At 41.1% G+C, this 72,089-nt stretch overlaps 5 non-coding genes across 5 annotated transcripts; 3 read left to right on the forward strand and 2 right to left on the reverse strand.

Moving 5' to 3' along the window:
• Window positions 1-46,858: 46,858 nt before the first annotated feature.
• On the reverse strand, window positions 46,859-46,950 carry TRNAY-GUA (transfer RNA tyrosine (anticodon GUA)). Its single transcript is given in 2 exon segments — window positions 46,859-46,894; window positions 46,914-46,950. It is a non-coding gene; the product is annotated as a tRNA-Tyr (tRNA).
• A 6,770-nt stretch (window positions 46,951-53,720) lies between these two features.
• Window positions 53,721-53,810, reverse strand: TRNAY-GUA (transfer RNA tyrosine (anticodon GUA)). The gene is given in 2 exon segments: window positions 53,721-53,756; window positions 53,774-53,810. It is a non-coding gene; the product is annotated as a tRNA-Tyr (tRNA).
• Window positions 53,811-55,465: 1,655 nt separating this feature from the next.
• On the forward strand, window positions 55,466-55,559 carry TRNAY-GUA (transfer RNA tyrosine (anticodon GUA)). The gene is made up of 2 exons: window positions 55,466-55,502; window positions 55,524-55,559. It is a non-coding gene; the product is annotated as a tRNA-Tyr (tRNA).
• A 9,193-nt stretch (window positions 55,560-64,752) lies between these two features.
• TRNAY-GUA (transfer RNA tyrosine (anticodon GUA)) lies at window positions 64,753-64,844 on the forward strand. The gene is given in 2 exon segments: window positions 64,753-64,789; window positions 64,809-64,844. It is a non-coding gene; the product is annotated as a tRNA-Tyr (tRNA).
• A 1,009-nt stretch (window positions 64,845-65,853) lies between these two features.
• TRNAY-GUA (transfer RNA tyrosine (anticodon GUA)) lies at window positions 65,854-65,945 on the forward strand. Its single transcript is given in 2 exon segments — window positions 65,854-65,890; window positions 65,910-65,945. It is a non-coding gene; the product is annotated as a tRNA-Tyr (tRNA).
• Window positions 65,946-72,089: the final 6,144 nt, after the last annotated feature.

Raw genomic sequence — 72,089 nt, forward strand, 5'->3', positions numbered from 1 at the left:
AGTGGGTCAGTGGACCGGCCAGTCCGAGAAGAATGAAGTAGGAAGTATTTGTAGGCCGAGTGGTGTTAACAAGCTCTCTTCTTCAACACAAGCAATCAGTAACTTACTGGCACCGTTACATACACCACAAGCACGCTTCACTATTGTGATTGCGAGAGCACTGCCTGCTCGATCTGCATCCGATGGCTGCTTAAACTGCCTGCTCATTCCATACTCAAACGTGTAATAGACCTTACAAACAATCTGCCGCTAGATGGCGGCACCATACGTACCCATTTACCGCGTGAATACAACTAGATAAGCATACCAGCAAAATTTAAAATCTGAAAGTAAAAGAAATACTAAAGAATTTTACGTATAAAGTGGTGCTCTAGAGAGTTATAGCTTCATCACTTTTCGAGAATGAGGTTTCGACGAACAAGAAAACCTGGAAACTTTGTCTGTATGGTACTTCCCTACATTACTAAGTAGAGGTTTCACGACTTTGGCCACCACAGTTTCTGACACAAGTTCCTGGTGCTTATTGTCACTAAAACACTTTAAAAACTTACATTGGCTCAAAGAAGGTAGAACATAGTTTTTTATAGTCTGGAGCAGACTTGCAGATTTCTTGCAGTATGGTAGAGCCGCCTCAACAAATTTCTGAAGCCTCATAATTAGGCCAATAAATCGTTGCTAGGGCTAGCGCGGCTATCAATGGGGATGAATTAAATGAGGTAGAAACGTTATTCAAGCACGTGCTGCATTCTGTTTTTTCTTCGATTACACGCACTAAATAACCACACACTAATCCCTGGTAAGCAGTTTCCGAAGTGACACACACTGACTCAGGGGGCTCACGAAAATCTTCCAGTAAATCAAGTACATACTCAGGGAATAATAATAATAATAATAATAATAATAATAATAATAATAATAATAATAATAATAATAATAATAATAATAATAATAATAATAATAATAGACGGCCTATTAGGCGACTTGCATATCTGTGAAGATGAAAGCCCTACCTAGGATGATTTCTAATGCTGAAGATGCCACACACACCCCAGCCCCTGAGCCACTGGAATTAACCAATTAACTAAATAGGCCCTACTTGCGTAAATAATAATAGTAATAAAAAGAGCAGTATATTAACACGATTTTATACTGCTAGCAAAAGACTCGTAATGGAATCTTAATCTGCTTACCCTCCAGGGTTGGCTTTTCCCTCGGACTCAGCGAAGGATCCCACCTCTACCGCCTCAAGGGCAGTGTCCTGGAGCTTCAGACTCTGGGTCGGGGGGATGACCAGTACCTCGCCCAGGCGGCCTCAACTGCTATGCTGAACAGGGGTCTTGGAAGGGATAGACAAGGAAGGGTGAAGGAAGCTCCCGGCATTTGCCTGGAGGAGAAGTGGAAAACCACGGAAAACCACTTCCAGAATGGCTGAGGTGGGAATCGAACCCACCTCTACTCAGTTGACCTCCCGAGGCTGAGTGGACCCCGTTCCAGCCCTCGTGCCACTTTTCAAATTTCGTACCAGAGTTGGGAATCGAACCCGGGCCTCCGGCGTTAGCAGCTAATCACACTAACCACTACACCACAGAGGCGGACAATGGAATCTATGACAGCATATTATTCTGTTTTGTACCTTCACATTAACAGTACAGTGTCCCCAGATATTATATTACTTAGTATGTAATACTTCAAACCTTACGCTTACCATTTTCTGCAATGGTGTTTGAAGAGCTCTTGTTAGACGTCTCTGTGCTTGAATCCCTTCTCTTAATCATCGCTGAAATTAGCGGTTGTTTATAAGCTGGATACTCAGGGAAAGGGCTGGGTACAGATCCTGTTTTTAATTTTCGCGTTTTGCTGGTCACTTTGAAATCGTCATTTACGAAATGTAGACTGCAAACCACAGAATAATCAGAAGGAATCCATTTACTTCCCTTGCTGTTTCCTTCCCTTTCGACGCAATTGTGTACTTGAAGGTATATCATGGAATGAAATATCACGGCATTCTGGTTTCCCTTTCTTTGATTTGCAGAAAGGCACGGAGCAGTACACCATTTTCACTGAAAACAAGTACAGTCTATCCTATTTCCCGCTATTTCATTCCGACAGGTCTGGAGCCGGTTGGTGCTGCCACCTGCTGTGGGTATTTGTAAACGGAGTGTTTCATTTAGTGCCATGTTAAAATGTAATGAGCAGGCAGTATAAGCAGCCATCGGATGCAGATCGAGCAGGCAGTATGCGAGAGAAACAACCAGGAGTCTAGCCAAGGGAGGTTACTGGGGATTAGAACAAACATCCCCCTCCCCCTCAACGGAAGTTTTACAAAATAAAATAAAATAAAGAGAAACTGACAATAAACAAGTGAAAATCGATTCAAGGGATTGACTCTTTGGAACATTCACAGAGACGTAATTGTAAAACCAACAGATTTCTTGAATCTATTATTTTCTAAGAAGTCTTGAAGAATTTTAGATTGTAATCTGGACATACCATTCGCCATAAAACTATTCACCTTGATTATATTGTTTCTGTTCTGTATTGTAAGGTAAGATTTTGTAGTGTGACTGTACTACAATCTGAATATCACCACTATTTTGTGTATCAGTGTACTTACGACACTCGCGCCTGCGCACACCACACGCACAAACACGTTCATTATGTTCTATCAGCATTGTGTAACTATAACACCCCCAATCAGGCGATCCTGGCTACGCTACTGAAAACAACCGGACAGGTCTATAGAGGCGTTCGCGTCGAACACTTTCATCTGCAGCATGCCCTTTTAGTTGTTATTTATTTATTTATTTATTTATTTATTTATTCATTTATTTATTTACTTCCGAAAATACCCACGCAGCTAGCAAATAACATATAACATGCACATAATTTATCGAACCCCGTACTCTTGAACGGAAGCTCGCTGGGCTGACCATTCAGGAATTCTTCTTCTTCAGATGTATTATTCTCGCACTAAGTTGGGTCGCTGGGGAGGATTAACTTCCTCCAATTAATTGTTCCTGTCTGCGACCAGGTTTTCTTGTATCTTGAGCTTCGTCATATCTTCCTTAACTTCCGTTCCCCTCTCAACATGGTCAATTCATCACTTAATTCCTCCACACCTAATGTTCCTCTATCTTTAATTTTATGTTTCAACTTCCTTTACGTCGCACCGATAGGTGTTATGGCAACGAATGGATAGGAAAGGTTTAGGAGTGGAAAGGAAGCGGCCGTGGCCTTAATTAAGACAGTCCCAGGCATTTGCCTGGTGTGACAATGGGAAACGACGGATAACCATCTTCAGGGCTACCGACGGTGGGGTTCGAACCCACTATTTCCCGAATGCAAGCTCACAGCCAACTCGCTCGGTAGGCTGTAAAAACATGCCGTAAGATATCAACTCACCTCATCCCCGATCCTATGTCAGGAAACGGGACCAAGGCGGATACATACGTAATACGATACATTAGTCTAAGGTCAAATACGTAATCTGACGCGGGCAATATCATATTCTGATCTACACCTCAAAAAATCAGTTTCTTCCATGAGTTACTCGTGTTCGTAAATCTATACACTTTTGTGATTAAGCAATCGCTAAATTGTAGATTGACAAGATTTAGTTACCTTAGGGATAAGAACATAATTTTCTTTGAGAGGTTCATGTAGGCCTAAAGAATGCTTGAAACGATGGACAGTTACATTTTTGGTCACTTATATATTAAGGCCTAGTTAGCTGCTGAACTACCATGCTATGTTACAGCTTAGTTTTCGAACAATAGGGATGGATGTGTTATTCCAAACGTGTCCGCTAGGCAGCGTATGTTGTTTGTGTGTGCAATTTGCTTTACGTCGCACCGACACAGATAGGTCTCATGGCGACGATGGGGTAGGAAAGGCCCAGGAGTGGGAAGGAAGCGGCCGTGGCCTTAATTAATGTATAGCCCCAGCATTTGCCTGGTGTGAAAATGGGAAACCACGGAAAACCATCTTCAGGGCTCCCGACAGTGGGGTTCGAATCTGCTACCTCCCCGATGCAAGCTTACAGCTGCGCTCCCCCAACCGCACGGCCAAGTTGCCCGGGCAGCGTATATGTAATAGCCAGTATGCGCTTCCCTCATTTCATTTTTATCTCATGTTATCTATGTGGAGTATTCAGAATTTGAGGTTTTCAAATCTAAACTTTTATTTTTATTCATAGAACATACAGTTTTCATCTCCTAATGATGCTATGAAAGAAAAGGTGAACAATAGAGATGCGATGACTATCGCTGATTTGAAAGCAGAATTCAGGAAAAGAGGCAGAAATATAAATGGAAAGAAGCAAGAGTCGCTACCACGTGAATTACACAATATGGCAACATTTTAAGTAACTTTGTTTAACGTTGAATTCTACACGCGCAAATAATCTTTTAAAAATATGTTTGAATTTATTATTATTATTATTATTATTATTATTATTATTATTCGCCAACGAAAGGAACGGCGTCTTTCACAACAATAGCGTCGGAATTTTACTGAACTAAAACTTTTCCTCTGAATTGATACTGTAGAGGTCACATTGTCACAAACTTATACTGCGAAAATCATTAGTCTGAACTTTAGAAGTGCTATAACTTCGTAAGTTGAAAACATTGAAAAATGAATGAAGAAGTCAATTAAAGGTCTTAGGATACTGTTTCATTAGGAAAGAATATAGTTCTTGTTTTGTATTTAATGACATTATGCACAACTTCGTTTGTTAACAGAGAAACTCCCATCAAGAAAACGAAGGAAGAAGTGACGAACGAGAAGCGCAAATTGTTTACTTTTCGTGAGGTATCTGTCTGTTGTGTTTTGCTGCACCTCTATTGCAACAGTAATACCATCTACCGAAGGTGAGTCGCAGCAGGAGAGACAGAAGACACGTCTATTAGCAAGTATAATGTTACTGCTGGTAAGTCCCTGGGGCTCGATCTGAGGATTAGTGGTTGAGTGTCGGCCTCTGGATCCCAGAGTACAGGTTAAAACCAACAGATGAACCATTTCCAAAGTTATTCGTATTTATTTGTTTGTTTATTTATACATAAGATATACCACCAACGGAGACATTCTCCATTTACAGGTGGCTTTTTTACAACATAATGTACATGATAAGGAACATAATTTTTGAAACAATGACAAGAAAATAGTATTTGAAAAATGAAAAATAAGAGAAAGAAAAACAAACATGGTAAATAATACAATTAATTTATTACGCTTGTTGTTTCCACCAGAATATTTTTTAATAAATATTAATGTTGTTATACAGTAATACAATCTTTATAAAATATTTTTTTAAACAAAATCTTGTTATGCCCGTTTTTTATTTTTACTAACTACAAAATAATGATATAATATTTGATTTTAGATCGCTGTGTGAAACTACAGTTACCACATGATGCACAAAATCTCGAAGAGTCATGTAAAGTCAATTCTCCGATTACATTCAGAAGTTTTGTAAATAGGATTATACATTTTAACTAATGGGGAATTTTTGCGACTCACTGTTTTCGAGTGTTCAAAATAAAATGTTTGTCTTGTCCGTAAATTGGCAATGTTCACATTAAAGTTCACTCTAGCAAGTACCTCACTGTCATTACTCACATTATTTATGAGTTTGTATAAGAATATTTGGTGAAGAATTTCCCTTCTGTTACATAATGACGAAAGTTTAAATTCATTTGGCAAGTTGTTGTATGAAACCTTTTCTTTCAGTGCTGAAGTATGATTCGTTTTATAATACAGAATGCGAAGAAACTTTTCTGAACATTTTCGATTTTATTTACCTGGGACGGATAAGGATGTGTCCATGCAATACATGCATACTCATCTTTACTATGCGAAAATATATTATCTTCTTCTTCTTCTTCTTCTTCTTCAAGTGCCATATCCGGTTGCCCAGACGTCGGCGATTACTCTGGAGAAAGTTTTTCTGTCTTCTGCTAGTCGGAAGAGTCTCTCAGTTATCTCAATACCGGTCCACTGCTTGATGTTGTGTAACCATGTTATCTCTGGTCTGCCAATTCACCGTTTGCCCTCTATTTTACCTTGGAGAATGAGTTTTATGAGGCCATATTTGTTTCCTCTTAATATGTGGCTTAGATAAGCTGTTTTGCGAACTTTTATAGTTGTTATTAGTTCTTGCTTTGTCCTAGCTCTCCTTAGGACTTCATCGTTGGTTATCACATCTGTCCAGGGTATTCTAAGCATTCTTATGTGCAACCACATTTCAAAGGCGGCAAGTCGTTTGATACTTGCGGCTTCTAAGGTCCATGTTTCTGCTCCATATAACAGTACTGAGCAGATGTAGCACTTCATTAATCTCTGTCTAAGCTTCAGATTTAGATGATTATTACAGAACAAAGAGCTCATCCTGCGAAATGCAGCTCTAGCGTTCTCAATTCTGCATCTGATTTCCTTATCTGGATCCATACTCTCTGTTACTATGCTGCCGACGTACTTGAACTGGTGAACTTGTTCTATTTTACGGTTGTTTAATGACAAGGTGACATTTGCATTACTATTTCTGCTAAATACCATTAACTTAGTTTTTTCTACATTTATATTGAGACCATACTGTAAACCTCTGACATGGATTCTGTTCAGGAGTTCTTGAAGGCCTTCTATAGTGTTGCACAGAATCAGAGTGACATTGTTTAGGTCCCTCGAATTCCTAACCACAAAACCTAAGGGTCTGTAGGCTTCATTTGCAATTTCTCAATATGCCCTTTAAAGGCCAATCTACTATCCATTAGTATTCCCAATTCTTTTTCTAATTTAGAACTTCCTAAATCAGTGTTATCCATATTGTATTCAAATAGTACTGTAGATTTACTCCTTGGTAAGGTCACTCTGAGACACTTATTGATATTAAAATGCATTTCGTAGTTCGTTCTTAACACATTATACGTATTATTAATATCGGTCTGTAATTTTAAAGCATTCTCGTGAGTGGTGGCAGTCCTGTACAATTTAATATATGCATACATTAGACATTTTGGTACCTGATAACCTTTGTTACGTCATTAATAAATATTGTGAAAAAAGAGGCCCTAGATTGGAGCATTGAGGCAAACTAGCTGTAACATTGAATACAAATGATTTTGTTTGGAGATACATTACAAATTGTTTTCTCCCAGGGAATTTGAATATTGCACGGGACAAGCTATAATTAGAAAGTTTTTGCAATAATTTATCGTGATCCAGTTTATCGAAGGCTTTTGAAAAATTAGTGTAAATCACATCTGTTTGATTTTTATTTATCGATTCCCTTAGAATCCCTTAAAAACATCTTGAGAAAATTTTGTAAGGTTAGTAACTGTGGACCTACCCGAGAAAAGAACATGCTGAAGGGGAGTAATGTAATATTTTCCTTAAGGAAAACTTGGTCAATAAATTACTTGTTCAAAAACCTTCGCCGGTGCGCACAACACTGATACAAGTTTATAATTTTCCAGCATTGCTAATCTTCCATAAGTACGAAAATATTTGAGTACTTATAATTCAATTAGATATTGTGTGAAAGTTTCGTCACTATTTCAGAACATCCTTTTAATATGTACACAGGTATACCGTTAGGTCCACTTGACTTACTCGATTTAAAATTTTTAATTGCCTCCCGATTCTCACACTCGCTAATACTATATTTTGGCAAGAAGTGAGGTACTTCCAATTTATCTGACTCGGTGATAATGTAAGAAGATTCTTGGTTTGAGCAAACACTTTTAAAAACTCAGTAAAGTTGTCTGCTATCTCCTTACTATTATTTAGTAATGTTCTATTGAATGTCATTGTATTTAGAAGTATGTTGCTCTTCATACGGTATTGAATAAAATTTTAAAATCTTCAGGATTAGTTTAAATATTTTTCTCAGATTTATCTCAGCTCCATATGCATATTCGATCAGAGGTATAGATTCTCTTCTGATGCCTTTGTATTTCTTATGTACGCTTATGTACAGACATTAAAAAAATAAACATATGCCAACAATTTCCGGCCATTTTGGATCAGTGAATAACTGTATCAGTCAGGACGATCCTACTCTTTGTCAAAACGCCAAGAAAGTGAAGCCTTTCACTGATCAAACATTAACCTAGGAGGGACGAGGAAACAGTCTTACTCAAATCCAGAAGATACGTGTTGGAAAATAATTGGACATGCGGTTGCATAGAAGAGCCCTAGAAACAAGGGTAGGTTGGCAGGTGGCTATTCACAGAGTGTGTTACAACGAAATCACTCTGCACATGCACATTATTTCTTAAATGCCTCGTAGGTGCCATAGTATATTCCAGACCACTGGTTCAGTTTCTCTCTGCAAGATGTTCGAGTATCATGTGAAAATGGCAGAGCATACCTTTATGAAACTTGGCATATATTTTACAATCTTGTCTTGACTGAGATGGTGGGTTAATTGGCATTACAATATTCATAGGAGGAATAGAGACTATGGGAGGGGTTGAAATTGTTCCTTGTTGATATTTTAAAGGTTGGATTACTTAGGAATGTTTCAAACACTACTTCTTGTTCAATGCTAAACATTTTGGGAATATAATTCTACCATCCGATGTGAAATGAGGAAACTCCTGGAATCTTTCAATTAATGACGACTTGGAAGCTGACACTTCCTTGTTTCCTGCAGGTCAACTCAGACTACGGGTGTGTACTGTGGGAGGTCCTTAAGGAGTATGGTTTACTCCTTCCCGACTGTTAGGTTTTATTTGAGAAGCCTTTCAAGAATATACTTTTTATATACTTGAAGTGAGTCGGCAAATATTTTTTTTTCTCGGAATAAATTAACGGCAAGTTTAATCAATTTAGGAATAAAATAGGAATATAGGCAAATATAAGTTCTAACTTCAATTTAGGTATTTTTAGTCACTATAGGTAGAGCCCTGCGCGGATATACAAATATTATCCGCATCCACTCCGCATCCGCATGCACGAATGGTTATCCGCGGATATTGTAAATATTTAACTACAGTGTATTACACACAAAGTAGTGAAACGGTTAGATCTATTAACATAATACAACAGGCCTGACACCTGGCACCAGAACCCCTACAGTCACAGGTTTATGAGGGATTTTCTCTTACGACAACTACCGACGTACTGACCTTTGTTCCATCCTTCCATTAATTGCGGGCAGGAGCCAGTTGGGCTTCGGTCAGATTTACGACTTTATAGTCCCAAGGCTCTTTATATAACACCGTTCTCCCGTACCAGTGTCAAGGGTTGTCTAACCACAAGCAAAAATAAGAGTACATCTGAGTGAAAAATCAATAAACATCATTATTTAGAAATTATCAGCAAGATTATCCTCACTACCACACAGTTTGCATCCGCCAAGACACTAACTTCGCGGATATCCGCGGCCCCGCATCCGTGCAGGCCTCTAACTATAGGACTACCATTTTTAATTTCATAAATGCATGAAACGTGTAAATACAAATTCATTCTAAATAATCTCTTCAGGAAAAAATAGTTTTTTCGAAAATCCGAGGTCTAATGATTAAATCTTTCTACATAGGGTTGGCGTCAGGAAGGGCATCCGGCCGTAAAACAGAGCGAAATCCATATGTGTGACACAGCACCCACGACATACGGTAGGCGTGCGAAAAACGGTAGCAGAAGAAAGAAGAGTTACTCTCACTGCAACCGGCTTATACAACCTTTGCCTGCTAGACACCTTGGAAGTGACAGTTCTATGTATCCCAGCTTGTTGCTGAAGGCGAGTTCCATCCTTCGACGTACCCGTGTGTGCCTGACAAAAGCAATGCCTCCCTGGGAATTAATGTCGTGCTCACGTAATTCTCTGAGGGTACGGCTAAGTTGCAGGCTGACGAGCAGTCTGTTCCCGTTGAGTGGACACCTGTTGCGCGGTGGACGCACTGGCCGCTATGAATATATGACAGGTGACGATGTTAAGTGGGTGCAAACACAAGTAGACTGGCAGTTAACATGTTTTGTCGCTTTATTTATCATCCCTCGGTAAACAGACCTCAGAGAATACTGTACGAGTAACTGATAAAATCAAGTAAACATTTACTCTTATATGACCGAAAATCTATCTGCTGAAAGTTCCTAATTTAAGAAGATATATATACAGTAAAACTTGCGCAAAGCGTAATCGCAAGGGACCAAATTATTTTCCGAATTAGACATGTTACCGCATTCGACAAAACATCGGGTTTTTGCCTTAAAACACAGATCACACCACCGTTACACAAAACGTGGTGTACTAGGTATACAATAATTTGAAATATTATTTAGAACTTACCCGTATTTGCCTACACATAACGCTCGGCTACCAAAATTGATGTACGTAGTACTGTAGTACACAGATTTGTTAATTGTTTATTATTATTATTATTATTATTATTATTATTATTATTGCGCTTTATTGTAACATACTGCACCCTTGCTTACTGAATTTTTCTTCAACTAAGGTTATCCACCGATCAAAATTGCCACGTAGAATATCATCAGGTGCTGAATGGACCCTTAATCGAACCGAAACAACCTCACGTTATATTTAAACCGATTAATTATACACAAGAAAAAATATTTACTTCATATGTTGACTTGCTCCTTGGCAAGGCATGGTGCTCCAAAATTCACTTTTATCAAATCCCTAATATCTCTATAAAAATACATGATCGCACAATGTGTCACAAACAGACACCCCGAAATAGATTTACTTTATTTATTTATTATATCAAATCATATAGAATATTGTTCCACTGAACTGCAATATTTATAAAACATACTTAAAAGCTTGAGTTTACATTTAAGTTAACACACAAATGATTTTCAGTTTATGTTAATTTATAATAAAACAATTTAAATTGAATAAACCAATCAGCACGGATTTCTGAAAATTAATCTTACAACTTCACTGAATAATAATTAATTTAATCCGGCCGTCTATGAACGGTACCAACAAACTAAACTGAAAGGGTAACACCGATGGACGGTGTTGTAATAATCATCACCATGCTATCATTAGCATCTAACGCGAACTAATTAAACAAATGGTCTTCATTAGAATGTAGAAAACATACCCATTACAATAATCATGACCACTACTGTGGTAAGGAACACGGACAAACGTTCACTCATTCATGTAGACAACGATTTGTTATTAATCCCAGTAATCACAACCATCATCTTGACCATTGAAGAAATGCGCTACTCAAAAACTATGACCAGTGTTATCATAAACCAAAATCAAATTTTATCACAAACACATAACTTTAGTGATCAACACCAATAAAATTTAGCTGACGCACTACCATCGCAGACTGCACTGATCGTATAATGATTATCCACAAATATTAATTCACACTAGGATAAACTAATCATAAGTCCTCGCAGACTGAACTAACCATCTAACTTGGATAATGAACATGGAAAATAAACTGGACACTGATCATTGCAGACTGAACTGACTATCTAACCTAATTCATGAATGTTGAAAATAACTATCATCAACGTACGTTGACTTTATACTAGTGATCTCTCTCTCTCCCCCTTAGTGGATGTATTTATACGTTGTTACAAAAACATGGAATATAATGACATGACATCATCATTCTACATTGTTACGTTCTTATAACTCTAAAGTATTTCCAATACAACTGTTCGTGTGGTCCACTAACTAATAAAAATTACATATGAGTCTAGCCGCAATCATTACGTCTTTAACAGATCACTACTGCACAGCTCTGATGGTCCCTCAGACAACCAGAACTGAGGCCATCTAATAATTAAACCAAAATCCTAACTGTGGGTGCGTGACAGACGAGTGCCATCATTTACCCTTATCATTCGATAAATTCGCCACAACACACATTAACAACCTACTGCCACAACTAACTGTGTCAAGATTTCGCCGTAATAACTCTTCCATCTCTCAAAAACCATGAATCCAGTACACAAAATATCATCTCTATCAATTACGAGGTTTACAAAATAGTGTTACTTCCTTTGACTCTCTTAAATCTTTCAGACAGTCGTCTGATAACTGGCTCGCAGTATTCTAAAAATATCTCGCCCTTCCGCCTAGCGGTTTGTCACTCATCCCATAACACCTGTCAATTTTCTACCTGAGATGAATCTGCATGGAACAAGCTAGCTTATAATACACTCATTTCATTTCTTATAACATTTAGCCTTCTGAGATCACATGATTCCTAAAATAAAACAATTCTCGAACCCTGGACATTGCAAATGCCTCCCACGGCATTCTAACACATTATTTCCTCGGCATTTTCTCCTCCCGGCATTTTAACACATTATTCCCTCGGGGCATTACATCTTCCCGGCATCAACACATCTTGAGTTTGATTCTCCCTTGGGGCATTTCAAATCCGGAATCCACTGAACTCATTTATTTTAACAATGTCTCATCATGGCTATTGGAAGTCTGTATAATCTCATATTATTGTCTTATACAATGTTATATGGCCTATCCTAATCTCATTTTTATTTATCTTTAAATTTCATTTTAATATCATGGCTTATTTCATGGATTAATCATCGTACTGAAATTACGTAACTCTTCAAACAAACTTCTAGCAAATACCAAACTTTAAATGATAGGAAAATAACGCCGATCTTGATTTAATTTAGACATTATTATATCTCTACCTGATACTCAAAAATATAAAAATTTTCAACACTCAACCATATTTTACGTTATGCTTTCACGTGGAATCTGTTCGCGCAAATTCTTTAACGACAGACTGGCATAAAACTTACCTTTACCTTACCCTTACCTTCTCTAATCCGATTTAACATAATTGTCTGAAGTTTTGGGACTCCAACATAAAATGTGCCTAGACTTCTCATAACATCTCACTGCCACACAGCACTTAGTATTTAAACCAAAGCAATGAAAAATATCAAACTATTGGCCTGAAACTTTGGCCTTTATTTATACAGAACATAACGATGCAGAATACACTTTAAGGAATACAAATCCTGCCATCCACCTGGATTTCTGCTGAACAATAGCATGTTCTCAGACAATGCCATTCGCCGACCGCCCAATTAAGGCTTAACACACCATGTTGATACTAACTACACTTCACAGAATTCTTCACGGAGATTCTTAATTAACATTATATGTAATTTTATTTTCTTACATTCTACACACTTAATAAATGCGAATCTTCAAGTTTATTTCACACGTTTCTTCTTGAATACTCTTACATGCAATACTGTACATTTACCACATATGAATTGATGATACTTTTTGTTAAAGGGACCTAACATCTAAGGTCATCGGCCCCACATATGAATTGTTATCAATTCACTTCTTATTCATATTTCAACATTTACACCATCTGACACATTTAACAGGCAAAGGACTGTATTAATACTAGCGTGCCGAGATATGCCGTTAATTGATCGTTTCATCACCAAACGCGGGCAAATTTAATATTCGCACGAATATGAGTGTATATTTTATTTCACACTCCCCCAGTTCTTACCATAGACTGGTATTTCACTCTTACCAATTACCAATCTTGAGTGTTCAATTTATCAACCGCATAAATGTAATTGGCCCATAGCGACACAGACCTGGACTCGCGTATCACCGAAGAAGGATTTTACCTTGCCTCCCTCACAACTCTTAGTATAACCGGGCTTTTGGCGCGCAAAATGTGATAGGATGATTGCATCACATTACACAATTTCACTATCCCACGGTTCTCATGTCTGGTGTTGGTGTCCCTAATGTTCAGAAAAATTCGAGGAACATGAATCTCATGATTTTATAATTTTAATTTTCCTCTAAATGGTCTAAAACACTGACGCGTGGGTTGAATAAACACTCCCCCCCCCCCCGTCTCTTCCATAATGACATCCACGTGTAGCTTCGAATCTTCCCACGGTCTAGCACAATCTTATCTTTCCATTTTTGGCCAGAAGAGTTTTGGTTACACGACAATTCCTTTCAGTTTACTAGGCATTCCACTGTACCAATTCATGTTTTAATTTACGTCTGGGTAATGATCGTATTTTAGAAATCAGCCACGAGTATTCTCGAATCTATTCGAAACTCTCACCTAGGATCTTATAAATCTAGATTCCTTTCCTACCCGAAGAGATTGCAATTCTAACTTCTGTGCTCTTGTCTCGTGGGTACGAAACATGAAAGACACAAGGTGCTCATCAAGTAACGATGCAAAACAGGATGCTCCTTTCACAACAATGTATTTCGCGGCTAAGTTGGCTAGTAAATTTAGGTATCCCTTTTGACGACTGTGAATGATGGGTTCAATACAGCATGATACACAGTACATCATTTTGGCGCTATCACAACACATTACACTATTTCAGAACACAAGACATACGTTTTCCATTATAAAACTCTGCAGGGTCTCCCATATAAACTAAGACCATCCAAGCGGTGTTTTAGTCTCCGATACGTAAGCTGCAGTATTGGAGGCGCGCGCATAGTTCTTGACTTTGCAAGCAGCGTGCACATATTCGACCTCGCAAGGATCAGTCATTTCAGTCTTAATCTCAGCTGTTAACTTGGTAAGACAGTTATCATTGAAGCACTGTATTTTCGTACTAAAAGTTACGCGGTACATTTGTTCAGCAATTTCCTGGTTTTGTGCCACCTTCACGAGCACAGCTTCAAAATTGTTACACATCAATCCGTACAAGTTTACACAGGCCCATTGTTTAAAACCTACTAATTAGATATTGCGAGGGATATCTTGAATCACCTAATGATTGATTATTTGACCCACAGCTTGTGTTCTCTTCAAACGAGCCCTGGTTTCATCTTAATGGGTGTGTGAACAGTCATAACTATTGCTATTGGTGTGTACAGAATCCTAACGGTGTTTATGAAGTCCTTCATTATGATATGAAGATTGGTGTTTGGTGTGCTGTAAGTGCAAGGTGAATAATTGAGTCTATTTTTTTCGTTACGACTTTCGACTGAAGACATTCGACTATTCAGTCGATAGTTCGAAGGGACTAGTCGATAGTACTCATCTCTACTGCCGGGTTGCCGAATAGACATTCCTCAGAAGAAATGGAAACCACATCCCTGTTTGTCGAAAGAGGAGTACAAATATCTGAGTAAAGGAGGTTTAAAACTAGAGAAATATGCGACACAGCAGTGTTAAGAACGTTGCGGAACTGAGTAATAACCTTCAAAAGTAACAATGCTAAATTACGAGCCATCTCGGCGAAAGCCCACCAGAGAAATTGGCATTAGGGTGAAAAATCTTTGACAAATATATTGTGTTCGCCTTAATACACTTATTTACTTCATACCATTTGCGGTAAAACATACGACGCTAAAATGTTACTTAATTGCGTTGGTACAGTATGTGTTCAACATTTCTGAAGATTATTGAACATGTTGATGAACAAAGTTTGCTGCAAGGACGCAAAATGAAAAGTGAAAATCCACAGCCTGTTTCCAATCATTCGATCGTGTCAGGAATGGAGTGAATGAAGTCCCCATCTAGCGGTGAGGGCAGGAATGGTGCCGACAGTAGAAGCCTGTCGAACTCCTCTGGATAAGAAATTAGTGACTGACAGATGGAATAAAATTATATTGGAGAGTGTTGTTGGAATGAAAGATGGCAGGGAACACCGGAGTGCGCAGTGAAAAACCTTTTCCTCTTCCGCTTTGTCCAGGACAAATCTCATATAGAGACACCGGGATTTCAACCACGGAACCCAGCGGTGAGGAGCCCGGCGCGCTGCCGCCTGACCCACGGAGGCTCCTGTAAGGGCACAAAATATGACGTTATATTCTCGCGTAATTCCGGAGTATTGGTAGGTGGGTCTTCTGTCTTGAAAGCTGATTCTTTCAACAAACCCCAAATCTAGGCATCTAGAGCCTTAAGACGTCGCCGAATGCAGAGTGGGTCTCGGCCCACAAGTGGCCACGATTAGTCCGTGGTTCGACAACTCTGCATTCCGACCAGCCAACTGAGCAGATGAGGGGTGTCCACAGCTCCACAGTGGGTCTACGCCTTTGTATTCGGGAGGCGGAGAGGGGTTGGTTCCGACCGTCGGCGCTCCCGAGAATGGTTTTCTGTGGTTTTCCATTTTCCTGCCGTGACAGTTTCTAGTATAGGTCACGGCCACCAACCCTCTCACCTTCACCGCACACCTCCTTCTCCGATAAAAATCTCCTGGCTTGGGAGATGGCGTCACCGTCCAGGAGGCCCGCCTCCACCTTCAGGGGAGGAATGAAGACAATTATAAGTAAGATCCTTGGTGCAGGAAGGTCAGGGGAAAGGAGTTCCACGATGAATTAGACGATCTCCGAAGTGTTGTTGCAGAAGGGTAAGTGACTCCCCCGCGGTGTGGGCTGTAGCTCCATCTTACTGCAGCCATTGTCGTTAGAGGGTTAAGTTTCTGGCGCGACAAAAAACGGTGCAGATCCCATACGAATGGTATAATAAGGCCAGCTAGAACTTTGATAACATGTCACTTTTTCACTGCTGCATCACACATTGCCAACTTATATGTAAATCTTGATTGATTTCTTTCTGCTAGTGGATTTTACTTCGCACCAACACAGATTGGCCTTATGTCTGCGACGGGATAGGAAAGGGCTAGGAGTTGGAAGGAATCGGCCGTGGCCTTAATTAAGGTACAGCCCAAGCATTTGCCTGGTGTGAAAATGGGAAATCACGGAAATCCAACTTCAGTGTTGCCGACAGTGGGATTCGAAGCCACTTTCCCCCGGGATGCAAGCTCACAGCAGCGCGCCCCTAACCGCACGGCCAACTCGCCAGGTAGGATCTTCATACTAGCCCTCTGATTACAGAAATGCGTATCCATTAAGTCATTTTTTGGTCTTTTTAGTCATTTTTTAAATTTAAAGTCTTGTTTCTAGCTCATTTGTCCCGTTTCTCTTCGGGGTCGGGTATGTAGTGAGATGAATCTTCGTATTGAGCAGTATCCTGCCGGCCCATAAGAGATACTCAGGTCATTATTTGACGTAATATGTAAATTTTATTGATATGAATTTCAGTCATATGTGGTAAAGTAATGAAACGCAAGATAGCTGAGACCGGAGGTCGATGGAGCCATCAAGTCGCTGGATATTGCCCAATACTTCCTCGGGACCGTGAGAATGGCTTAGCGTCACTAGGAGTTGACACATCTCGGCACGTGTACGATGCTGACCATGAGAAATTTTCAGCCAATGAGAACGTGAGGATGTGGCAAATAGGGAGTCTACATCACGCGAAGTCATAATCACAGGTTGGCCAACATGTGCAGTTGCTTGAGATAAATTCTGTCATTTGACGGATTTACACAGGTCTATAATTGAAATATGATCAGGAGTACGATATAAAAATTAAAGGAAGAGATTTGATATTATTTGAACTGTGTTTTATTGCTGTGTTATAATTACTATTTTGTCATTATGAATGGCAAGCATTCTGATTGGTAGTTTGTCTAGACAAGCGGGAATCCCATAGTTGCAACGCTTGCTTAGCACCCCAAGCTCTGGAGAGCGTCATTCTGATCGCGGATACTGACGTGAGGTGAGCGTTGTTCGATGTGCTCCGAGAATTGTACTTAAAAGTTGCCACGTGAATATATCATTAACAGAGTACGGTTAATAAGACCAATAAATAGTGTTTCAGTAGTGCAGTTGAATAAATTAACTGATGCAGAGTTAATTGCAGATTATTTTATAGTGCAAAGTTCACTACCAGTAAATAGACGGTGATAATTAGCCGCAGTCTGGAAAGTGCAGGAGAGACGTTCCGTTGTCTCATATTTTCGTGTCAGTCGCGTTTCGCGAGGAACTCTCGATACGTACCGCGTGCCGCTCTCAGTAACTGTGTATATACAACTCAAGTGTAAAATTTACGGTGTATTTATATGTCAGTGTGTTGGCTGAGTTTATAGCCAAGAAAGGGTTGTTCGGCACATGCAGAATTGAGCGGTGAAGAGATATTCATCCAAAGCCTTCTGTGTTGCAGTGTTCAATATCTTTCAGCAAGAAGATGGCTTCGCCTATGGAAGAAGGAAGTGTATTTCTATGTTTTGAAGCTGTGATCAACATGGAGTAGACACCCAACGAGGCGGGTAGTGAGCCGCTGCCATGTATCCAGAGAGTTGTCCAAGATAAGGCGCATGTCTTAAATATTGAAATTTTATGTGGATGCAGTTTAGAATAGGGATTTTATATAATGTAAAGTAAGCCTGACGGCATGTGTTTATTTCACTCTTATATTGTTGTATATACGGATAAGAGAGAAATGCATGTTCTCTATATTTTCATTTTGATTTATGACTAGTTAGATGGGATAATGAGGGATTTGTTAGGATTATTTTGTTGTTCATTCATGCATGATAATTTAGTTTAGTATTATTCCGATTTTCCCTTTTATATTAGTGCTAGGAGGATTAGATTGACAAGTTCATCCAATTTCAAATTAAACACTTGCTACGTTATTTTATTCTGATTATTCAGAGAGTTAGTAACAGTAAGATTGCATGACGCATGGTATTTCAGAAGCTGTACGTAAGGAGCTGCATAACAACGTTGAAAGAATAGGATCTTCGAATTTAGGTTGGAATCTGTCTTGCCCAATGACTTGTACAGGAATTGAACCCGGTCTCATAATGTAAAAGGCTGATGTGATTTGCAAGAGATATGAGAAGTTGTAATGCATGCGGAGTTATAAAGTGATTATGCAGGCCGATTGCATGCCTGATGGAGTGAAGGAATTATGTGCAGTCGATATGAACCTGCTATTGTCTTCTGAGAGAATATTAATTATCATAATTGACGGAATTGATTCCAGACCAATGACTCTGATGTGTGTTAAATTGTCGAAGCACGCTAGGAAGGAATATGATTGTACGTGAGTTTCCGTATAGTCGACGAAATATGATATCGCATTGCAAGCTGATATATTGGCCGTGTTTATTTAGACGGCGTGAATGAGATGGTATTTCCGTGTTACAATCGTGGCAGACAGAAACCAAACCTTAGTACAGTGTTGAGTTCCAACATTTCCTTTTAGCTCACAGCACAGCAGGAAATACGTGACGGATGATCGCGCTGTTGAGTGCGCAAATGCAGCAGAAGGCAATGTTGCCCATTGCTTTCCACATGAATATTGATTGGATAATTATGTTTTTCTCTTACAGGATGGTGTTTTATGATGTTTCATGTTGTTTGAATATGTTGTCTTGTTGTTTAATGGGAACAGCCCGAGTGCTGAGTAATTTTGATGGTCAATCTAGTTCTCGCTAGATCCTTTGTAGTGAACCGCGATTCACGTAGAATCTGTGTAGTATGCAAGACTTTTTCTCTTTATCCGATGTAAATAGATGTGATATTTTTGTTATTTTTGTTCATTGTAAGTATAGCGTAGGGAAATGCCACTAGTATTTTTCATAATTCATATCATGTCCCATTGCGTCTTAGCTTTTCTTTTCATCGTAACTTTCTCTTAAATTGTAATTTTCCTTTAACGTTTAATCTTGCGACGACTCTACTTAAATTCGTAACCCGTATCAATGTGGTATTTTCAAGTGTGACTCCATTCGAAATAAATACGTATCAGTATATACGTACATATGTTGTCATATAACATGAACAATGGACCATCAGAAGAAGATTATTCCTAAAGGTATTCAAGTATTCATGTTGTGCTTGATACTTCATTTCACATTTGATTGTTTGATCAATTAACGTTTTTCATGTCCATTTATTTCCTTAATTTTGAGATTTTGTAATGTCATTTTTATGATTTGATATATCTGATTTTTGAGTAGTATGATTCAGGGATATTTGTGAAAAACTCACCCTACCCCATATTATTGTTTCTCATTCGAGTTATACCTCCATTTTCCTGTCATTTACTTATATTTAAGTGTAGAACTTAGACTTTTAACCTGACCCAACGACGACCAACCCACTCTCTGCCCAACCCTGAGTTAGTCGGATGTTCATATAGGAATGGAGGCATCGTCCTAGAGGGTATCTACCCCTGGGTACGGTACAGTATCGAATTTTACGACAGGATGCCCTTCCTGACGTCAATCTCATCAGAGGAGTTAATGCAATGACTGTTGTGATATATGATAGTAGAAGGGGAGAGGGTGAAACCCGGTACCGGCATATAGTTTATTCCTGTCGAATAACACAAAGTGGTATGTTAAAAGCTTTACGTCTCCATCCGACGGACGAATCACCATCAACATTGACATATGTCCTCCCTCCAGATGAGCATATTGCGCAGAGGTTTGGAATTGAACCCAGGATTGTGGCACGCAATCTAGTAATTAGAAATTGTATACCACCAGCTTTCCTACCCTGCCGGCTAACAATTATGGTGAAATTTTTTCAACCAGTGGGACTCGAAGCGTAGTTAGCTGGTTACGTACTAGTGTAATTTTAGTGTCCGTTAGTATTGCCACATACCGTATACAACCGAATACTACAGATATATACAATAGTGAATACTGTACCTTTCCAAGGCATCAGTACATGAACCAGTTACCATTGTCCATAAATATGACGTTAGAATGGAGCACCATCGGTGAGCCTCGAACTCAGCCCGGTTGTCGAAGCCTCACCCTCCCCTACTAGAATAATTCGCTAGCCGAGTCGGTATCGCATTTTCGGGTCTGTGGAATGTCCGATGGGGCGGCAAGTTCTTTAGTAATAGTCTCTATAGTAGGGGGAAAAGTTAATTATGAGAGGAATACTATTTCATTACTAATGAGAAGAAACTACATCATGTATATCAAATTTTACTTATACTAGTGAAACACGTATTATTTACACGGATATGCCATACAAACACCTTACATGCAGTAATTTGGGTGATATTGACGTTTAAATGTTCGGTAGTCTTTTTTCTACACTTCATTATACGTTCAAATATTCAAACTTAAGAAGACGTTCCCTCTTGGATTATTTACACTATCTCAGATTTAGAGGGGCGCTTCCTCTCGAATTATTTCACACTACACTTACATTAAATCACACACATATTTAATCAGTATGGACACACCCCGCTGTAAATCTGTTTACGTGCCAAGAATTAATATATTCAATTTGCATCAAATTATGATATAAGTCTGTTAGAATCGGATGAACTGAAACAGGCAATTTACACTCCCAATCCTTTGAAAGTCGCGTTACAACACTTCCTTAAGTTAAACGTTGCCAAATATGCAGTATAATAAACACGCTCATTTCATTAGGATTTTTGTCAATACATATATCAGGACATTATTTACACAACGTTGCTACCTATGGACAAGCACTTAGCGACTTCAATACCAGACATCATAAACAAAGTATCATAGCACTACCTGCAATAACTGGACAAGAATATATACATTTCACACACACACGATGAATCACAGATGGTACAAGCCACCCGCTGTTGGTAACAGTGAACATAAACTTTCACTGTCTCCTGGAACGAACCCAAGATATTCTGAGACGGGGTATATCTAACCTGGAATTTCCTGCACGCTGTAAGTAATTAAGAAAAGAAATTGGGGGATCCTTCCTTTAATGCTCATTTGGGATCTCTGCGACGTTGGCTCTATTTAAATTAACACACGTAATCTCTGTGCCGAAAGGAAAGAAACTCGCCACTTGTATCTGTTCTATTTCACTGAAGAAAACGCCTTCACTCCCCCGTTTAAAGGGGCTCATAAAACTCCAGCTGTTAGCTGCCCGTGACACACTCTCAAGGGACGGCCTGCCAAGCACTTCCCAGACAGTTATTTCACGGCAAATAATCTATTCACTTCTTTCAATACTGTCCACAATAGCATCACAACAAATCCCGGCTTTATATTCAGCCGTAATCGGCACATTCATATCGCGATATCCATATCGCGTATCTTAATAACAGATTCCAAGGGAGCTTCACATTTTCATTTCACAATATATATTATGGCTACAGCCTGTCCAGCCATCTCGTTTCCTCTCGGTACATTGACCACGATGCAGATTTAATGATGATCTCCTGCCACCAGGGTCCAAATTAACTTGCGCATTCGCAAACTAATTAATTAACGATGTAATATACCCACTGTCTCGATGCCTTGTTCCAGGTGCCTTAGTTACTAATTTGGAGGGATCTCTACCAGGTGAAGCGCACCAAAAAAAAAAATTACTGAAAAATCTTGACGACTCGTATATGCTATGGAAAGATGATAACTGGAGTCATTTTTACAGAATATTTAAGCCCTCTCTACTTGACAGCGCTTCACACTTAATTAAGCCAAGGTCCTTATAATTACGTCATGCATTATCGAACCCTTATACAAGGATGGAAGTAAAATATGGTCGTCCCAAAACCATGATGAAAGTATTCTCTAAATGACCCAAATAAAAATGAAATTATAATTATTATCCCTCTGAAATGGCGTGCTTGCAGTCTACGTTACATCTATGTGAAAAATCTACATATTTACAATGAGACACGACCTTCAAAGATATAAATACTTGGAAATGTACTCAGCCTTCTGGATACCACGTTCACAGCTTTACAGGGAGGCAAGCATGGTTTACTCGGCTTCCATCACGTCATCAGCGATGCGAAGACCTATGATGACTTCCTGGCAGGTCACACACATGACAGCGACGTTCCAGACGTTCTCTGCTACCAGGCGAAATTTTGGCAAACAGCTAGATGACTCGTTCACTCCGGTACACAGGCAAAACTTCGGCATTCAGCTGGATGTCGACGTTCTCATAGACATGTAAATGAGGGGAAGTTATCTTATGTGAATGCGTTAGTTTATTACACATCACAATTTGAATATATGGTTGGATATACTCATTAGCACGAGCATTCCAACACGATGTCGGTAATGTCCCAGAAACCCGACATTAATCCCTTCTCATTTATCTATTCTTCTCGTAGGCAGCTGTTATAGGCCCAGAAATTTCACTAGTTTTCCTAGAAACGACAGTGGTTAGGCCACTAATGTATTAGCATTCTCGTATTTCATGATACTAGTTCAGGCCTGTTCTATTGCACTTAGCCGTAAGTCGAGCTCTCAACTGCACTACGGATTACTTTAACGTGGCACTGTCCTCAATTGGGTCGACAATGAGCCGTTCACTGACTTTCTTGGTAATTCACATTTATATCGAGCACGCTCGCTCCACATACTTCGCTAAGTACGTCCCTATATATGTTAACTGAGCCGTATTAACTTAGATACATAGGAGGCTCGATGTACGACCTCTTCTACACACGGACATCGGTTATTGCGGTTTCGCACCGTTCCTATTTTATTAATTAGCGGCACACTGTACACGCTAACATCTCACTCAGAGGGTGATTATTTCCACATATATTCACAGACTTTAATAAATCACTGCATTACACTGCTCAAATTACAAGATTATTTCTTCACAAACGACTCACACACAAACCACGACGAAATACTACCGTACTGGCGTTGCACTGAAATGCACTGGAAAGTGTCGGCCTCTCAGCTCTTGAATATATAGGCGAGCTACGCGAGAGACCCGAATGCTGAGGGTGGGGGAAAATGCAACCCTTTCTCACACGTTGGTCCGTTAATACGCAACGTATAGTGACGAACAGGATATCAAATTGTAGCTCTTGCATTCTCATTTCCACTGAGTGAATGTTTTTGAAATTGCTTCGTAGATTCTCAAGCAATCTTAAAAGCGTCCTTTTGTCTCTGGCGGTGAATGATGACGAGCACAGGGAATTCCTTCTGTTCGCTGGCACGGTTAGGGTCCAACATCTGTTAGTCATTAAGACGCGCCCTTGTTTACAGCGTAGTTACCGCTCTGTCAGTTAAGTAGATCACTTCTCGGTCTCATAATTATGCGTAAAATTCCCTGATTCAAATGAATGTTTGCGCTTAATTATCCATTGGGTATTTTGCGATTTATAAAAATTAACAGAAATAAAACAGCTGAATGCGATAAGTTGGCAGTGGTGAATGAGCGAGGAAAACAGGGTATAATGTTAGTTTTCACGTTGGATATACTCTCTGGGCTCAGCTACTGACCTAGATTCTTTGTCACGTGATAACGCGTCTCTTTTCATCTCGCTCGCGGTTGGAGTGAGAAAACTTCGAGTACAAGCGCTCTTGCACCGCCTTGCTGCTAATTACCAGCAACTAGAGCTGGGTCGCGCCACTCTGGATACTGCAAATCGAGACCTGGTGCGGGTGGATAAAATTCTAACTTGGGCATTTTTTATCGTAGAATGACGCGGAAAACGGCATATTCCATCTCCTGGATATCATGACATACCATAGGTGACGTTGTGAACGGTCACAATACATCCCTCCACATAGGCTTGGCATCAAGAAAAGAAACCGGCCGTGAAATTTGCCTTCATTTGCATCAATGGTAAAGGGCCAATAAATGATTTATTATTATTATTATTATTATTATTATTATTATTATTATTATTATTATTATTATTATTATTATTATTCCGTAGCGTAACAATTAGTGTTATTAGCTTCCGTCCTCCTGGTCCGGGTTCGATTCTCGGTACTGCCAGAAATTGAAGAATGGCAGGAGGTCTGGTATGTGATTGAAATGATTCACTCGTGATCAAGAGAATTCCGGGTGGAAAGGAAAACACGTAACGATTGGGCGTAGATTTTGGCCAACCCTGCGGATGAAGGAGAAGTAAGCCAGGAAACGTCACATGTGCTCGTCTTCCAGGTGGTGTGGCGCTTGTGACGTCACGCAATCAGAAGTCACTCCCAGTTCCATTTCCTAGGGAATTGATTAAGGTGTTTCTATGGTTAAACATTCTGGCTATACTGGTTCTTTCCAATCAAAGAAAACAACGAATTAACTAAAATATAATAGTGAAGAAATGTGCACGATGTAATCTCACCTCAATACGTATGGCATTGAAGTGTTTAATCGCGCTGACAATAACTCTATAGGAACGGTTTTAAAAACACTCTTATGTCTCTGATGATCATAATTATTTAATGCGAAGTTTTTACTTTGGTTCTTGATGATAATAATAATAATAATAATAATAATAATAATAGTAATATTAATAATAGTTATGGGAATGTCGTGGCTCAAAGAGGTGTAAGAAGCGTTAGGGGTGAATGGGTGGATAAGGAATCAACTAGAACCAAAGTTAAAAATTAATTTTAAAATTTTATTTATTTCATTTTTAATTTGAAATTTGATAAATATAAGATATGAATAAACCAGAACAATCTTATAATGAGCTCTTCAGCTCCAACAACAATGATTTAAAGTCCAAACATCAGGTACAAAACTTGAGAGAATTACGAATGCTAATTTACACAAAAAATAGCTGGGTTGCTCATGGCGGGTAAATTTTTTTATAAGAGCTGGAAAGTTCTCTCTATAGGAGTCTGCGCTCCAACTATATCATAGTCAAACCTCGCAGAGGCATTGGTTTCTAATTGTGCACTTACAACCTATCGGTTGTCCTTAATTAAATAATTTACACAATGTAGCCCCTGGGTGGGCTTATCTATTGCTCACCAGTTTATAACTTTCTGTCCCTCAAGGGAACTTCACACCAGAAACAATTACCAAATAAACAGGGGCATAAGAGCTCATACTAACTGGCCTTTATATAAAAGGAAAAGGTTGGTTGTAACCAGCCATAGAAAAAATGCAAAGGTGGCCGAAACACCTGCAATCCTTCTAGAAATTCTTAAAACCCTGAGTGGGCTTATGGCCCAATGATACAGAGGCTAAGCCTGTTCTACAGCGTGGTGACTAAATGAGAAACATTCAATATCAAAAGAGAGAGAAAGAATTTTAAAGTTTTAGAAATATTAGTCACCTCATACGAAGTTGAATGTGATTGAAGAGAGGGTAATCACTCCTTGTTCCCTCGTATTACATACTTTCCACTAGGGAATAGAGCACAGTCCTCAGAGTGGCCGAAAATTCTACTCTTAAACCACCAGATTTAGAAATTTACATGAGATAAAAGAGGTTGAAACCTTCCTCTCAAGCTATTCGCAGGAGCTATCACATTGTTATAAAAATGTTGCCATTACCTTGCTTTGCTGGGCCTTCCGAACGCCGCCTGCGGCCTCTGCCTCCGTTAGGACACGCCGCATTTAAGTAACTGAAGCAATGAAGAAGCCAATACGGTCCTGAAGCGCCCAAATTTTATAATATTTTTGAGGGGAAGATTCCAGAACTCTTTACTGATAGGCTGGATTCCTTAACACACCGCCGATTATAATTGGCTAGAGACAATATTTACAAAATTCTGATAGGTTGATTGATGATGGAGAAGAAACCAGCAGATGTGTTGACATATTTGATACGCGAACAAAAGAATATTAAAAAACTAAGGTTAGCCAATTGTGAAAATACACATTTCCCTTAAGAATTAACTATCGTTGATCCAGCCAGAGGAGACACTTAGACCGATGGTAGAGACATCTCACAGTTGAACTTGTACTACATCAGTTCAAGGGACATTACCTAGATGGCCTTATAGAAGGCGCGCAGTTTAACTGGCCGGAGAAGGTGTACCCTTGGTATAATAATAATAATAATAATAATAATAATACCAGTGGTACACCTTCCCCAGCTATTTAAACTGCGCGCCTTCTCTACGGCCATCTGTGCAAGTGGACTTGGAACTTGTAAACTACCAAGAAATTTCATCTTCCTGTGTTAGATGGCTCTACCATCGATTTATCAGTGCACTCTAATGGACTAGAAACAAACTAATAAGTTAGGAAATTTCATTTTTTTATTGGTAAACCTTTTCCTGAAGATTTTTTTAAATGTACCGAAGTTGTCAACACTTCAGCTGGTTCCTCCTCTAGTGTAATCCACCTATCAGATACTTGTACACAGATAATCTAGCCTATCAAAACCGGGGGTGTGTACAGGAATCCAGGCTATCAGTTAAGTATTTTGGATGCTTGCCCTTATGGTACTATAAAAACAGGGCACTTTTGGGCCGTCTTGTCTGAATTGCTCCAGTGGTTGGGAATGCGACTTGACGGACGTCCAAGGGACAGGGGCGAGGCCCTTTTCAAGAAGATCCAGCGACACAAGGTAATGGCAGAATTTACCTAGACATGTGACAGCGCCTTCGGATAGTTTGAGGGGAAGGTTTCAACCGATTTTTATTTTAATTTTGATGTCATTTCGTAGAATGGTGGTTTTGTCATAGAATTATAGGGGAAGTGAGATATAGAAATAATCGATATAGTGTCGAATATACCGTTTTCGAGGTCGCTGAGATGAATAGTGACTCTCCGGATTATTTTTAAAGGGCAAAGTCAGTCCTCTTTTAGGTGGGTGTGGGGGGGCGAAGGGGGAGTGAGATATAAAAATAATCGAAAATGGTATCGCATCCGTAGCTTTTGGGGTCGCCGAGATGAATAGTAACACTCGACATTTCTTTAATGTCTAACTTTAGCCCTCTTTGGGGTGGGGAGTAAGGGAGGAGTGATATATAAAATCGAAAACTGTGTCGAATCCATACTTTTCGGGGTCGCTGAGATGAATAGTGACACTCCGGATGTTTTAAAAGTAAAAGTTCGACCCCCTTCGTTGTGGGGGCCGTACAAATAATACAGATTATATGAAAAAAATTCAGTGCGAGAAAGACGCCTCTGGAACCCCTAGGAAAGGGGTGAAATATAATCTATGATTTATTTTTGCTAGTTGCTTTACGTCGCACCGACACAAGTTTCTAACTCCATCTTACACATAAATAGATGATAAAAGGGAAAATATCATTGGACCAGTCATTTAGACCACTAAATGAAGAGTCTTATCGTACAATCAGTTTGTCGATAGACGCTCCGTTTAGCAGCAGTTAATCTGTAAATGATAGTAAACATATGTGCTTTCGTATGTCGATCTATATTTATTCATTGAAGTCGATTTGTAGCGATCTAGAAAGCGTGTGTCAGCCATTGTAATTAATACTTTACAAATCGATATGACAGTCAGCAGGAGGGCGTCTGCTGTAACCAGCACTACCCACATCGACTTTGACTGGCAGTAGGAATGGGGTCCTTCTTCATTTCATGTGTACCATTGAAATGAATAATTCCCTTCTTGATTTGACTGGCAGAAGGCAAGGGAACATGCACATTTTTTCAGAACTTCTTTACCTGATTGTGTTCGGCAGTAAGCAGGGATTCCCGCCATTATAAATGAATGTACTCATGTAAAATGTGACTGACGTTATGCATATTTGCCTGCTATTATAATGTAAACTCACCAACTCGGTGTGACTGGCAGTAAGCTGACTGACATTAGGAAAATGGGCCTGTCATTATAATGATATCAGCACAATTTAATTTTGACTGGCAGTAGGGAAGGTGCCTGCCATTATAATGAGAATTCCTCAACTGGAATCTGTCTGTAAGTAGGCGATGGGGCCTGCCGTTGTAATAAAAATTCCCAACTCGATTGTCAATGGCAGTAGGCAAGTGGACTTGCCGTTATCATCACAACTCCGCAACTCGCACTTTACACATCGTATGTGGACCTCCCTATGCTGTTCCTCGGATAACGCTAAGAGACATAAAATTTAAAATAAAACCTATTCACTGCATGTACAGGAATTTATTTCGATATCCGTATACAATATAGAATACCGTAGCGAAGCACGGGAACATTTGCTAATAATAATAATAATAATAATAATAATAATAATAATAATAATAATAATAATAATAATAATAATAGTAATAATATACAAATAAAATTATTTTCGTTTGCTGCAAGCATTCATTATATTTATTTTTTTTCTTACAAAATGCACTCCTTTATTTCTTTATGATATTTTACTATGATATTGTGAGAATATCTTAATTTTATTGATTTCAACTCATCTATCGTTATCGTTTGTGTTTGGATTATGAAGAATATTCTTCATTTATAGGTATTTTAAACGTAAATGCTCTCTCTGTCTTTTTACACGTCATTTTATCCCGTTTAATTTCTCTCCCATTTCCCATAATTATATTAAGGAAAAGTATGGTATGAAATTCCAATAAAAGAATATGTCTTTATATGAAACACGAATCACCTTATTGAGTTCTTAGTGAATTTGATATCATTGCATATTTTAGTGCAAAATATATTTCTTCTTCTTTTGACAGCGAGTGCGAAGTTATCAATGCAGAATTTAATAGGACATATATTGAAGAAAATAAAATTCATAGTCGGGTGCGATGGCATTTGACAATAAGGTAATGGTCGAGACCGCTAACATTTCGTCCAGCCTTTACCAAAAAAAAAAAAAAAAGGAAGAATTTGACTCCCAACGAAATGACATACTAGCCCGTGTGGTTCCTCGCTTCATTCCCCTCTCTAGAGCATATAAGGTCGAGCATTTGTGTGGGGCGGGGGCGTGTAGGTAGGTGGGGGAGCAAGTACCTTCCCCTCTGTAGGTGTTTGTTTCATGTTAGATCTCCCGTCATGTGCTCTCTCCATCTCTCCTTGCTCTCTATGTGTGAGCATGTGTTACGCGTCTAATGAATGTGACCAATGAGAGAGAATGTGTAAACAGGTATTGGGCGGTTCTGAGGGTTGTACTGATTTCTTGCCCGAAATGAGTGTTTCCGGCCACGAGATTTTAATGAACACCAGTGTACATTGAGCGCACCCCTGTTGGGGTTTTGCCTGAAAAAAGGAGGTGCATCAGATGAGGACACGAGTTTACTATTATTACTATTATTATTAATAATATATTTATTTACTGTATACAGTAGTTTGACATTTCCTGAATTCAGTATTATGTTGATTTATTAATACCACCCGTCGCCAGTCTGTTCATAAATGTTGTCGTTCATAACTAGAGGGCTGCCTGGACAAAGCACGCTAGCTTCACTTGGCTGGACATGGGTTTGGTTCCCTGTCAGAAAGCCGAAAAATTTAGAATTCTAATTCTAGGGAGGTACACGGTCTGGGGATTCACTCAGCCTGCAACAGACATGAGTACGAAGGTAATTCCAGGGGTACTGGGGTAAAGACAGCCATGTATTACTCAGGTTACGAAATGTGGAAGCCTTCATCTTACATCGCCGGCCTCGTGGTCTAGGGGTAGCGAAACTGTCTTTTACCCGGACGCCCGGGTTCGATTTCTGGCAAGGTCAAGGACTTTGGCCTGAATCTGAGACTGGTTTGAGAACCACTAAGCCTACGTGAGAACAACTGAGAAGCTACCCGACTGTGAAATAGCGGTTCCTATCTAGCAAGCCAAGAATGGCGGCCGAGAAGGTCCTTCGCACTGACTAAGCGTCACCTCATAACCTGCAACCATCCAACCTGAACAGCGATCGCTTGGTAGACCAAGGCTCATGAGGGCTGCTCCACCATTGTGTTTATTCTTGTCTACCTTACATCATTCTTTGGTCAGTACGAGATAAATACCCCTGTACCATAGATAGCCCCGGGATTTTCACTGAGTTGTTATGTATTACCGAAGAAATGTACCAACCGTACACTAGTCAATGCACCGGTTTAAAAGAACACATATATATAAACAATGTGTCCACCCTCGAATGGCTAACTCCGGGACACACTATTCGTCTGAGCTTCGAATCAAAATTAATAATGTTAAGCCATCCATGCATAATTCCAAGTATCCTAAGTTCAACACTAACGCCTAAACGTTTGCAATACTGCAACCATCATTTGATCCTGGGAGGAATGTCAGGCAATCATGTAGGCCATGAAAGTGGAGAGTTGATCTCCCTTAACTCTTGGAATATTGAGATCAAGCTGCTTTCTGGAATACAGTATCATCTGATTAGGATGCCCCTACCGTGTTTGCCTAAAAGGAAAAAAGTGTATTCCCATTTAAGGAATAAAGGCTAATAACACGAATGAACAAATTGAATGGAGCTATGCGTGTGAACAAGCTATGGTGGTGGGTTACGTGAGATGATTGAAAGCATCAAAGAAAGCAAGCAGCAAGTGGGTAGTTTTCTGTGACTATTGATATCATAATCATTGCTACAGGACCTCCGTTATTGAACCACAGGTGTGCGATTTTTATTTTAAATATTAACTGAGATTTCAACTAGTGTCACGCGGATAGCAGTATGATCGTTCCCTTAAATACTCTAGAAGAAAACCGGGCGAGTTGGCCGTGCGGTTAGGGCCGCACAGCTGTGAGGTTGCATCCGGGAGATAGTGGGTTCGAACCCCACTGTCGGCAGCCCTGAAGGTGGTTTTCCGTGGTTTCCCATTTTCACACCAGGCAAATGCTGGGGCTGTACCGTAATTAAGGCCACGGCCGCTTCCTTCCCATTCCTAGGCCATTCCTATCCCATCGTCGCCGTAGGACCTATCTGTGTCGGTGCGACCTAAAGCAAATAGCAAAAAAAAAAAAAAAAAAAAAAAAAAACCTCTAGAAGAAAGATAGATTCGACAATGAAAGGCAAGAAAAGTAAGGGACACCTGGGTGACCATGTTATTCCTAGTTTGTAAAGATTTTAAGGTAACAGACGTGGAAACAGGAACGCCGGGTTGAGTGGCTCAGATCGTAGAGCATTGACTTTCTATGACCGAGGTACCGGGTTCAATCCCCGGCCCTCCTCAGTCCAGTGGTATTTGAAGGTCCTCAAATAAGTTGGCCTCGTATTGGTATATTTACCTGTACCTACGTAAATGAACTCCTACCGAGAGAGTTGGCCACGTGGTTAGCGGCGCCTAGCTGTGAGCTTGCATTCGGGAGTTTGTTGGTCTGAATCACACCATTGGCTACCCCGATGATGGTTTTCCGTGGTTGGGTTGTACCTTAATTAAGGCCAAAACCACTGCTTTCCCTTTCCCATCTTTGCGTCGTCGAAAACCACTAGCAATAAAAAAACTTCTGCAGGTTATCATTTCCGTCACCTTGGCGTCTCCGAAAACCATCAAAGGGGTCTCCAAAATACGGCCCGCGGGACACATCCGACCCCAAAAGAGTTAAATCAGTCTGTCGGGTTACGAAAAATTCATTACGTTGAATATGCATGGACTAAATTTTCTCAGGAAAAGCGAATAAACGTGTTTTTAAATGTGGTGCACAATTCTTACAACTTGCCTAACTCTACTGTATGAGGGACCTCCAGAAGGGTTACTGCCTCTCCATCCACAATATTTCTTGACTGTTTTGGGGGGATTGAATTTCGGAAAATCGAAATTTCGTAATTTCGAGCAAACATCATTATTTTACAGGAAGGATTAGGGATTTACATAATTTACCAAGGCAGATGTTTATTTACCGAGCTTGATAGCTGCAGTCGCTTAAGTGCGGCCAGTATCCAGTAATCGGGAGATAGTGGGTTCGAGCACAACTGTCGGCAGCCCTGAAGATGGTTTTCCATGGTTTCCAATTTTCACACCAGGCAAATGCAGGGGCTGTACCTTAATTAAGGCTACGGCCGCTTCCTTCCAATTCCTAGGACTTTCCTCTCCCGTCGTCGCCAAAAGACCTATCTGTGTCGGTGCGACGTAAAGCAAATAGCAAAAAAATATAGATGTTTATTAATTCCCAACTTCTTTGTCATATTTTACGGAAAGACTAGGTAAATTGAAATGGCGTATGGCTTTTAGTGTCGGGAGTGTCCAAGGACAAATTCGGCTCGCCAGATTCAGGTCTTTTGATTTGTCTCCCGTAGGCGACCTGCGCGTCGTGATGAGGATGACATGATGATGAAGACGACACATACACCCAGCCCCCGTGCCAGCGAAATTAACCAATTAAGGTTAAAATCCCAGACCCTGCCAGGAATCGAACCCGGGACCCTTGTGACCAAAGGCCATCACGTTAACCATTTAGCCATGCAGCCGGACAAAGACTAGGTAAACAATTGATAAAAATCTGCCACAGCCCTGACCATCATTTGAAATATATTTTATTATTCAACAAGCTAGAATAGAGCCACAGTTTGACGACATCCTATATTTAAAAAATCAAGTTTCGTAATTCTTACCAACATTTACTCGAGTTTTAAACTATATAAAATATTGTATAATCATCATCCAGCGTCGGCTTTTCCCTCGGACACAGCGAGGGATCCCACCTCTACCGCCTCAAGGGCAGTGTCCTGGAGCTTCAGACTCTTGGTCAGAGATACAACTGGGGAGAATGACCAGTACGTCGCCCAGGCGGCCTCACCTGCTATGCTGAAGAGGGGCCTTGTGGAGGGATGGGAAGAGTGGAAGGAATAGGCAAGGAAGAGGGAAGGAAGCGGCCGTGGCCTTATGTTAGGTACCATCCCGGCATTCGCCTGGGGGAGAAGTGGGAAATCACGGAAAACCACTTCCAGGATGGCTGAGGTGGGAATCGAACCCACCTCTACTCAGTTGACCTCTCGAGGCTGAGTGGACCCCGTTCCAGCCCTCGTACCACTTTTCAAATTTCGTGGCAGAGCCGGGAATCGAACCCGGACCTCCGGGGGTGGCAGCTAATCACGCTAACCACTACACCACAGAGGCGGACATATTGTATAATACGTGTTATTAATTTCTCCCCAGCTGTTTTATATTTGATAAAAATATCTTTATACAGTCCCAACTGAGAATCAAAGTTTTATATGTGGCTGTCAAGTTCCAACAATTTGGAGATTTCTGACTTACAGAATAAGATCGTCTCGTAGGAGCATTGACGTGACCCATTTGGCTATTAGTGTTGAATAGTAAGTGACTATACCAAGCTGTTGTCCACAGAATACCCTTCAGTCTGTTCGGATGATTTACAAGCACAGAAGTTCTAGGCCAGTGAAGCAGTGTGATTAATGTCTTCTTGGAAATAGTCTTTGTTTTAGGACAGTGAACATGGAAACAATTGCAAACTACTCTTTGAGAGTTCCGAGGGTTAGCACCACAAGCCTCTCTACACATTGCAACTGCGTGAATGGAGATGGGTTGTGGAAGAGCATCGTATAATAATGGTGGCAGGGAAGAATGTAACTGCGACAATGCTTACAGAGAAGTGAACAGAGAGGTTTCGAAAGTGGGAACCTATGTATCCTTACTAATTCATACCAGAGAACGGTCTAGGCACGTTTCGGCTAGAGGTGGATGTCCAGTCTGCAGCTAAGCTGAGCTTGCTCGCTCATCAGTACCTGAAATTCTGTCCGGCTACAAGGCTAAATGGTTAACGTGCTGGCCTTTGGTCACCGGGGTCCTGGGTTCGATTCCCGGCAGGGTCGGGAATTTTAACCATAATTGGTTAACTTCGCTGGCACGGGGCTGTGTGTATGTGACGTCTTCATCATCATTTCATCCTCATCACGACGCGCAGGTCGCCTAAGGGAGTCAAATAGAAAGACCTGCATTTGGCGAGTCGAACTTGTCCTTGGACACTTTCCGGCAATAAAAGCCATACGCCATTTCTTTTACCTGAAATTCTGAATATTTATCTGGATCGACTGTCCTAGTAACTGAGGATTAGCTTAGCAGTTTCTAACTTAGTTGAACTGGAATCGATGCCCGATGCTATCACGAATTTAATACAGTTTTGATAGGTTAGAACGGGATGGACTAGACTGATTGTAAGCTTCAAGTAATACAAATGAGAGGAATAGGTTAAAATATTTCTCTTGCCTCTGCTTAAAGTGGTTTTATTGTATATTACGGTACATTGCATACGTTTATATTCTTCCAGAATAATGTGGAATGTTAAATTTTATTTATTTATTTATTTATTTATTTATTTATTTATTTATTTATTTATTTATTTATTTATTTATTTATTTATTTATTCCTAACTCACATTTGTGGCGAAGTTAGGACTCACGGCATCTCTTACACTTAACCACTTAAAAAAATTAAAAATGCAAAAAAAAGAAGTAATTCTGCAAAGAAATAATACCACGGACAAATGAACTAAGATTAGGTTACAAATCAGTGCAGCAATTTGTGTGACAATAATAATATACAGTAAAGAGGAAACATAATAATAATAATAATAATAATAATAATAATAATAATAATGATGATGATGATAATAATAATAATAATGACTGAAGTCCATAATAGATCAAAGAAAACCCATTCACACAGCATACACAAAATGACTCACACAACTCGGTTATATGTTCCCATGACTCCCTTTTGTCTTATTCTTCAAGCGATAGTTCCTTTATGGTTCGTTTTCATTTTTTATGCAATTGTTGTCGCTTGAAACTTGCCGTTTCCCGGAAAAACACACCGGTTTTAATAAATGGGGGATAGTGGGAGTCTGTTCGAGTGAGTAAGGAGCGGACGCTTAATGAGGTGACTTCCGCGCCAGAAATACATACTGAGCAATTCCTATTACATACCAGGTGTATGCATAAGTCTTTTTCCGGTTTCACGAAGAGATGGCGCCAGCGAACAGTACGCAGCGTATGCATTTGACACAGACATCCGTTTTTTCGTCTGGCATTAACCTACCAACGCACATAAGTTGCGTCCGCCAAACACTAGCGTCTGTGTTGTATACTTCAGTTATCATGTCGACGTTTGTGCCTGAAAGAGAACATTTGCAACACGCATTGCTTTTCTTATTTAAGGGGAGTGAGAAAGTAAAAAATAAAAAAAATGACTTTTTCCAAATTTTACCTAATTAAATTATTTGGTCTCTCCTGATTAAAATGGTATGTAATTTATTTTAATAAGCCACATGGAAGTATTTTAAAGAAATATTTTAATATATCAATGCACAAGAGTCAAACTGGGCACCTTAGACATGTTTCTGTTTGAAAGTATAAATATCTGGAACCATTTGATCTAGAAGGCCGTGGTTTTTAATGTTCCATTCCTGAATGTTGTGCGCAGACGTTGGCGGCACTGTCATAAAAAAACATTTCTATAGTTTTGATTGAACAGAAATTACACTAGATAGGTTTTTTTTGCTAGTTGTTTTACGTCGCACCGACACAGATAGGTCTTACGGCGACGATGGGACAGGAAAGGGCTAGGAGTGGGAAGGAAGCGGCCGTGGCCTTACTTAAGGTACAGCCCCAGCATTTGCCTGGTGTGAAAATGGGAAACCACGGAAAACCATTTTCAGGGCTGCCGACAGTGGGGTTCGAACCTACTATCTCCCGAATACTGGATACTGGCCGCACTTAAGCGGCTGCAGCTATCGAGCTCGGTACACTAGATAGGTACCTAGTTCATTGTTTGCATAGTCACTTTGTGCCATGATACAACTACTGAACCGGATAAAAGCATTTCTCATGTATAGTTTCTGATTTACATACATTTTAATGACAATTTTTGTTAAAAATTTGGAACTTATAAAATAAATTCATAACATTACAATCGTTTGCTCCAACCATTCCATTCTGGTTCAGTACTTATGGAAAGAGTGTAAATGCAAGTAGTAAAAATATCAAAGCTCTCAACTTAATACTTCCTGAGATAACGGGGCATCTTTTCTGTCAATTTAACATTATCAAGATAGGGCTTTGCCACTCCCCTTAATCAAATGAAAAAGGCTGTGGAAAGTCATCGCTTACTGGTAAAAATATATGGTGAACACGCTCCATCGATTAGAACATGTGAGACATGGTTTTGACTATTTAAACGTGGTGATTTCAATGTGAAAGACAGTGCGCGCTCTGGCAGACCACAAAAGTGCGAAGACGATTAATTGCAGGCGAAACCGTTAATGCACAACGCTGTCGCCAACAAATGATTAATTTAAATCACGCATTGATCGAAAGACGACCGGAATGCGACAGAAGACATGGCAAATTGATTTTGTTACACGACAATGCGCCGTCTCACACGGCAAAACCAGTGAAAGACACCTTGATATTACTTGGATGGGACATACTTCCCGACCCGACCCGCCGTACTGCCCCGACCTGGCGCCATCTGACTCTCACCTCTTAGTATCAATGGGGCATGCGCTCGCAACAATTTCGTGGAAGTTGGAAAATGGTTTGTCGCAAAACACAAGCAGTTTTTCTGGCATGGTATTCATTACTTACCTGAAAGACGGGCGAAGTGTGTGGAAGCCGATGGCTTTGAAAAAACAAAAAACAAAAGAACAAAAAAATTCCCTTGAAAATTACGCGTTTTCTTTACCACAAAAACCGACGAAAATGTATTCATACACCTGGTATGTACTAGACACACTTCATAATAAATATTACGTCCGTAAAAATAATGTTTCACTATCCCACGGCCGAGAAAACTTTGTTTAGCTCCTTGGCTCAATGGTCAGCGTACTGGACTTCTGTTCAGAAGGCCGCAGGTTTGATTCCCGGTCGTGTCGGAAATTTTAACTTTATATAATTCCTGTAGCTCGGGGATTAAGTGTTTGTGTTCATTTTAATATACATCTTCATTTACACAAACCATATCACACTACAAACCATCACAGAACAACACAATAGTGCATACAGCCTTCCACTCATGGTTGGCGTCAGAAAAGGCATCCGGCCGTAAAAATGGGCTAAATGTATACAACGTACTGACCGCAGGAAACAGGGAAAGGGCTAAGAAGATGAACACAAACTTCTAGTCTCGATCTAGAGGAATTATCCCCCTGTGAGTGAGGGCGATAGAATAACACCCACGGTATCCCCTACTTGTCATAAGAGACGACTAAAAGGGGCCACAGGGGCTCTCAACTAGCGAGCGTGGATTGGCAACCATGGGGTCCTTAGACGAGTCCTGGTATTGCTTCCACTTACTTGTGCGAGGCTCCTTTCATCTACTCTATCCGACCTCACTTGGTCAACTTGTTCTTTTCGATCTCGACGGTATTAGGTTTGCGAATCCTAGGAGTCTTTGATTTTCACGCCCTTCGTGGCTCTTGTCTTCCTTTGGCCCATATCTTCATTTTTCGAAGTATCGGATTCCTTCCCGGATTCCTTCCGTTTTTTCTCTCTGATTAGTGTTAACAGAGGATAGTTACCCAGTTGCACTTCCTCTTAAAACAATAACCAACCCCACCACACTAGAGGAATTAAACTAGGCGCGGCTAAAATCCCTGTCCCAGCCGAGAATCCATCCCAGGACCCTCTGAAGAAAGGCCTGTGCTGAACATTCTTCCAAGGTGCCGGACCTTATATTTTCTTTAATTTCTTTTTCACGGATTGAGTTGGCTATGCAGTTTGGTTCGCGTAGCTGTGAGCTTGCATTCGGGAGATAGTGCATTCAAACCCTACTGTCGGGAGATGGTAGGTTCGAGCCCCACTGTCGGCAGCCCTGAAAATGGTTTTCCGTGGTTTCCCATTTTCACACCAGGCAAATACTGGGGCTGTACCTTAATTAAGGCCACGGCCGCTTCCTTCCCACTCCTAGGCCTTTCCTATCCCATCGTCGCCATAAGACATATCTGTGTCGGTGCGACGTAAAGCAAATAGAAAAAAAAACCTACTGTTGGCAGCCCTGAAGATGGTTTTCCGTGGTTTTCCATTTTCATACCAGGTAAATGTATCTTAATTAAGACCACGGTCGCTTCCTTCACAGTCCTTTCTCATTGTCGGCATAAGACCTGTCCGTGTCCGTGTAACGTAAAACAAATAGGAATAAATTTAGTTTCACGGGAGACAAGTTCTTGATATACCTTGTGCGAGTGCAATAAACCGTAGTCCTTCTCGACCTATTTGTGCTGGATTGAATGTAAGTGGTAAGTACTCACAGGGATCAATATGTACAGAGGCAGTGAGAGGTTTCTGGGGAAAGGTCATTTCAGTCTGTTTAACTATTGTCCCACTGGAGGGAACGCTTGTTGAATGGAAGGTGGAACGACATTTACTTAGCCCTCCGTTCTGTGCTGTGCTCTATACTCTGCAGCTTATGTAATGTACTCTGGTGTTGTGGGATCTCATGTCGTGCCGTGCAAAGACGTGTCAACTGTTAAGCTCTTGGACTGAAGTCTGTCAGATTTCTATGGAAATTAACGACACGGGACTGTCACACTAACACACTCACACACCTTCAAATCAGTGGCGTACACTCAGGGCTACCAAGGCTATCGGTGAAGCCCAAACCTCAAATGAGAACGAATTAAATCTAAAGCATATTATCATGTAAGCGTCTGACATATTGTTACATTTACAAAACCTGAAACTAATGAGAAGGCGACGTATTTCTGGGAGCAAAGCATCGGAGACTGATTTGGTATCCCAGGCTCTGCGTCCGTCTTCCCTCGACCCGCCTCGCGCGGCTTGCTGCTGTATTATCGGCACACTTTTTCTGGATAGATTTACACCCTAGTGCTGAATCGGTCGACCTCGGCAATCTTGGAGAGTCGTACTGGCAACCTTTGAAACACTAACTATGAATCGCTTATGCATCGCTGTGTGACATCTGGCGTACACTTTACGTACTAGTACTGTTGTTGTTTACACAGCAAAGCCAAACTATAGAATTCATGCTAAGAACAAGATTCGCATCGAGAAATGTTACATAATGTGTGTGTGAGACACAGATTTTGGCTTAAGATAATAACGGTTTAGAAACTTAATATCCATCGATAATATTCTCGATTCAATTCAGACTTCATTTTAATTCAGCTGGCGGCACTACCGGAACCGGGAGAGCTCCCTCCTTACTCCTCACCTCTGTACACAAATCAGTGTGCCGATAATATGTCCCATAGTTGCGGGGACCGGTGGGATAGGTGTGCTAGGCTTCGCTCCGTCAGATCGCCACTGGTAACTAGCAACCATGAGTTAGTCGTCGTATAGCCTATACTTCCTCACCTCATACTTTTGACTTAATATACAGATAAGAGTGCTGGTATTTTACTCCCGTTTACTTGTATATCCTTATAGCAAGACATTACAGGGCTCTATTGTAGGAGTAATATAGTTTTCTTTTTATAGGTATAGGTAGATCTGCTAAAATGAAACGCAATCTTTCAGGTTTAGTGTTCTCTTTTGTTGGTTGGAATCGAACCGGTGATCATGGTTCGAACACCATCCCTGATTTTTCGAGGAAGTTAATAAACCGGTGAACGATGGATACGACTGCTGGTATTGCTTTAAAGTTCAAAGAAAATAATAATAATAATAATAATAATAATAATAATAATAATAATAATAATAATAATAATAATAATACACTAATCCATCCTCATGAAATTTCCAAACATTGGTTCAAATTTAAATTTATACTAATACTAGTTTATTCCAATGAAAAGGCAAGGTTATAGTATATTATTATAGATAAGCAGTCTTAATTTCTCAACATAAAATCCTCCGTAGCAACATAATAATACGTTCAAAGAAATATACACACAAATTTAAAATTATATAATTTAAAGGAAAATCGCCGATAAATACAATAAATTTAGACATCCATGTTGGGTTTTAAAAAGTAAACAAAGGCAACCGTGTTGAATTCCTACACACACACACACACACACACACACACACACACACACTGGAAATGACAAAAACGAACATTCCAACATTGTCTCGTACCCTGTAACATCTCAGATAACGACCAATTATATCCAACTGCAAGCTCCTCCTGTAACTAATAACAATAAAATTCAACCCATAAAGAATAATCAAACCACTACACATGAATGCACTACCATGCACTAATTTTGAAGATTCCAATTTATTACTAAGCTCAATAATTAAACAACACTCATAACTAGCGTTTCCCGTCGATGATCATAAAATCGTATTCCCACAAAAGAAATATAATGAAATAAATGTACGGTACCAAGAAAATCTCGCTGCAGGTATCACTGGACCTGTACACAAAGTAAATACAGAGGGTGGATAATCTTTTCACTGGGAACAATTACGGATGATTCTCATATGCCAGTGCAAACGCAACCATGTAGTCCTATATCAATATCAATATCCTTCTCAAATTATTATCTCACGAAGGCACTACCATTTCACACGTAGACTTAGGTTTATCGTAGACTGCAATCCTTCGTTAATTCACAACGCTATTTACCTTGTTTATTTTTAACTTGAAGAACCTATTATCTCTCTCCCTCTATTTCTTATGAAACACTTTCTTGGCATTACACATCTTGTTATAAACAACTTATCATGGGCAACTTTCGACGATTTGCTTCTCACATTGACAACATTTAACCATTCTCTCTTTATTATTCTAAAAAGTAGATATTGAAGATACACACTCAAATGAAATAAATATATGCATATCAGCGTAAAAGATGTATGCTTCTCTCTATAAGACTATGGCATGAAAATACGAAAAAGTAATCATCTCATGACTAAATCTTACCAAATATCATAAATTTGCAAGTGTATGTAATAATAGACCACTTACCCAATATTCCTTCAGATTTGGTCATCACGGCATTTTTTAGCTTCTCAAAAGTAAAATATTTACATGAACTCCACTAAAGAAATTTCCGCAAAACTAAGCTACTATCTACATACAGAGGAATAAAACTACTTATCTACTGTTGACCTTCACCTACACGATGATGGATAAATCAGCTGTTACCACCCATCATGGTACAGGGTATAGGCTAACTCATGGTGTTTCTCATACAGAATCCGTTATTCAAATGGTTTTTACAATCCTCCACATGTTTCACCTCAAACTCAAGAAAATGTGTTAGGAACGTCTCTAACGGTTGACACATTAATATTAACAACGTACACCAAATTATATAATAAAATATACTTGCCTTCCCGATTCTACTCATTATAAACACTTGTACAATATTTAAAACTTATTCTAACCTGTATCTCTAATACGCAATTTCATTAATTCAAACAGCAGGTAGCGATGTCCCATGGTATCACACGTGTCTTCTGCTTATTAACACACCTTTTCGAAGATATATTTCTTAAACAACTCATATAATTAAATAAATTAATCAGATGCAAGCATTCTGAATCACTTCACTTCGACTAGTATTCACCACATGTTCACTAACCACTCGTCTCGTCGCAATGGTGGCACATCCAGAGTTGATATGTCTCGTGTTACACGACGCACGACAACACTGTCGTAATCATTCAAACAGAATCTGTACTCCTATTTCACACATCATGGAGTAATATTTATACGCTATATCACAAAATACACAGTGCTGCTTATTAAACTCCGGCGATACTACAAAAACGACTTCATGTCTCCATAAAATCACATGCAATTTGCCACAATGTATAATGTTGGTATGTGAATCATACACGACGAACTTCACCAGTACTGATTCTCATGTCTCGACGCAGAAGGCGCAGAACTCGTCCACCACGCTAGCTTTTTTGTGATAAATGACGACTGATATGTAAATATCCCACGTCGTAATGCCCGAATGAGTTCAATAAAAATTCCTAAAATGAATTATGGAATTAATCATTCTTGGATAGTTCACAGTTGATTGACGATTAATAAAATTATAATTTATATATTTAAAACCCTAGGATGAATTTTGTTACATCAAGTTTGAGAGAACGGCTTAACCGACTAACATTGTAAAGCATTCTGACGAAAGTTCTTGGCTTGTAGATTTTCAGAGTTTATTTAGAAGCAGAACAACTTCTTGCCGTATATTCTTAATTTGCTAAAGAAGAATGTAGCATTCTCATCGGTCAGTGCGCTCGCCAGTACTTCTAGGCCGCCTGATCCTTGAGAGAGCTGAGCAGGTGGCACGATAGAGGTGGAAGGAGGTAGGGAGACATGCGTAGTCAGAGTCTTACTGGTCCGCTGTACTTCGTGGATAGGAATAGTCGCTGTTTTGCTCCCAAACCGTTGAACAGCGCACATTACATTCAAAGTTCCTCTAAATGTAAATGAGAGTTCGGTGTATGCTTTAAAATTAATTCTACATCAGCTGACAATATTCAATAAGCACGGCTCAGTATGGGATAAAGCCTCATTGGCAAATAGTCATTCATTAAGGTGTGTGAATGGTCTTCTAAAATATATCATACGTAACGACATTCCATTCCTTCTGGTGCGAAAATTATTGTTCTTGAGGGAGAATTCATAAAAGTTTTGCCTGATTTGTCAAACAATTATTATTTAGTTATAATTGTATTAACTAGTCTCCTCTTTGATCCATATTAAAACACGTCGCTTATATACAAATATGCGTGAAAAATCACATAAAAATAGAATTCGCTGATATTTTTTGCAAGAAATCGGTAACGGCGACTACCCCTCTCCAGATGGTGATGGATGAAATGTTATTGAACTACCAGCCAAAATTTTAGCACATAATGGTATCGTGATGTAAATGTATAGCAAAACGTTCAATTCTAGGAGAGCTAACATCATTTTGCCGAAAGTTGCCATTCTTAATTAATTTCAGTCATTGGGCTTATACTTGGTAGTTCAAAACCATGCACTAGCGACAACAGATTAATACTGAAGATGAAAGCTTGCCACTTCATTTTCCTGCATAATTTTTGTTTTCCTTCGAATTAATGCTTTTCCTCCATATATTCTTATTGTAAACTCTGGAGCCATAGTTATGCTCCTTAGAAATCGGAACGTTTCCCAATGGTCCCTAATGGGAACCAGATTAGGGCCTAATTGTAAGAAGTATGTACGAAAAATGTTTAGATTTAAAAATAATAAGTGGACATAAAGCTGGACAGAGAGCTTTAATCCCTGCAATTTACTTTAACAACGTCCGATAAAATACGTACTTCCATTTTCATTCAAGAGGCATCAATTTCCAATTCGCTTGGTATTTTATATCACGATCAGTAAATCTGAAAGGATGTGAAATTCTCTACTACTTCAGCCAATTTTCAGCAATGGCTGGTTAAATGTTGCAATGTCAAGATAGCGACATTTTAAAGTTGCGCTAGTGCCAGAAGGTAATTGTACAAGGAATGCCCCGAACAAGGGTCTGCGTGCTTGGGGTCACGTAGTTCTCAGCTTGCAATCGGGGGATAGTGGGTCTGAACCCCACTGTCGGCAGCTCTGAAGATGGTTTTCCGTGGTTTCCGATTTTCACACCAGGAAAATGCTGGGACTGTACCCGCAACGTAAAGAAAATAGTAAAAAACCAAGTACGAGATATGTTGTATGTAACGGACCCCATTGGCCGTCATGTCTTGACGGGTTTCAGCTATCCAATCAATCAATCAATCAATCAATCAATCAATCAATCAATCAATCAATCAATCAATCAATCAATCAATCAATCAATCAATCAATCAATCAATCAATCAATCAAAATTGATGTGCATTTAGGACAGGCGCCCATGTGGCAGAGTAGTTCCATGGCTAAATGGTTAGCGTGCTGACCTTTGATCACAGGGGTTCGATTCCCGGCAGGCTGGGGAATTTTAACCATCTTTGGTTAATTCCGCTGGCACGCGGGCTGGGTGTATGTGTCGTCTTCATCATCATTATTTCATCCTCATCACGACGTGCAGGTCGCCTACGGGAGTCATATCAAAAGACCTGCATCTGGCGAGCCGAACTTGTCCTCGGATACTCCCGGCACTAAAAGCATACGCCATTTAATTTCGGTTCAAATAGATGTTCACTTGATGAATCCATCTTCCTAGACTTTTCATAATTGTGATATTAAATTTAACTTGTTAAAAATGAAGCCATGTTTTCCAGTGTTGACTTAGTTAAATGTAACAAAGGTTTTCAGCCTGTCAAACACACAGCAATTACAATGTAAATTAAAACACTATAAACATATCTGTAAAACACACACTAACATACAAAGAATGACATGTTTCGTTCTACAAGAACATCCTCAGTATTCGCAATACTGTACATATACAAGCTTGTTTTTAAGTAATTTGATAGAATCTGAGGATGTTCTTGTAGAACGAAACATGTCATTGTTTGTATGTTAGTGTGTGTTTTACAGATATGTTTATAGTGTTTTAATTTACATTGTATTTGCTGTGTGTTTGACAGACTGAAAAACCTTTGTTACATTAAATTTAACGTCAATGGCTAAATGTAGGCTATGACCTCTATGAGGCTGATTTCATCGACCCTTGCATACGAAAGACCACAATAATTATTCTTAGGGTAAGGTTTGTCAGAGACGCAGAAGTGGTGAAGAGAACTGTGTTTATGCCGTTATGGTTTTCCTGGATTTCATTCGCAAAAATATTGAGTTCTTACACAACACACGTTATCAATTTGTATTGAGTTTATTATGCTCCCCTGTAATTAGACTACCCCCATGTACCTCTACTGCGCACCATCTGCCTCTACCTCTCGGAACTAATTAGCTGTGATTCACGTTACTTTCGAGGTTGTTACCTTTTCCTGGACTCTTAATATGACACTAACTGTGTCAAATCAGCTGCCGATCACCTAACTACAAAAGTGAAAATAATTTCCTCAGTGCGTGTCTTTTCTACGTGTGCGATTGCACTTGCGAACTGACAGGTGGGCTAACAGCAACGTACGGGCATCTTCTGAATGTAAAAACTATCTTTATCTTCACGACTTGTCTCCTGGTCTAGGGATTATATTTTTAATATTTTTAAGTTATTCTGAAGGGATCATGTAACTGTTGGAACAGGACGTTATAGTTTTCCACTATGTTACGTAGAGACTGTCTCTGCCATTTTGTGAGAAATTGGGCAAGTGTTGGCTCACCTTACGCGAGACTAACTTAAAAACTTCATAGTTTGATTGTAAATGTCACAATATTGTTCGAGTGATTAACCCTCTTACTGCGACTAGGTATTTTCTAAATTTAAACCCTCGATGGCCGTTTAGGACTCTTGATTTCTTTTCTCCTGACCTCAGGGTAATTTGGGATTATCCCCTTTCAAGTGGGAACCTGTGCCCTAGTGGGTTATTTTCTTATGTCATTCATTTATAGGATTTAGTGTGATTTTGGGATCCCCTGATTATATAAATTTTCGACTTTTTCTAAATTTCTTCTTTCTTCTTCTAGTGCAAAGTGCTTGATTTTGAGGTCCACCCTACATAGCATGGGACATTTTCCTCTGCTTCAGGTTTATCTATCCAATTTTTACAACTTTTCAGTCTGTCAAAACACTAGTAACATACCATACATGTAACACTGTCCACCCCTGTGGTGTAGTGGTTAGTGTGATTAGTTTCCACCCACGGAGGTACGGGTTCGATTCCTGGCTCTGCTACGAAGTTTCAAAAGTGGTACGAGAGCTGGAACGGGGTGCACTCAGCCTCGTGAGGTCAAATGAGTAGAGGGTGGGTTCGATTCCTGCTTCATCCATCCTTGGAGTGGTTTCCCCACTTCTCCTCTACGCGAATGCTAGGATGGTACCTAACATAAGACCACGGCCGCTTCCTTCCATCTTCCTTGAATATCTCTTGCAATATTCCCATCCTCCACAAGGCGCCTGTTCAGCATAGCAGGTGAGGCCTCCTGGGCGAGGTACTGGTCTTCATTTCCAGTTGTATCCACCCGACCCAGAGTCTCGCGATCCAGGACACTGCCCTTGAGGCGATAGAGGTGGGATTCCTCGCTGAGTCCGAGAGAAAGACCAACCCTGGAGGGTATAAACGCATTAAGAAAGAAAGAAAGAAAGAAAGAAAGATAACATAAAGCACTACAACATGCCTGTAAAAAAACCCTCATGTTTCATTTCCTGTTTCTAAAACGAAAAAAGACTGAGTCTATTTAAATACATGACTTTAATTGACCTATTTTGATACGATTTTACACCCCAGCCCCACCAGCTTTAAACCAAATGCCAGGCCCGTATCTTTATTAAGAATACCTTCCCAGTCCTAACCGTTCCTCGTCCCAGCGCCGCCGGAAGTCTGTCTGTGGGGAATGAGACGTTAGAAATCTAGAATAGCACATTAGTGAACAGAGCCTAGGAGATCTTGGAGATTTATGATCGAGGGAACAGAATTCCCACTTGGTAGAGCAAATTTCTCCCATTTCTATTAACTAGCCTAAAAGGGCTTATGGCTTCAATTTCAAAAGATTCCTCCGGGCCGGATTTGAACCAGCGACCTATGGATTTCTGATAATGTAAGCCAACTACAGTCCACCGCTCTACCAACTGAGCTACCAGAGGAGGTGAAAGTTAGACTCTCTCTACCTCCTTATCTAGACCCGCTTCGACCACATCATTTTGTCATTACATTACGGTGTTGGTGAGGTCAGTTTTTATCTCGAGAAGTATCATCACGTCCGCCTTTGTGGTGTAGTGGTTAGCGTGATTAGCTGCCACCCCCGAAGTCCCGGGTTCGATTCTCGGCTCTGCCACGAAATTTGAAAGTGGTATGAGGACTAAAATTTAGTCCACTCAGCCTCGGGAGGTCAACTGAGTAGAGGGGGTTCGATTCCCGCCTCAGCCATCTACGAAGTGCCTTTTTCGTGGTTTCCCGCTTCTGCTCCAAGCAAATGCCGGGAGTGTACCTAATTTAAGACCACGGCCACTTCCTTCCCTCTTCCTTGTCTATCCCTTCCAATCTTCCCATCCCCCACAAGGCCACTGTTTAGCATAACAGGTGAGGCTGCCTGGACGGGGTACTAGTCATCCTCCCCAGTTGTATCCCCAACACAAATTCTCACGCTCCAGGACATAACCCTTGAGGCGGTAGAAGTGGGATCCCTCGCTGAGACCGAGGGAAAGACCAACCCTGGAGGGTAAACAGATTAAGAAAGATGAAAGAAAGAAAGAAAGAAAGAACGAAATAATTTTTCTTCATTTTTTAAAATTCTTGCTTAGTGACAAAGGTACAGGCCTATAGAAGAAGCAAGAGAAAATACTTTCAGCGATTTTATTAGGAGTGTGGAGCATAGAGGGCATGTCTCAAGACCGATATCGAGGCTTTTAATGTTTGTATACTCCAGCTCACAATGCATTCAGCATACCAATGCGTCGTAAGTAGGTTACCAATAGTTCAGGAATGGTGTCCCGTGCACCCAGCATAAGTCCTATCTCGATGTCTTCAAGGTTGTAAGCCTACTTATTGAGGTAATAGGGAACTGTTGGTGAATGTATCCTCATTTTTTCTTCGTCGACTTCAGCGGGTTGTTGCGCGTGTAACTCAGATTTGATTGTCGGATGGAGAACGATACCTTTTTTGATTCAGGGTTTGAAGGGGATTATGTCGATTCCCCTTGTTCCACCGTCAACTGGGAGACCATAGATTTATTCATGTACTACGAGGGCTGTAGATAAAGTGGTATCAACGTAGTACAGACACTCGCAAGAGATCGGACGTGCGCAAAGCGGTCAGGTGGCGCTGGTGTCGATGTGTGGCATTGAAGTGAAGAGTGTTGATTTCACCACTCTAAAGCATGTTTTCAAAAGGTGATCAGCGTTCGTGCATTAAAATAGAGGTTGTCCGTGTCAAAAATGGTTCAGAATGTTATCGAGGATTACGTGAAGCCTTTGGTGAAAATGCATTCCCGTAACGAACGGTTGCACGATTGATCAAGGCGCTTCATTCGGGTCGGAATAAGACTGCGGATTTGCACCTCACAGGTCGGCCGTCCATTCCTCAAGATCAGATTGACATCGTGAGTGGTCTCGTTTCCGTCGACCATCGATGGATTGTCCGGGAATGATCCGTAAAGTTTGGTCTCAGTCATCAAACGGTAAAACAAACTCGTGGCCTCATCACGAGGTGGTGCAGCTCTTTTTAGGCACACCCCCAATAGAGATGGGCTGCATGTATCATTTCAACCAGATACCAGCCCTCCTGCAATTTTTAAATTTCTGACAGTACTGGGGGGATTGAACCCGGGCCTCCGAGGACGGCAGCTAATAACACTAACAGTCACGCTATGGAGGCGGACATCAAACGGTGTGGGACATACTGATAAAATGTCTTAATATAAGGAAAATTGTGTCCCGTTGGGTTGCGCATCAACTCACCGACGTAGAAAAATAGCACCGGTATGCACTGGCTGAGATCCAATAGAATGAATGGCGTCACCCAGGTTCGCCATGTAATGGAATTGTACTCGTTAGTTCGTTAAATACTGCTCGTCAATTTCGACGTTCCGTTTTACTCTAGGTCCGCTAGATGGCAGACAGAGTAAACCGGATCTCTCTTGGGCGTCTATGGCTGAGATTTAATTAATTTTGTCGGGTAAATACCAAATGTATCACCAGAGATCTTTTACATGCCGACATCATACGACATGGAGTGTCGAATGGACTTTTTTCCGCCCTTCAAAAATCCGACTACCTTTGCCGGGTTTGAACCCGCTATCTTCGGATCCCGAGGCCGACACTTTACCACGGATGCACAGAGGCAGCTATTGCGTTCTGTTAGTATTGCCGTACTTTATTTACGTAGCGTATCCGCCAAGGACGACCGGATGTGATGGTGTCTGGTGTTTGGTAGGCATTCGTCGAATGAACAGGATCCTAAGTTTCAATCTCATCGTATCGGCTGCAGAGGTTGCCGTCCTGGGATCTGCCTGTTATGACGTAAAATGGGGTCATATTCACTGTAATTTTAAGAGCATCTTTCCACTCAGTGCTTGTGAGTCCGTCCTGTTTTCTTATCCGCCGGTTGGCCGGAGTAAACTCTAGATATATTATATCCACCGTTGGCTTTCTGGTTTAGTAGGCATCATTTTTCTTATTTCTTTTATCTAAGAGATCTCCTCATTTCTATGGTGTCCAAGAGGCCGTCACTTGTCTGCGTGGACGGGCAATGTGCAGTTTCGGCTTCCAGGCCTCTCGTTGCTGCAATGTTCTTATTGCAAGCTTTGCGTAGGATGTTACAGCTATTGATCTGTTGTAGAGCTGCTTCCCACCTTCGGCGAAAAAGTCCCAGGCCGTTAACCGCTTTGGTATAATAAATCATTGCGTCCGGTATCCCGGCTGAAAGTGCTAAAATCTCCTTGAGAGTATTCTTAATAATTTCATCGACATCATCTAAAACTGGTTGCGAAATTGTTTTCCAGTGGGTTGGAAAGGAACTGATATATTAATGTAGAGCATAAAGGTGAATTTGTGATGTTCAAACTTCGGTTCAGGATGTATTCAAGGAGAAGATGCCAGTGCGTTCAGTTTCTCTTTCAGTAAATTGGTAGATTGCTTAGGATCAAATACAATAGCGTCAGCGAAGTTAACTCCCAGGTATTTAATGCATTCCGATCCGGAAATGCACATTACGGTTATTTTGTACGATATGCCTTAAGTTCCCGCTGCCAACTTTTCCTTTATTAATGGTGATTAGTCAGTTTGCGTTTATTTTCACCCCTAATTCCTGACATTTCTCAATTGTTACCTGACCAGAGAGAGGGCGTTACCCTCTAGGTGGCCCTTGTCATTCATTCAAAATTGTTAAGTTAGTAATTTCGAGAGCTGATTGTCTGTTTCTTTCGATTATTGCAGTATTATCAGCAAAGCCCATAGTGTATCCATATTCATTACATACATTGTTTTCACTCATTTCTCTAAATATGTGTTCAGTAGCAACATTGTATGAAATGGATGACAAGGGGGACCTTTCATTACTTCTTCTTCTGCATCCGTTTAGCCTCTAGGGTTGTTTTTCCCTCGGACACAGCAAGGGAATCCACCTCTACCGCCTCAAGGGCAGCTTTGCATTACTTTACGACGCAAAATGGTAGGCTTACTCCTTACGATCGCGCATTCTGGGTTAGAGTGATTTCTTCTTCTTCTTCTTCTTCTTCTTCTTCTTCTTCTTCTTTTACGGCCGCATTGGACCACTTCAGTCAATCATTTTCTGGTCATCTTCTTTGATAGCTTTTCATTCGTTCTGATCTTGTCTGCCGTTCGTGATCTGTAAATGCATTTTTCATTGTATGTCGTTTGTCAATTTTCGAATTAAAACTTGTTTTTATGTTTTTTCAGTTTCTTTAAATTTTATGTTTTGTTTTGCAAATCTTCCAGAGTTATTTGCGGTTCTTTCATATTCTCTCTAATGTCCTTAATCAATCTTACTTGTGGCTTCAGATTCCACAGTTTCTCCATAATATTTCTTTTTAATCTGGTTCCTGGTGTCATAATGTGACCAAACGAATGTATATGATGTTTTTTACAAGTTACTTTACGTCGCACCGACACAGCTAGGTATTATGGCGACGATGGAACAGGAAAGGGCTAGGAGTGGAAAGGAAGCAGCCGTGGCGTTAATTTATAGGGTCTATATGATCTTTGAATCAATGTGATCACGTTTAACCTTCCTGGCTTTAAAGTATTTTGTGGCGGGGTGTTTTGGACTTGGAAGAAGGCTTATTGATTTGGACAGGAATTCGGGAAGACCATTTACGGCTGTCGTGTGACTTGTTTGAATAATTTAGCGTTAAAAGAGATGCAATGAGTATGTTATTATTACAAGCACTTCGAAGACTAAAATTATGTTTAAAGTGGAAAAAAACTAAAATGATTCAATGTCAGGTCGGAAATACGAAATACTGGTGCAGGTAGTTCATTTCAAGTATTTATTCGGTGTTTTCTCCCAATTAGTGTGATTAGCTGCCACGAAATTTGAAAAGTGGTACGAGGGCTGGAACGGGGTCCACTCTGCCTCAGGAGTTAAACTGAGCATAGGGGGGGGGGGGGGGGTGCTATTCCCACTTCAGCCATCCTCGAAGTGATTTTGCGTGTTTTCTCACTTCTCCTCCAAGAAAATGCCTTCTTCTACGAAGTGCCTTTTTCGTGGTTTCCCACTTCTGCTCCAAGCAAATGCCGGGAGTGTACCTAATTTAAGGCCACGGCCACTTCCTTCCTTCTTCCTCGTCTATCCCTTACAATATTCCCATCCCTCCCCAAGACCGCTGTTCAGCTTAGCAGGTGAGGTCATTTGGGCCATGTAATGGTCCTCCTTTCCAGTTGTATCCCCGACCCAAAGTCTCACGCTCCAGGACACTGCCCTTGAGGCGGTAGAGGTGAGATCCCTTGCTGAGTCCGAGGGAAAAAACAACCCTGGAGGGTAAACTGATAAAGAAAGAAAGAAAGAAAGAAAGAAAAGAAAGAAAGTTTTCTCCAAAGAACTGAATCAAGGTGCAGTCAAGCTAATGCAGTGGACTCGCAGCAGCAGTGAACTATATTCTGAAAAAAAAAAAAAAAAAAAAAAAAAAAAAAGGAAGTCAATTCTCGAACGAAACTAACTTTTGCTCTATAGGAGTGAAATCTGGGTGGATTCAGGTTGTCTTACGACATTTAAAGTAACAGGCATGAAAGCAGCGAGAATGATTGCCGGTATAATCAGGAGGGAACAATAATAGGAGGGTACTTAGAATGAGGAGATAAAGGCCAAGTTCGGAATTAGGAAGCCGTACGCCTTAACCAGCGTCGATGTTGGGGGTCGTGCAGGATGAATGGACTCGGCCATGGAGAGTAAGAGAAACAGAATAGCAGAGCAACAATGATTAGACTCGGTTTTGATGATTTTTCCTTTTTTGCCAATTTATTTTACGTTTGACCGACGCAGATAGGTCTTAGGGCGACGATGGAACAGGAAAGGGCTAGGAGTGGGAAGGAAGTAAACGTGGCCTTAATTACGGTACAGCCCCAGCATTTTCCTTGTGTGAAAATGGGAAACCACGGAAAACCATCTTCAGGACTGCCAACTGAGGGCACGAACCCACTATCTCCCGAATACAAGCTCACAGCTTTGCTCCTCTAACCCATGGCCAACTCACCTGGCGGATTCGGTTTTGAATGATTTAATGATAAGTGGTACGAAGGTCGACGAAGCCACAGGGGTAGTTGCAAATATAGGAGTTTGGGGACTATTAATTCACAGAGTATTGCAGACTAAGCGTTGAAAGGCATGATATTCTGTAATGACGTGTGGTATGTATGAGTGAAATGGATGAAAAATTTCCTCCGCGCCGGGTTTGAACCAGCAACCTATAGATTTCTGATACCGTACTCTAACTATACTCCACTGCTCTACCAACTGAGTTACCAGAGGAGGGGATATTTTCTTACGCCTTAACTGGACACTTCTCTCCGCGATAACCGTAAGAGATCAGATTGTGAGGTCATTTTTTATCTCCATATTTACCAGCTACGTACCACCGAAGATAAATCATTGCATGAGGTGCTGGTCAGGCAGCTGGTTTGTGGAGACAGGAAAACTACAATATCACTGTCAGCTACCTTTTATTTCTTTCTTATTCCATTTACCGTCCAGGATTGGCTTTTCCATCGGACTCTGCGAGTGATCCCACCTCTACTGCAAGGGCAGTGTCCAGGAGCGTGAGGCTTTGGATGGGCAGCTAATCACACTAACCACTACACCACAGAGGCGGTCAATTCTCGCATTCACCCATATATATTCTTTCGCTCGTTATCTGTTTACCCTCCAGGGTTGGTTTTTCCCTCCGACTCAGCGAGGGATCCCACCTCTACCGCCTCAAGGGCAGTGTCCTGGACCTTCAGACTCTGGCTCGGGGGATGCAACTGGGGAGGATGACCAGTGCCTCGCCCAGGCAGCCTCACCTGATATGCTGAGCAGGGGCCTTGGTGGGGGATGGGAAGATTGGAATGGATAGACAAGGAAGAGGGAAGGAAGTAGCCGTGGCCTTAAGTTAGGTACCATCCCGCCATTTGCCTGGAGGAGAAGTGGGAAACCACGGAAAAGCACTTCCAGGATGGCTAAGGTGGGAATCGAACCCACCTCTACTCAGTTGACTTCCCGAGGCTGAGTGGACCCCGTTCTAGCCCTCGTACCACTATTCAAATGTTGTGGCTGAGCCGGGAGTCGAGCCAGGGCCTCCGGGGATGGCAGCTAATCACACTAACCTCTAGACCACAGAGGCGGACCACCCATATATATATTCTCCCTTTTCAATTGAATAACTTAAAGATACTCGAATCCATAAGAAAGGGATGTAAAAAATTCCTCCGGGCCGGATTTGAACCAGCGACCTATGGATTTCTGATATATAGCCAGCTACAGTCCACCGCTCTACCAACTGAGCTACCAGAGGAGGTGAAAGTATATTGTTCTCTTACAGTAGTTTATCTAGATCACGCCACGACCACTTCACTCCGTATGACCTTGATACTGTAGATGGTGCTTGTGAAGTTCTTTATCTCCATAATTAGCTAAATGTATTACTCAGTGCAGATACTCCGTGGCTCAGGCGGCAGCGCGCCGGCCTCTCACCCCTGGTTTCAGTGGTTCAAATCCCGGTCACTCCCTGTGAGTTTTGTGCTGGACGAGGCCGGACAGGATTTTCTCCGGGCACTCCTGTTTTCCCTATTATCTTTCATTCCAGCAACACCCTCCAATTTTCATCTGCCAGTCATTCATCATTGCCCCAGAGGAGTTCGACAGACTTCGGCAGCCGGCACAATTTCTAATCTCACCGCAAGACGGGGGCTTCATTCATTTCATTCCTGACCCGGTCGAATTACGAAACATGCTCCCGATTTTTTCATTACTCAGTACGTTAAGGTGCTGTCGAGTTGGGCAGTTTCCATGGGCAGTGCAGACAGGCGATCGAGAACCGTACTATCAACTGCCCTTAATTTTTTCTTCCTTTTATAATGCACATCACAACGTTTATTTATCCCTCTTTCCGTGTGCCGTTCTTGTTTTACCTGGCCACTGTTATTAATTACATTTATACTAAACAAACTCATGGTGCATACAATCCATTGCGGCCCTTGACTTGTTACACAGGCTACCACCCAGTCAGCTGACTCGCAGATGTTGGGGTTTCTCGTGGTCAGTCAGTGTGATAATAGCCTCACCATACTGGTTGGCTTTCATAACAAGGTCCACTGCATTTTGTATCAGACAGCTCCTGAGATGGTCTCACGAGGATGAATAAACTCCGTTCCAGCCCCCGGTTCAGAATTCAGATCCCTGGACTGGCCAGGATACACATCCAGCTCAGACGTAAAAAAACATATTCTCACAATTTTTTATGTAAATACATATTTTAAGAAAATTTATAATAGGCACGTAAATTGGCAATATTAGTTCTTTCATTCTTTCTTTCTTAATCTGCTTACCCTCCAGGGTTGGTTTTTCCCTCGTACTCAGTGAGGGATCCCACCTCTACCGCCTCAAGGACAGTATCCTGGAACGTGAGACATTGGGTCGGGGGATACAACTGGGGAGAATGCCCATTAACTCGCTCAGGCTGCCTCACCTGCTATCCTGAACAGGGGCCTTGGTGGGGGATGGGAAGATTGGAAGGGATAGACAAGGAAGAGGGAAGGAAGCGGTCGTGGCCTTAAGTTAGGTACCATCCCGGCATTTGCCTGGAGGAGAAGTGGGAAACCACGGAAAACCACTTCCACCTCCACTCAGTTGACCTCCCGAGGCTGAGTGGACCCCGTTCCAGCCTTCGTGCCACTTTTCTAATTTCGTGGCAGAGCCGGGAATCGAACCCGGGCCTCCGGAGGTAACAGCTAATAACACTACACCACAGAGGCGGACCGAAAGGCCATTTCAACAGAATAAATTAATTAACCGCATCCATTGATTAAATGAATATACAACGAAAACCTTGTAGGAGTGTTGATACTTGTTGAGATAAAAACTGACCTCACAAACACCGTAATGTAATGACGAAGTGATGTGGTCGACGCGGGTCTAGATAAGGAGACAGAGAGAGTTAAACTTTCACCTCCTCTGGTAGCTCAGTTGGTAGAGCGGTGGACTGTAGTTGGCTCGCTATGTATCAGAAATCCATAGGTCGCTGGTTCAAATCCGGCCCGGAGGAATCTTTTGTATCCTTTTAAATTGAAGCTAGGTAATATATATATTATTTCGCTAGGGGCTTTACGTCGCACCGACACAGATAGGTCTTATGGCGACGATGGGATAGGAAAGGCCTAGGAGTTGGAAGGAAGCGGCCGTGGCCTTAATTAAGGTATAGCCCCAGCATTTGTCTGGTGTGAAAATGGGAAACCACGGAAAACCATCTTCAGGGCTGCCGATAGTGGGATTCGAACCTACTATCTCCCGGATGCAAGCTCACAGCAGCTAGGTAATAGAAATGGGAGAAATTTGTTCTAGCAGAGCCAAGAATCGAACCCGGGCCTCCTGGGGTGGCAGCTAATCACACTAACCACAACACTACAGGGGCGGACGGCGATATTAGTTACTCAATAAAATGCTAATGTGTTATAAAATGGTGCTCATATTCTCATTTTACGATCACGGTTTTGTTTTTAACAATGTATCTTACGTCATATTTCTGAATGTTGTGGCTATTTTTGGACTTCCTTCCGGAAATTCGAAGACTTGCTGGTCACAAATATATACCTTAGCTAGCATTCTAACTCGCTCTTATTTGTCAGCCAGCTCTGATTTTGTTTATACTTTATACAGGGTATTTTTTATGGTCTGCTCCATGCGTCAGGAGAACACGCACGGAAGGCGATAGCGCGGCCGGGTGACTCATTTGCCGAGAGATATATCGCTTCATGACCGGCTAAGATGATATAATGCAGTACGGTAGCGATAACCATTGCTTCACGCACAGCAATAGTTCAGTTCATCTGCGGCACTGGTAGCGTGTTCAATGTGTTCGCTTTAAAATAGCGTAGTTTCTGTATTAATACTAATCGTGTGTTTAACGAGTGATGTATACAGTAGAACAGCGTGTATTCATTGTGTTGTGCTATGCGAAGCATTCCTCTTATACAGAATGCCGCTTTCGATTCATTCGCAAAGTTCCTGGAATCCTCCCTCCCCATAGGAGTACGGTGCGTAGATTAGTAAAAAAGTTCCGCACCACCGGGTCCATTCTTAACAAGAAATCACGCAGGAGACGAACCGTTTTAACAGAGGAAAAGCTTGACGAAATAGGAGCGCTCTTGGAAAGAACTCGAACAAAATCCCTGTCGCGTCTAGCCGTACAAGCTAATGTGTCATTATCTTCTGCCCACAAAGCAACAAAACTGTTAAAAGCAAAACCGTACAAACCCACCCCTGCCCAATATTTAAGAGGACCTGACAGTTTCGCTAGGGTTCGGTATTGTAACTGGTTGCTTCAGTCAGTTCACGATGGGTATGTTGACCCAGAACTTTTATTTTATAGTGATGAAGCATGGCTATACTTAAGTGGCTATGTAAATAGTCAAAACAATCGCTACTGGTGTGCAGAAAATCCCCACCAGCTGCATGTCCGTCCACTTCATGATGTAAAAATGGGAGTTTGGTGTGCAATAAGTGCTCGCAGAATTATAGGGCCTATATTTTTCCGCGAAACAATAGATGCTGATCGATATATAGACCTCATTCTCAGAACATTCTTTCAAGAGCTGACGGAAGAAGAAAGTAGTAATGGTTACTTTATGCAAGATAATGCGACGGCACACACTGCTAATCGGTCTATGGAGGTAATACGGGAAGTTTCCGAAGATCGTGTGGTTAATTATCCCCCTAGATCTCCTGATTTAAATCCCTGTGATTATTACCTGTGGGGGATGCTGAAGGGAAAAGTGTATGTGAACAATCCTCACACAAGAGAACATTATACAAGTTACTTCGAACATCACACGAGATGAGATTCGTCGAGTGTCTGCAAACCTATTTACGAGGTGTCAGGCGGTTTTGACAGCTGAGGGACAACATTTTGAACATCAAATGTAATGCCAGGTAGGTTTCAGACTAATAGTTTCACTAGAAATGGATTTCTATAAGTGTGAATTGCCGTGAGTAGTGGGGAGGAAAAGCGCGCATTATACTGGCTAACGACCGAGTGTCACTGCGCCAGCCGTGCCGTGCTCTGAGTGGTGCTGCCGAGCATGCTACAGAAAAGACCCTGTGGAATGTCAGGGAAAGGCAATCGCAGGGAGGGAGATAAGGTGGCGGAGAATACTGTAAATTAAACTGCGCACTGGACCCTGTTTCATAAAACATCTTTCACTAATATTATTAGTAAGAAACCAATAGTATTAACTAATAATATTCGTATTATGTTTCATAAAATTATTAGTTAATAATATTAGTTATTAGTTCATGAGTCAAAATTATTAGTAGATGTTCCTAATAATATTAGTAAATTGTTTCATAGACAACATGACTAATAAAAGTTACTCATATTGGTAGGATTATTTCCATGAGTGTATTTTGACTCATAATTCATATTATTAGTGAAACCAAAGTGAGCGGTATTTTAATATTTTGGCATAAAATCATGTAGATCACTGAAATGGTCGACTCTGATTCAAATAGTGATAAGGAACGAGTGTAGGTATTCACCGTTCAATAAATGTTACGTCAAACATGCGAATACTGGTACAATGGAAGATTTAGGTTAGATTACATAACTTTTGAGTATTTGCTTGATAGGATTTGTAGGTAATAGAACGTTCCACTGCAAGGAATGAAGCATAACCTTAAAATAGCAGCTTTGCATTGCACTCCACCAAGTGGTAGTGATACACAGTATCATTGTGTTTCTTTAGTGCAGTTCGGTTCGGACACTCCAAGTATCTTTTAAAATCTTGGCTTATATCACCAGTAAACCAAGATGATGATGGTGATTATTATTGTTTTAAGAGGAAGTAGGCTACAACTAGGCAACCATCATCTATAACAACACTAATCAGATAAAAATGGAAAGGATCCGACATTTTTAAAAATGAAGGTATCGGTTAAAGAAAGAGAAGGGCCACGGAGGGCGTGAAAATAAAAGACTCTCTCGGCCTCGCAACCTAATACTGTTAGGGTCTGAAAAGAACAAGAGTTGAACAAGGGAGGTCAGAAGGGTAGATGAAAATGAGCCTGGCAGAAGTAAGTTGAAGCAATGGCAAGACTCATCTCAGTGCCCCATGTTCGCCAACACACGCTTCAAAATTGAGAGCCCTGGGGCCCCTTTTAGTCGTCTCTTACGACAGGCAGGGGATAAAGTAGCTGTTATTCTGCCGCCCCCACCAACAGGGGTAGTAAACAAAGATTTTGCTAGTCCATCTCAGAGATTTTTAAGAGCACATGAAATAAAAAAGTAAAAGGAACAAGGAGGGTTAGTGTGCAAAAGGCTGAGAATAGTTGACGCTTTAACTCAATCACTTTCCGCAAAGAAATTTTCTTCTCTCACATTATTTTAACTTCTTTTATCCATTTTCATATGTATTGAAGTCATAACAACGAAAATATCAAGTGAGCCTTTTGAATATGTGGATTAATAGTCGGTTGTAGTCAAGCATTAGCCTACTGCTAGAAACAAACCCAAACCAAGAACATCAACAGCCCGATTCTAACCTCCATTTGTATCAGCTGACTAATGAACTAATATTATTAGTGAAGATATTTTATTAGGCATGTGTAAATCTTTATGAAACAGAGTTTGGTTAACGAATAATTATTTTTATGAGTTCTAATATTATTAGCTAATATTATTAGTTAGTTTTATGAAACAGGGCCCCGGGGACTGGAAATATATTATCAGTGGGATTGCAACACTCTTAAGAGTAAGGTTAGTTGTTCGGGTCCATAAATCTTTCGCGTGGTCTTGCGAATTTTTCTGAATTTCTAACAGAGAAGAAATATTTCTTTCAGTGTCCGCTGCTATTCTTTTTTATTGAAACAGTGATTCACTGTAAATGCGTGCGTAACCTGCAGAACAATGCCGAAAGTGACGTCGGGTACAAGAACGCGTCTTCAAAAATACGTAGATTAATTTAAAAGCATTTTCACTGCCGATGGAAAAGTATTGTTTTTCCAACCATGTCGTAAAACATTAAGTGCAGATCAACATTCTGAAGTAACCCAGCATTTGTCTGCAAATAAACACATTGCGGCTGCTTCGCGTGTGCCTTCGCGACAATTACTAATAGATGAACCAACTACTTCAAATGTATGCCCACCCAAATACTCTCAGCATTAGCTACATTTATGTACAGCATTTGTTTGCGCCGACGTTCCTCTTGGCAAAATAAATAATCCGAGACTGAGAAATTTCCTAACAAAGTGCATTAATTTTGAGCCTCCAGACGAATCCAAATTAAGTAAAAACTATCTTCCAAAATGTTTCGAAGAAACTTTACAAAGAATGTGATAGCGAGAAACTGTGGGTGAGCATTGATGAAACCACTGATTCAAGTGGCAGAAAAGTGAGAAATGTTGTAGTGATGTGTTGAAGAATGAAAAAACTGCTTGTGAACATTCTTATTTGTACCGGGCAAGTTGGCCGTGCGATTAGGGGCGCGCGACTGTGAGCTTGCATCCGGGAGATAGTGGTTTCGAATTCCACTGTCGACAGCCCCGAAGATGGTTTTCTGTGGTTTCCCATTTTGACACCAGGCAAATGCTGGTGCTGTACCTTAATTAATGCCACGGCCGCTTCATTCCCACTCCTAGGCCTTTCCCATCCCATCGTCGCCATAAGACCTATCTGTGTCGGTGCGACGTAAAGCCAATAGCATTCGTATTTTTGTTAGCGTGTAAAGAAATGTCAGCTGTAAACAATGTCACTGTACCTAGGTTATTTAATGAAGCCATGCACTTACTTTGGCCAAAAGATGTAAAATACGACAATGTATTGCTTCTACTTACTAATAGTGCAGCTTACATGAAAAAAAGCGTCCGAAGGCCTTCCTGTAAGCTTTCCGAAAATGATACATGTAACTTGCGTAGTTCATGCTCTACACAGGTTATGTGAAACTGTAAGGGCTCAGTATCCTAAAGTGGATAAATTAGTGTCTAATGGCGAAAAAGTCTTTGTAAAAGGACCCTCAAGAATCGATTTGTTTACAGACAAAAACCCAGGCCTTGCACTTACTCCTCTACAGATTGTCACGCGGTTAGGTACCTGGCTTAGCGCAGTGGTTCACCACGCAGCCAATTTTGAGTTTCGCATCCGTTGTGAATGCACTAGATAAAACCTAAGCGTCTTCGATTGAAATTATTCAAGAGTTACTGAAAGACACCTCTTTGAAAAGTGACTTGGCGTTTATATCTGCCAATCTAAGCACCTTGTGTAAAACCGTAGACATACTTGAAAAATCCACTAACTTGTTCGAAACAGTAAAGGAAGTGCGTGCCGATGAAAATAAATTAGATTCACTCTCAGCTTCGCAGGTACAAGGACTGTTAAAGACCAAATATGAAAATTTGTTCTGTAAAACAGATGGTTAAAAAAAAAATGTGCACCGAGCTCGATAGCTGCAGTCGCAGTCGCTTAAGTGCGGCCAGTATCCAGTATTCGGGAGATAGTAGGTTCGAACCCCACTGTCGGCAGCCCTGAAAATGGTTTTCCGTGGTTTCCCATTTTCACACCAGGCAAATGCTGGGGCTGTACCTTAATTAAGGCCACGGCCGCTTCCTTCCCACTCCTAGCCCTTCCATGTCCCATCGTCGCCGTAAGGCCTATCTGTGTCGGTGCGACGTAAAGCACCTAGCAAAAAAAAAAAAAAAAAAAAAGTGCGGAGTTGCTCAAGTATTGGAGGGTGCTCATGTTGGTGAAATTGAAGGCGTTGGTGTACGTGACATTCCTCTCTTTAACGATGCACGTCTGACGTCCTGTGATGTAGAGCGATTGTTTTCGCAGCATAAGGCGTTCTTCAGAGATATTAGGCGTGCATTTGTGATGGACAGTTTGGAGATGACCTTTGTTGTTCACTGCATATCTGAGACTACTTCTAGCAACTAATATTCCAGCGAGTGATGGGTGAGTACGAACTGCACAATTTTTTCAAAAGATGATAGATGTTTTGCTATAGTTAAACAAAACATTACCGTTTTTGTAAATATCGTAATATCTAGTCAGGCACATCAGAAATTAATATACCGTACTGTACTGTGTACTCTTCCATATATAGACATCCATTTGCCTTCAGGAGCACGTTTGGTAGCACCATATATTAATACAAAACTTTATATGTATTTACCTTTTGAACGCGAGTGGTTATGTGATATTTAAAGTAGAATATTTTACATTTTTATCAAACTTTTTAGGTTTCTAGCACATATAAATATTTTTCAGTTTTTTAGCACATAAAAATCAGCTCCTTAGTAATCATAGTGGTTGAAGTGAAATAAGCTAGGGTGAAAAGTGGTACGGGAATGGAACGATGTCTAGTCAGCCTCGGGAGGTCAACTGAGGGGGGCGGGGGGGGGGGGGGGAGAGCGTGGTTAATTTCCACCTGCGCCATCCTCGAAGTGGTTTTCCGTGGATTCCCACTTCTCCTCCAGGCAAATGCCGGGATGGCACCTAAGTCTCCGGCCGCTTCCTTCCCTCTTCCTTGGCTATTACTTCCAATATTCCCATCCCTGTTCTGGCCCCTGTTCAGCATAGCAGGTGAGGCCTCCTGGGCGAGGTACTGGTCCTCCTCGCCGTTTGTATCCTCAACCAAATGTCTCACGTTCCATTACACTGCACTTGAGGTGGTAGAGGTAGGATACCTCGCTGAGGGTAAATACGAAGAAATAATAATAATAATAATGATAATACTAGAACCGGGCGAGTTGGCCACGGTCAGCAGCACTGAAGACTGTTTCCCGTGGTTTCCCATTTTCACAACAGGCAAATGCTGGGGCTGTACCTTAATTAAGACCATGGCCACCTCCTTCCCACCCCTAGGCCTTTGCTATCCCATAGACACCATAAGAGCTATCTATGTCGGTGTGACGTAAAACTACTTGTAAAAAACATTGGGTTCTCACCAAAGCAGGTGTTATTCAAATGCACTTGGATTTTACAAAAGACAAGGATTCGAACTTCGCGTAAACCTGGAATAATACTATTGTTGGTTTTAAATCTACTAACTATTTTCACGGTTTTCGCAGGCACCGTGGTGCCGGATGTTACACCGCTGGATTTCTTTTACATCTCAGTAAATGTACCGACGCAAGCCTGGCGTCAATTAACACCAGAATGACCTAGGATCGAACCCGCCAACTTATTTATGTACTCAACCCGGTGTAAACCTGTAGGTCCCGTGGATATGATTACATAATTGACAATTACGTAAAGTTCGAAACTTGCTTGGATACTAGTAATTAAACAAGTTATTTTGATTCCTTTCGTAATACGTTTACCCTCCAGGGTTGGTCTCTCCCTCGGACATAGCGAGAGAACCCACCTCCGCCCCCTCAAGCGCAGTGCCCTGGAGCGTAACATTTTGCGTCGTGGGGATCCTACTGGGAATGAAGACCAGTACCTCGCTATGCTGAACAGGGGCCTTGTGGGGGATGGGAAAATTGGAAGGGATAGCAAGGAAGAGGGAAGGAAGCGGCCGTGCCCTTAGTTACGTACCATCCGGCAGTTGCCTGGAAAAGTGGCAAACCACGGAAAACCACTTCAAAAATGGCTGAGATGGGAATCGAGCACGCCTCTACTCACTTGACCTCCCGAGATTGAGTGAACCCCCTTTCCAGCCCTCGCACCACTTTCCAAATTTCGTAGCAGAGCCGGGAATCGAACCAGGGCTCCGGGGTTGGGGGGGGGGGCAGCTAATCACACTAACCACAGAGCCGGACATAATTACGATATACAGTAGTATATTAATAGCCTCGCTGTGTAGGGCTAGTGTGCCTACTCTCAGCTGGATGTGTTTCATGGCCAGTCTAGGGATTAAAATTCTGGACAGGGGGCTGGAATGGGCTTTGCACATCCTGGTGAGACCAACCTTGTTAACCTTGTTATGGAATACGCTGAGGATATTATTACACTGACCAACCACGTGAAACATCTGCAGAATGTCTGACTGGATAGAAACAGGGCTGAGTGGCTCAGACGGTGGAGGCGCTGGCCTTCTTACCCCAACTTGGCAGGTTCGATCCTGGCTCAGTCCGTTGGTATTTGAAGGTGCTCAAATACGTCAGCCTTGTGTCGGTATATTCACTGGCACGTAAAAGAACTCCTGCGGGATAAAATTCCGGCAGCTCGGCGTCTCCGAAAACCGAAAAAGTAGTTTATGGGACGTAAAGCCAATAACACTATTATTATTATTATTATTTACTGGATAGCAGCCGCATTGTCAGGCCAAAGGCCTCAATGGACTGCACCATGGGTTTGTTTAGTATAAATGCAATTTATAACAGTGGCCAGGTAAAACAAGAGCGGCACATGGGAAGATGGTTAAATAAACGCTGTTATGTGCAAAAAAGAAAGAAAGAAAGAAAGAAAGAAAGAGATTATAGGCAGTTGTCAGTACGTTTCTAGTTCGCCTGTTTGCACTGCCCGTGGAAAATGTCGAAATAGATAGCACCTAAACGCACGGAGTAATGAAAAAGTCCAGAGCCTTTTTTATAATTCGAGCGGGTCAGGAATGGAACGAATGAAGCCACCATCTAGCGGCGAGAATAGGAAATGTGTCAGCTGCCGAAGCCTATCGCACACCTCTGGGGCAATAATTAACGACTGGCAGATGAAAATTGGAGAAATGAAAAAATGAAATAGCGTATGGCTTTTAATGCCGGGAGTGTCCGAAGATGTGTTCGGCTCGCCAGGTGCAGGTCTTTTGATTTGACTCCCGTAGGCGACCTGCGCGTCGTGATGAGGATGAAATGATGATGAAGACGACACATACACCCAGCCCCTGTGCCAGAAAAATTAACCAGTGATGGTTAAAATTTCCGACCCTGCCCGGAATCGAACCTGGGACCCCTGGGACCAAAGGCCAGCACGCTAACTATATAGCCCTGGAGCCGGACGAAAATTGGAGAGTGTCGCTGGAACGAAAGATGACAGGGAAAACTGGAGTACCCGGAGGAAAACGTGTCCCGCCTCCGCTTTGTCCAGCACAATTCTCACACGGAGCGGCCGGGATTTGAACCACGGAACCCAGCGGTGAGAGGCAGCGTGCTGCCATCTGAGCCACGGAGCCTCTGCACTGAGTAATGCTTTTTATAATTATGGAGACAAAAAATTTCACAAGCATCATCTGTCAATGTCATCCGGAGTGAAGTGGTCGTAGCGTGATCCAAATAAAATAATGTAAGAAAGTAGTTTACTTTCACCTCCTCTGGTAGCTCAGTTGGTAGAGCGGTGGACTGTAGTTGGCTGGCTATATCAGAAATCCATAGGTCGCTGGTTCAAATCCGGCCCGGAGGAATGTTTTTACACCTACAGTATGTTATGGATTCGAGTATATTTAAGCTTCTCAATTGAAAAATGAGAAAATATATGGGTTAATGCGAGAATTCTGTTCAATGAATATACATAATTATCTTCGTCCGCCTCTGTGGTGTAGTGGTTATTGTGATTAGCTGCCATCCCCAGAGGCCCGGGTTCGATTCTGCCACGAAATTTCGAAAGTGGTACGAGGACTGGAACGTGGTCTACTCAGCCTCGGGAGGTCAGCTGAGTATATGGGGTCCGCATTCCCACTTCAGCCATCCTCGAAGTGGTTTTCTGTGGTTTCCCACTTCTTCAGGCAAATGCCGGGATGGGCTCGGCCGCTTCCTTCCTTCTTCCTTGCCTATTCTTTCCAATCTTCCTATCACCGGGCGAGTTGGCCGTGCAACTGTGAGCTTGCATCCGAGAGATAGTGGGTTCGAAACCCACTGTCGGCAGCCCTGAAGATGGTTTTCCGTGGATTCCCATTTTCAAATCAGGCAAATGCTGGGGCTGTACCTTAATTAAGGCCACGGCCGCTTCCTTCCTACTCCTAAGCCTTTCCTGTCCCATCGTCGGCATAAGACCTATCTGTGTCGGTGCGACGTAAAGCAAATAGCAAAAAAGAAAAAAATCTTCCCATCCATCACAGCCACAGTTGTATCCACCAACCCAATGACTCGCGCTCCAGGACACTGCCCTTGAGGCGGTAGAGGTGGGATCCCTCGCTGAGTCCGAGGGTAGAGCCAACCTTGGACGGTAAACCGATTAGGAAACAGATGAGGAAGAATAAATAAAGAGCAGTTGGTAGTAGTTTTCTAGCCCGTCTGTCTTCACTGTCCATGGATTCTCTCCAACTTGGCTAGCACCTAACGTATTCAATGATGTTTTTTGGTTAACTGTGGAGATAAAATTCGCTTGCACCATGTATCAAGGTCATACAGAACGAGGTAGTCGTGGAGTGATCCAAATAAAATACTTCTAAGAGAGCACGCTACTTTCACGTCCTCTGGTAGCTCAGTTGGTAGAGCGGTGGACTGTAGTTGGCTGGCTATATCAGAAATCCATAGGTCGCTGGTTCAAATCCGGCCCGGAGGAATATTTTCATTCCTTATATTCCAAGTCAAAAGCATCTTAAAGCTACTGAAAAGAAAACAGAGAAAATAATTGGGGGCCAACTAGAATTATGTTCAATGAATATATCTTGGTTTGCCTCTGTGGTGTAGTGGTTAGTGTGATTAGCTGCCACCCCCCGGAGGCCCGGGCTCGATTCCCGGCTCTGCCACGAAATTTGAAAAGTGGCACGAGGGCTGGAACGGTGTCCACTTAGCCTCGGGAGGTCAAATGAGTGGAGGTGGGTTCCATTACCACCTCAGTCATCCTGGAAGTGGTTTTCCGTGGTTTCCCACTTCTCCTCCAGGTAAATGCCGGGATGGTACCTAACTTAAGGCCACGCCGCTTCCTTCCCTCTCCCTTGTCTATCCCTTTCAAACTTCCCATCCCCCACAAGGCCCCTGTTCAGCATTGCAGGTGAGGCTGCCTGGGCGAGGTACTGGTCATTCTCTTCAGTTGTATTCCCCGACCCAATGTCTCACGCTCCAGCACACTGCCCTTGAGGCGGTAGAGGTGGGATCCCTCGCTGAGTCTGAGGGAAAAGCAGATTAAAACAGATTAAGAAGAATATATCTTGATGATCTTCTAGATTGTCCTCATGAACAGAAAGCACATGCATCGAAAGAATACCGTATTCTTCTACGAATTACGAAGAAAGGGGCTCTTGAATTGAGAGTGTGGGTTGGCGACCAAAGGGCCCTGAACTGATTCCTGCTTTGCTTCCACGTACTTGCGTCAGGCTCCTAACTTTCTAGATACATACTGTACCAGGAAATGTCCATATTTTATAGCTTGATGAGCATGAGATGGTACGCAGGGCGCGTACGGCACATCAAAGTGGAGTGGGTACAGAGAGTAAGAGGATTTGCTTTGAATGAAGTTTGAATTTTTTAAACTGTTTGTTTATTGTATAAAGTCGTTCATATCACCTCAGTACAGTTGAAGTGGATTGAGCGTGACGTTTCTCCGTCTTGCGGCTGGTGATGTCCCGCGTTGCGCTGCTACTCATCCCGTCCTCGCCATTGAGAAGCTCTCAGCACCATGGGACCACGCACACTACAAAGAGGGCTTTTCTAGATGTTCTTGAAGTTCTAGAAGTTCTTCAGGATCTTGAAAGTCTAGGAGTTTGGGTCGCCAGACTCACTCAGAAGTATAGCGCGAACACACACACATTTAAGCCCCCTGGACATATTGGACAGATTAGTCTGAGGTGTAATTTTTGAACTAATTTTAATCGTTCCCATAAAAAAATGCAAAGATGCCGTGTCGAATGTCAGTGGAATCGAAAACAAACGCTTCTTTAAGGTAAATAAACTGGTCACTGACTTGAGAAAAACAAATTCACTTTCATGCGGCCGAATGTCAATAGAATCGAACCCGTATTCTTCTTAACGTAAGTTACATTTAGCACAGCTTATAAGATTGTTCACACGAAACAAATAGTTTTAATGTTTGTAGAAGATAACGCAACTATTTGTAGAGTTCTACTGTTTTCTGATTGATTTGAATGTATTTACAAAGTTTATTTAACACTGCTACGACACTATAAATGGCAGTTATTTCACTTTGGTAGAAGTTAAATGCTTTGCATGTGAATTTAGTTCCGTTCACACGCACTGTTATGCAGACATATGACAAGAAGGTAGCACTATTAGACTATTAATACAGGAGTGAAAATAGTCCGTTCACTCAAACTGCCATGTTTATGTTCGAACACGAATAATAATACCTGTAAGACTTTATAATCATTTGATTTGATCGTGAAAATTAGTTTCGTTCACTGGCAGTTCTAGATTCCTTTAAAGATACCGTGAAATCACAGATTGATTCACACGTGATGTTTTAAGGTTTTCCTAACATTCAAGTTCCACTTGAGAAAATAGAAGTCCTGATGCACTGTTTAAGATTTTAAGTTCGCTCTGAGCATGCTACTTCTATTATACTATTTGTTAACATTCCGGTATTCAGCTGATCCAGAGCTCTGTACCTGACACTGACCTTGACAACATCCCCCCTCTCACCCGGCTTGCTCCTCAAACAGGCATTATCTCCCTCTACCAACTGTTTACAGTGCTGCCATGTCAACACACTCTCCTTGGTAGGGCACTTCGACGAAATTCAAGTCATAATGTGGGAAAATAATATCCATATTCTTGGTATTAGCGAAAGCTGGATTACACCGAGCATACCCTCTGGTATGGTACAACTTGACCGGTATTCCCTCTTACGTCACGATAGATCCGATGGCAGAAGAGGAGGTGGGGTGGCCATGTACTGCAGAAACGACTTAGAAAGCCGGGTGATATGTGTATCATCTAACAATGCACAGCTAGGGCCAGAATTCGTGTTTGCTGAAGTCATTATTAACCAACAGAAACTCCGAATTCAGATTTCGCTTAGTTGAACTACTGCCTAGTTACGAACATATTAATGCCATAGGACCATTGGTGATTTTAACGCTAACCTACTTACTAAAACATACGAAACTATACAATTTATTGACATGTTCTCTTCCTGTGATATGACCATACTCCGTTTAGAGCCTACTAATCACACACAGAAAACTACGAAACACACACGCTCATTGACCACATTGTGACAAATAACCCAAACAAAGTTATAACTCATGGCCAGATTCCAGTCCCAGCCATCTCCACTCATGACCTTATCTACCTATCCTACTCCATCCGAATGCCAAAATGTAAACCTACGTATGTTATTTCCAGAAACACAAAAGGCATTGATATGGACAAGTTAAGATATGACGCTTACAATCTACCCTGGAATGGCATACTCCTATTGGACGATATAGACGCGAAAGTAGATAAGTTTAACTCCCTTGTAATCACTATGTACGATAAACACGCCCCTAAGCGACGGATAAAAGTTACTCGCCCATCTTCTCCCTGGCTAAATAATGAAATTAAAAACATGATGGCCCACCGTGATACACTTTACTGACGCTTTAAACGAACTCGTGACCAAAGTGACTTCGAAAATTTTAAACAGCTCGTTAGAAACCGTAAATTCACTTACTTGCGAAACATAACTGCAAACATGAATTCTAGCAGTGCTTGGAGCATGCTTCGTTCCTTAGGCTTGGGGAAACCTCAGCAACAACCTCGTGTGCCAGACATACCACTCGATAAGTTGAATGAGTTTTTTACTGAAGAAAGAACACCACCTAATGTACTAAATTCCCCAAACTCAGAACCCAACTCCGTAATGAACCCTTTACCTGACCAACAACATATTACATTCCACCCCCTTACTGCTAATAAAGTTAAAAATGTATTATATTCTATAAAATCAAAAGCCAGAGGAGTGGATGATATCCCTGTAACTTTCTTACACAACGTTATTGGTGCTGTCTTACCAATTATTACCCTCATTTTAACCACTGCATTAAAACGGAACCTTTCCTTCACTATGGAAACTGGCCAATGTTATCCCTGTGCCAAACAAACCCTGACCCCTCCCAACCATCCGACTAGAGGATAATTTCTATTTTACCTGCGATTTCCAAAGCACTCGAGCGTCTGGTTCATGAACAGGCGTTGGAATACATAAACAACCATTTTCTCCTAGACCCATTGCAATTTGGCTTCAAGAAGGGACGCAGCACAGCAACTGCCCTGCTCAAAGTGACTGAGGTCATACGATACGCAATGGACCAACGACTGGTGACAATACTTACTATCCTCGATTTCAGTAGCGCATTTGACGCTATAAATATCCAGGCTCTAAGATACAATCTTACTACTTCGATCAAAGAACTATTACATTTTTTCATCGTACCTCAAATATCGCCCTTGATTATAACCCTTGATCAAACCTCTCACTGGTCAACCAGGAAGGATGGCACGCCGCAGGGTAGCATTTTGGGCCCTTTCCTCTTTATTTTTTACATAAACGACATTTCATATAATTTAAAGAATTGTAGCTACCATCTTTATGCGGACGACTTACAAATATACTGTCACTGTAAGACCTCTAATTTGCCTCAAGCCATAACAGGCATCAATGCTGTCCTTCAGCGACTTACTCCTTGAAAAACACCCTCCTTCTTAACCCCTCCAAGACACAAGCAATCATTATTGGCTCTCAAAAATTGTTGACCACACTACGATACGAAACTATTCTTCCAGTTATACTGAATGGTAGAGTTATTCCATTCAGCCAAACTGTGAGAAATCTTGGAGTGACAATGAACGAAACTTTAAATTGGTCTCAATATATTAAGAATCTGTGTAAAAAAAACATTTTCGATACTTCATTCAGTTAAAAGAAACAGCGATATTTTATCTCGTAATGTGAGAGTCAAACTCATACAAACACTAGTGCTTCCCGTCCTCGACTACTATGACGTCATTCTGGTAGACGCAACAAAAGAACAGACTTCGAAACTACAGCGAGCGCTTAATTGTTGCCTTAGATTTATATACAGTCTGAGTTATGATACACATGTCACCCAATACTATCACACTATTTCATGGCTGAAACCTGACAAACGACGAACGTATTACATACTGATACAGAGATACAGACTGCTCTCTGAAAACAGACCACTATATATTTCATCCCAGCTTAAGTATTTGTCCTCCTTTCACAGCAATAATACCCGCTCTGGTTCCTCCCTTTCTATTTCTGTTCACCGATCCTTTATGTACAACAATTCCTTTGTTGTGACGGGTACAAGGCTTTGGAATTCTCTGCCTGTCAGTGTCAGGAATATCACCTCATTACTTAAATTTAAGAGTGCTTGCCGAGACTACCAGCTGAATGCAACTGACTAACTTGTATGACTGCATGATCGAATGAATGTTAGAAAAGTGCAATGCATTTTTGTGTAGGTTATTCTTTACTATATAATATTATGTACTCAAACTCTGCTCTCAATTATGTATCACTACAGTGGTTAAGTGTAAGAGAGGGCCAAGAGCCCTAACTTCCTCACCTACAAAGGCATAATAAATAAATAAATAATATAAATAAATATTTAATGTATCGCATTTCTCGATTTTACGACTGAGTACGCAGGAACTACTGAAATATTTCAAAGTTGTTCTCACCGTACTTTAGTAGAGTTGAAACTGTAGACTTTGATTCCGCAATATTACATCGTAGCACCAACTTCCATCACCCAACCATCCCGGTTCTACTGTAGGACAATACTATGTTGTGTCATCCAAATGTAACAGTAAGTTTATTGAGTTCCAGTACCGGCTTCGCTTTAGCGATCCTCACCTGGACTGTTCACAAAATAAGTATAAGAATAATATGTATAGGTTGATAATAATAATAATAATAATAATAATAATAATAATAATTGTTAATTAATATGTTGACATTCGTAGGAGAATGTTAATGTGGTGTTGTTTGGAAAGTCGAACTTCGCGGTGTGTTTGGCCATAGCTGTTGTGTTCATTTTTTCAAAGAATTATGTATGTTTCAATGGCAGGTGATAGACCTGGGTGGTCACTCATCCGGGTACTGACCATGCCCAATTTTGCTTAGCTGCAGGAGTAGCAGTGTCAGCATCACTGGGCCTGTCGCTGTTTTTTTCACAAGAGTATTATTGATTCTCGTGTGTCAGTTATTATTGGCACTGTAAATTTTGAAAAAAAAAAATAGTTTAGCATATGGAGTTACATCAGGTGTGTGCATCCCGCCCCGGCGTCCTGTTGGTTTCCAGTGCTTCGGTAGTGGTGGTGATGATTACTGTGTTGTGTCAAATTCTCGCCTCTCTTTTATACCGAAGTCGCGGAGACTGCAGCTGTTTCATTCTTCTCAATATCCATTAATCCAGAGGCGGATTTTCATGAAACTTGGTGGTATTTGAGATATTAAAATGGTGTGTACGGTGATGCTATTCTCATATTCATAGCATAATTCATGTACGGGTTATTCAGGGTAGAAGGTATGGAAACTTCTGTGAATGACGTAACTTATTCTTGGCGAGTTGGAGCTGGCTGCTACGTCACTGTCCACATGCTTGCTGTAGTGAAATATTTCAACACCAATGCTGGACCAGCGTTTCTGGTACAATACAATAACACTAATGTGTACACAATATTATAAAAACACATTAAAGGAAGAAGGGGGGCATATATAATGTAATTGTCGTTG

Source organism: Anabrus simplex, chromosome 5, assembly GCF_040414725.1.
Source record: "Anabrus simplex isolate iqAnaSimp1 chromosome 5, ASM4041472v1, whole genome shotgun sequence".
NCBI classification, from domain to species: domain Eukaryota; kingdom Metazoa; phylum Arthropoda; class Insecta; order Orthoptera; family Tettigoniidae; genus Anabrus; species Anabrus simplex.